At 42.7% G+C, this 72,089-nt stretch overlaps 2 protein-coding genes across 2 annotated transcripts in view; one reads left to right on the forward strand and one right to left on the reverse strand.

Annotated features, from left to right (window-relative positions):
* LOC129851340 (5-aminolevulinate synthase, non-specific, mitochondrial-like) overlaps positions 1–9,756 on the reverse strand; it is an 11,282-nt gene extending 1,526 nt beyond the window's left edge. Inside the window, exons 1-9 of the mRNA XM_055917807.1 lie at positions 9,612–9,756; positions 6,510–6,735; positions 5,965–6,147; positions 5,238–5,363; positions 4,101–4,320; positions 3,464–3,648; positions 2,963–3,142; positions 1,658–1,822; positions 553–821 (exon numbers count right to left, since the gene is read on the reverse strand). Coding sequence (XP_055773782.1) covers positions 553–821; positions 1,658–1,822; positions 2,963–3,142; positions 3,464–3,648; positions 4,101–4,320; positions 5,238–5,363; positions 5,965–6,147; positions 6,510–6,714 — 1,533 coding nt within the window. The 5' untranslated portion in view covers positions 6,715–6,735; positions 9,612–9,756. The remainder of the gene's footprint in view (positions 1–552; positions 822–1,657; positions 1,823–2,962; positions 3,143–3,463; positions 3,649–4,100; positions 4,321–5,237; positions 5,364–5,964; positions 6,148–6,509; positions 6,736–9,611) is intronic.
* An 8,055-nt stretch (positions 9,757–17,811) lies between these two features.
* Positions 17,812–45,723, forward strand: LOC129851341 (protein shisa-5-like). The gene is made up of 5 exons (XM_055917808.1): positions 17,812–18,132; positions 30,081–30,243; positions 35,247–35,371; positions 42,223–42,450; positions 43,377–45,723. The coding sequence occupies exons 1-5, from the start codon at positions 18,069–18,071 to the stop codon at positions 43,577–43,579; spliced, it is 783 nt and encodes a 260-aa protein (XP_055773783.1). The 5' UTR covers positions 17,812–18,068; the 3' UTR covers positions 43,580–45,723.
* The last annotated feature ends 26,366 nt before the right edge of the window (positions 45,724–72,089 follow it).

Genomic DNA, 72,089 nt, shown 5'->3' on the forward strand with positions numbered 1-72,089 from the left:
GGCCATGTTGACTCAAACACTTCCCACAGTTAATTTGTGTCCAGTTGGCTGGATGTCCTTTGGGTGGAGGACCAGTCTTGATACACACAGGGAACAGTGGAAAGTGAGAAACCCAGCAACGTTGCAGTTCTTGACACAAACCGGTGCACCTGGCACCTAATACCCGGTTCAAAGGCATTTAAATATTTTATCTTATACATTCACCCTCTGAATGACAGACACAATCCATGTCTCCATTGTCTTAATAATTAAAAATCCTTCATTAACCCGTCTCTCCTCCTCTTCATCTACACTGACTGAAGTGGATTTAACAGGTGACATCAATCAGGGATAATAGCTTTGACCTGGATTCACCTGGTCCGTCTGTCATTTGGGAAGATTAAGGGCTTGATTGTATTAAAATCAGCACACCTGAAATTTAAAGGTAACTTCTAACTGAGCGGACACATGCAGCGGTTACCGTGAATGCAGTCTCAATGAAAGCGGAAACATTGCCTTTAAAAATGTCATTCACGCTATAGTGCTGAACCCCTAAGTTGTAGTGATTCTCACCCTGACAGGGATGATGTGAGAGGGACAGTGGACGACGGGCAGTCCAGAGTCCATGAGCATCTGTCTCAGCAGCTTAACGTTACGCTGGTGTTTCCTCCGGAGGGCGCGGCCCTCCTCCCCTTTAAGGATCTGGATGGACTGGCGGGCGCCCGCCAGCAGCATGGGAGGTAGAGACGTGGTGAATATGAAGCCTGCAGCGTAGCTACGGACCGTGTCCACCAGAGCATCGGTGCTGGCGATGTAGCCTCCAACACAGCCAAACGCCTTGCCTGGAAGAACATATCATTAACACCAATTAGGACAAAATAACAAATTAAAACACATGGTTTTCTTTGTGGTTTTTGGAAGTTTAAAGGAGACTTTCTAGTCCATTAGAAAGTCCCCAGCTTGGTGTTCACCAGCTGTTCTGTCTGGTCATCTTCCTTCTATTCCAACAGACAAAGACCTCTCCAGATTGTCCCAGTGTGTGTGATGATTGGTCTCCCAGCAGTCCCCAGGCTTAGAGGAAATGTAAGAAGCACCGTGGTCTCCTAGCAACAGGTCGTAAACAGATCCTAGTTCCTGTTTCTCCAGTGTCCCAAGGAGCGCTAAGCAACAACCTCAACTACCTGTATTGGAGCCCAGACATCTGCTTCATCTCAGTCGCCACCATGGCCTTGTTTTTGACTTCACCTCCCATATCTCACCTCACTTGCATATAGACTTATTTTTCTATTGTATTATTGACGGTACGTTTGTTTACTCCATGTGTAACTCTGTGTTGTTGTATGTGTCGAACTGCTTTGCTTCATCTTGGCCAGGTCGCAGTTGTAAATGAGAACTTGTTCTCAACTAGCCTACATGGTTAAATAAAAAAGGTGAAATAAATTAAAATCTCAGGGTTTCAGATAAACAAAGACGGGTTCAGGGATGTGAATGGAACATAGACACATCGTTGTCTAGGAGACCGGGCCGTTTCAAACTACAACTGAATGGAGGATAAAGCAGGAATTCCTCATTTCTCAGGACAAAAATCACATCCCTGATTTGTAATGTAAAGTGAATGGACTTCCAGGTTTAAATATAATTCCCTGGGGCACACGTTGCTTGTTATTCGAGTACTGACCCAGTGTTCCAGAGATGATGTCCATCTTGTGCATGATGCCGTCTCGGTCCCCGATACCTCCTCCCCTAGCGCCGTACAGCCCCACCGCGTGCACCTCGTCTACAAACGTGATGGCGCCAAACTCATGGGCCACATCACACAACTCATCTAGAGGACACACCGCTCCTTTAAGACAAAATACACAGTATTACATTTCAACGCTACTTTAAGAAACAAACGATTAATATCATATAATCCGTTTCATAGAGGTTGGATAGTATAGAAGCACATTATATAAAACAGGGCAGTCTTCATTTTGGAGACTATTTTAGAAGTCGTTTCAGTCTTAAAATATATAAACTCAGCAAAAAAAGAAACGTCCCTTTCTCAGGACCCTGTCTTTCAAAGATACTTCGTACCAATCCAAATAACTTCACAGATCTTCATTGTGAAGGGTTTAAACACGGTTTCCCGTGCTTGTTCAATGAACCATAAACAATGCACTGCAGTACTTAATGCAGCTGGTGGCCACACCAGATACTGACTGTTACTTTTGACCCCCCCTTTGTTCAGGAACACATTATTCCATTTCTGTTAATCACATGTCTGTGGAACTTGTTCAGTTTATGTCTCAGTTGTTGAATCTTGTTATGTTCATACAAATATTTACACATGTTAAGTTTGCTGAAAATAAATGCAGTTGACAGTGAGAGGACATTTCTTTCTTTGCAGAGTTTATATTTTATACTTTTCAGCCTTCATTAGTTTCAGTTATAAGTCACTCTGGGCAAAATAATTCTAGGTTTTAGTCAGTGCACCCCCCCCCATTATATTAATAAAGATGAGCTATGCAGAAATCATGTCGCTATTTCCTGGTTGCTAAAATTCAAGTAGTTCACCTAATTTCAGTTTGTGACAAAACAAGCAAGTCTAGTGTAGAGAATCATAGTACCATATAAACCACTGAAATATATTTTCCATATTCAAAAATATTGTATTTTAATCTGGTGAATACATTAAATAAAGAACAAAACTACATTTTACAGGAAGCATAGAATAGTGCACATAACAGATCTACCACTTCTTAGACTTGCTTTCAATGAGTGACATATCTATATAATCAATTTCTATGTTAATTTGGTCAAAAAAAAGTTGCATATTGCTGATTTAATATCTACTACATCAAGTAAAAATATCCAAATTTCAACCTATATAATGCACTACTTTTGACCAGACACCTATGGGCCCTGCCCTCCCTGGTCAAAAGTAGGGCACTATATAGGGAATAGGTACCCTATTAGGACACATTACAAGAACTCCACTCACCATCCATGGAGTGGACCGTCTCGAAGGCCACGATCTTTGGAGAGGAGGGGTCTGACTTCAGCAGCAGCTCTCTCAAATGCTCGGGGTCATTGTGACGGAAGATGAATTTCTTGGCTCCGCTGTTCCTGATGCCTTGGATCATGGAGGCGTGATTCCCTGCATCGGAGTAGATCTCACAGCCTGGAGAGAGAGGGGGGGGACAGGCTGTTCAGTACCATGACCCAGATCAACTCTAAAATGTGCAAACTCTGCACACCTGGGCGATGCAAAAAAAATACAAACCAGCCCATTGTTACCTGGCAGTACAGTTTATCAAGTTTTTTTTTTTTTATATAGCCCTTCGTACATCAGCTAATATCTATGATGCTAGAGCAGGTGAGTAATGGGGCATGGTTACCTGGAAGTACAGTGTATGATGCTAGAGCAGGTGAGTAATGGGACATGGTTACCTGGAAGTACAGTTTATGACGCTAGAGCAGGTGAGTAATGGGGCATGGTTACCTGGCATCATCTTGGCCAGGGTGAACAAGGTGGAGTCATTGGCTACGAAGCAGGAAGTGAAGAGGAGCGCAGCGTCCTTCCTGTGGAGGTCTGCTAGTTCCTGCTCCAATTCCACGTGGAACTTACTGGTCCCAGAGATGTTCCTGGTTCCTCCAGCACCACTGCCGTGTTTACGCAACGTCTCCCTGGAAACAACAGCGGGTCAACAGCTGCCCCGGGAACCATGATTACCCAACGTCTGGCAACACACCCAGGTAAACAGGCCAATTAACAAGATCACACCTTCACCGAGTCATTAACAGACGGCCCTTTGTGGTTATCTACATATAACCCGAGGGATAGTTGATTGGTCCTCAGGGAGGGGGGGGGGGGACAGTGAAACTAAGACAGTGTCATCTCTCCTCAGGGATCAATAGGCAGCATGAGAAGAAAAAAGAAATGTTTTGAAATTGAATGAAAACCGGGAGGTTGTCAACTACTAATCTGGGGGAAGAAAAATGCATTTTTTTTGTTTCAAATGGGTTTTCCTACTGTGTGTTCTACTAAACACGACCCACCCATCAAAACCACCCGTCTGTTCACCTCATTTATCCATCCATCCAACTATCCACTCGTCGCCAGTTGGCCAGCTACTTACGTGATGGAGTTGACGACCCGTGGATGTCTGCTCATGCCCAGGTAGTCATTGGAGCACCACACAGACACATCTCTCCTGTTGCTAAGGGAATCGGTGTAGTCGTCACCCATGGGGAAGTCCGTGGCTCGCCGGTTTACCGTCTTAAAGACACGGTACGTGTGGTCACTCTTCTTCTCCTCAATCTTCCTCTCAAAGAACTCATCGTAGTGGAAGTTAGAGACTGAGAGGAAGGAAACAAGATTACAAGACAGGGTAAAAGATCATTTCCTGTTTCAGTAAAAAAAGGGAACATTTCAAAACGACTTAAACATCCCGTCAACTTTATATCTGCAAGGTGTTGTCGACGACAACGCCTCTACTTTAATTTCCGCCAACCAACCTAGCCATATGATGTGGTAATTTAAAAAAGTCCTGCCAACCCATCAGTATAAAACGTCACCTTTTAACTTACCAGCTTTGGCGCTCTAATTAAATGATCAACATATTGTCATTATGGAAAAAGTATAAACACAAAAATAGCTTGGTCCAAAATCAAAACGTTTGCACCAAAAATACAATCTGTTTAAAATGTATTTAGGATTTATGCCAATCTAGCAAGGCAGGCAACTAAAAGCAACTTTTCAGAGACAAAGATGTGGTTTGTTAGCTAACTCATAATTACCAGAACTAATCTGACAACATTTTGTTCAACCATTGCAAACTTTTTAAAATCACCATAAATGGAAAACACATTAAAAAAAAGGTAATGATTACATCTATGGTGACTTTGTGAACGTGAAGAAATTAATGCAATGTCACGTCGCCATGACATCGATCACAACACATTCAAAGTTTAACGTCACTTGGGACATCACTTGTCCCAAGTGACGTTAAACTTTGAACGTGTTGCGATCGATGTCATGGCGACGTGACATTGCATTAATTTCTTCACGTTCACAAAAGTCCAGCCAAGACTAATGTTGACAAGAATGGTTAACATAGTTGTTTGAAAAGGAACCATAAACATTATCCAATTCGTTTTTCAGGACACGTACTACAAATCCTATAAAAACAGCCTTATATGCTTCAGGCTGCACAATGAACTTCCCTACAGGGACAATAAAGTTTTGATTTGAACAGTCTGGTCATGTGACTCACAGCTGGGCATGTTCTCTTGCAGCAGTTGGGACACTCTGATTGGACGTTGCTTCAGCAGCTTCTTCATCAGATTGGAGGTGTTGACCGGACCAGAGGAGCTGGCCAGCACCTGGGCTGGGGTCACATCTGGAGAGACATTGTGATTAGCGATGACTGAATAAGACAAAGTTTATTTTAAATGGGCTGTATCTGACAGACAGGTCATGGCTAGACCATAGATGTACCCTACATGACAAACAGTATATGCTCGTCAGATGTATGAAAGTCATTGAGCTGTTCAGTACAGGCCATTCTACTAACAATGTTTCTCTATGGAGATTGCATGGCTGTGTGCTTGATTTTATACACCGGTCACCAACGGCTGTGGCTGAAATGGCCAAAACCACTAATTTGAAGGGATGTCCACATACTTGCGAATATATAGTGCATATAAATTAACTCTGCTATGGGCTGAACAGTAATGTCAGTGTAATAGGCAGAATATCCCCGATGAGAAAGGGCATTCAAAAAGACACGGAAAACATGTATAGTATTTATTTTGTATGGCTTTAATGGCCGACATCTGTATTAAATCGAATAATGTCAGCCTCCAGGTTATTAGGACTATTGTTATGTACCTCAGAATAATAAAGTAGACGTTAAATTGTGAACCTGTAATAAAGCCTATTATGCCTCTGTATTAGTAGCAAAACGAATCTAACTCGAGGTGGTTTAACCCCTTGTTTACCTTTCTGGACTGTGCGGACCTCCTGCACGTCCTCCTGCAGCTGGATGCTGGCCTGGCGCACCACACCGCTGTTCTGGCCCATCTCAGCCGCCAGGAAGGGGCACTTTGAGGCCCCCGAGGCCTGGCCAGAGGGGGGAATGGGGTGGCTCTGAGGCAACTTGGTGGTAGTGCCCCCATTGGTGCCTAAAAAGGACAGAAGATACTAGGGTTAGGAGATTAAGAGCAACACAGAGCTTTGAAACTACACCATACTCTGTCCTGGGGGGGGGGGATCTCCCTGGGTATACATTTTGTTTTTTTGCCCTAGAACTACACAGCTGGTTTAAATAATTAGAGCTTGATGAGTTGGTTATTGGAATCAACAGTTTTCCCATGAGACATAGCTGTACTCCCATTGACTGTTGTAAAAGCCATAGAAGTCATAAACCCATAAACCCATTCAGGGCGAGACTTTTCCCCTGATCGTGTGATCTGACCACCATGAAAACTCCTGCCTCTACATAACCCAGCAAGGTGCAGTCTAAGATGGATATCCCGCCACTTACCTGGTGTCTGAGCTGAAGTCACGGTGTCCTCAGTCTTCTGCAAGCTAGCTGAGGAGGAGCAGAGAGAGCGGGCCAAAGGCTTGGAGGCCAGGTTCATCATCACAGGACACTTCTGGGCATAGACCACCAGGGACTTCCGGGCCTGCTGAAGGAAGGACTGGGGCACGAGGGACAGGAACGGGCAGGTGCGAGTTAAGATCTCCATCCTTACTGTGATTGTCAAAGCCTGAGAGGAAACAAAAGGTGACGATTAGGATAGACAACATGTCTCCTTTAGAGCCCAACCAGGAGAGACAACATGTCTCCTTTAGAGCCCAACCAGGAGAGACAACATGTCTCCTTTATAGCCCAACCAGGAGAGACAACATGTCTCCTTTATAGCCCAACCAGGAGAGACAACATGTCTCCTTTAGAGCCCAACCAGGAGAGACAACATGTCTCCTTTAGAGCCCAACCAGGAGAGACAACATGTCTCCTTTAGAGCCCAACCAGGAGAGACAACATGTCTCCTTTAGAGCACAACCGATATAGCCAATCACCCATGTTGTAGGCCGATATTAACCTTATAACTTGCTATACAATGTACCGGTCGATAACAGATAATAAATAGGATATAAAGGGGAATGTTATGTGATCTGAACACTAGTGGCCATTCTCATAATGTCCTTCTTGGTCACAATGTATGAAATCAACAATTGAAGACTACTTATTGGAGAGTTACTCTTTTGGATGGCAATTTATGAGAATTCAGTGTGGAAACATCGTACTCATTTCCCTGCTGTAAAACAATCTTTCAGCAGTTATCACAGCGTCAGACCCAAATTAACATACGTTGGGGCTTTAATGTCCTTTGAAATCAGACTTTTATAAGTGTAAGTAAAAAACGTAAATAAATGAGAAATTGTGCTACTAATGACCATGATGGCACAAACACGTATCGTCTCATGAAGTAATGTTTGGTTAGCTTTTGGAAATTTTTAAATAAAACATTTTCCTTCTTTAGAAGTTTCAGCCAGGCAGGTTAACATTCGCTAATTAATTTGTTAACTATCATACAGTAGGCGAATATTCATAATGATATATTTAATGTAAGTAGACATTCAATCATAATAGACTTTAGCGCATATAAAGCATCCACAATCTACCGGTGGCTGACAACTAAATCGCGGAACGAACGACTGACGAATTTCCAGACAAGGGCGGTCCATTTAAAAAGCATTCCTTCCTCCCTCGCCTTGCAAGTGTATACTCGTCAAATGTCATCAGAAGTGTCCATTTAATTTGAGGGTGTGTCTTTTAGGTGTTTGGAATGCAGCCCAAGTTCTCCTCGACAGCCTCCCTTTATTGGAAACCTCCAAAATGTCTCGTCTCGGACCGTATTGTTCCAGTAGGGAGGGTAAACATTCAGACCGCTCTAAGTCACTAATGAACCTCTGTATACAGCCTCCAGTTAAATTGTGTTTGAGATATTTTAACTAGTTAATTACATCTTTACTCGTGAGTGGGCAACATACCAGCATCCAAAATTGACATGTTTAATTATTTTGCGCTAATTTCTCTAATGTAATCGGGACAGTTTGCATTACTACTTTAGGACAAGTTCTCATTTTCCCATCATACAAGCGAGTGAAATTACACAATTTGTACCTCCGATTGTCAATATCAAAGTAAGCTTAACATCTGTGATTTGGTACTGTTGATTTAATTTATACACGCCTGTCCGTCACAGGACTTAGAACGCAGCTGTCCATTTCAGACTAAGTACATTTATGGCGCCCTCTAAGAAAATAGCCATTGCCCTCAAACGAATACACGTATTTGACAGTCAAGCCAGCACTCAAATTAGATCCAATTCCTGTCTATGTAGAACGACCTGTGGAGATGAAGTTATCCAGTCAAGAATAAAATAAGTTTCATTGTTCGTTTTGTCCGTCTACCGTAAACACTGTGCAACAGGTAGCCTGAAGGTTCAGAGTGTTGAACCAGTACTAGTGACCGAAAAGTCGCTGGTTTTTGAATTCCTGAACTGATTAGGTGTGGGGGAAAAAAATGATTGGTCATTGTGCCCTTGAGCAAGGCTCTTATCCAGAGACACATACAGGTGCAATTAGGGTTTAGAGTCTGCTAAATGACTCACTACTGGTGGTGGCTCTGGATCTGAGAGTCTGTTAAATATTTAGTATTTTACAAACTAATTAAATTACATTGCTGTGTAATCTGACAGGCCAAATTAGGTCAAGTGAGCCTAAAATACCAGCAGTTAGTTGTAAGTCAATTCAAAACAAAAGTTCCATATCTACCGGGTTAAGTAGCTACATTTTCAATGTCATAACTCGCATGCTGACCACACCGTTTTATTTTGCGTTGCAAAACACAGTTACATGTTATTCAATCATTTCACGCACGTCAAAGAGCGTCTGCGTAGCTAGCTAATTTACCATACATGTTAGATACTTTTCGACCCGTCCCCAAATGAATACAGTTGGTTCAGAGTTGGTTTTGATACACCTGCGTGTCTTGATCGCGTCTGGTGTGGATGGACAAAATTAACATTTACATTTTACATTTAAGTCATTTAGCAGACGCTCTTATCCAGAGCGACTTACAAACTGGACATGAACGCGATGGTGGACGCACCGCCCAGACGTCAGCATGTTACCCAATGAATCACGTTAGCAAAAATTTTGTTTTTCATTTTAAAAGAAATTTAAAAATAAAAAAAAGAGTTTCACGTTACCTAATGAACTAACAAATTAAGCACGGTCCGTGCTAAACGGGTATCCTTAGGACGCCCCATTGCTAGGGAAGGGTTATGGTCGTCCGTAGGATCTCGGATAGCACTGACAACCTAATCATTGGCCCCGGTTAGCCCTTGCATGACGACTGGAACGGAATTCCTCCACCTCTCTATACATTAATTCGCTACATACTTCATTGCGGATAAGAAACGAACATCCGCGGGCGTGATGTAACGTTAACATTTGACCGGAGGAAAGATTCTGGGTAGCCATGCAAGGTTAGCCCCACTAACTAGCATACCGGGCACGCTAGCTAACAAAACCGGATAAATTAAGGACGAATGGCTATATCTGGTTTGCTTACCTCGCTCGGTGTGTTTCGGGTCACCCTCTCACGAATGAATAAAGAAATTGAAAGATTGCTTGGCAAGTTCTTAACGCTGTTTCAGTATAAATATAACTCTACTGCTTCGTTATCCTGCACTGAGGACGAACGAAAGGACAGAGATATGCAACCGGCTTATAAAAGCGACTGCGACTATTAAGTATCGCGAGAAGGAGAATGTTTACGTCATAGCACCCATCCCAGACAGTCCAGGCTACCGTCACTAGTTACCACAGCCACAAAGTCATAACCCCCCCTCTCGCCTGTTTCTTCAATGTCGCTTCTTACAATGTTTTTAAATGTAACCTTCATTTATCTAGGCAAGTCAGTTAAGAACAACTTCTTATTTACAATGACGGCCAACCGGGGAACAGTGGGTTATTTAACTACCTTGTTCAGACAGATTTTTACCTTGTCAGCACGGGGATTCGATCTGACAACCTTTCGGTTACTGGCCCAACGCTCTAACCTGCCGTCCCAAATGTAATTGTAAACCAACCCTTAAGTTAAACCACATTGCTAACCTTAAATGATGACCAAAAAGCTCATTTTTAGTTTTCATGATTTTTTTTACAATATAGCCAATTTAGATTTTGTGGCTGTGGTACTAGTGGAAACCGCATATCCCCCTTGCCCCCAGATAATGTTCCATTATTTAAAATCAACATGTATGACTCACTCATATCATCTTATCATTTTTTTTTTATAAACAATTAGCCTACGTGTAGCTAAACATACATTTATGAAGTCTGCATTTAGAGTTTGTGGTCGAATACATGTTTTTGTAATTGTTGTCTTGGGAAATAAAATAACTTTATTGAAAGAGAATGGTCCTATGTTGTATTTGGTAATACAGTTTAAATTGAATTGACTACACACAATTTTGACCTTCCGTTGTTGGTAAAAATTCAGAGACCGTTAAAATGTGTTACTGAAGATGAGGAAGTGCTGAAACAAAAAGTTGACTGTGTTGTGTGGTGTGAGTGCTCCCTTTAGTGTCAGAGCTGCAATGTAGCAACACTGCATCGTGTCCTTATTTTGACTTGATCAAATCAATTAGCGGAATGATATTCTGAATATGTGAAGCATCTTTCAACATTCAACAATTTTTCTGTAAATGTTGTCTGTAAATTGAAGCTTGCAGAGAACTTGTGTGTTGAATGTTAAGAATGTTTAAATGCCCATCAAAACAATGGACATCCCTGCAGTCATCAGAACTGTCTTTGTTTCCAGCCATTACATTTGTGTGAAATATTCAAAAGCAATATGCTCAGATCAACTACTTACAGATGGAATTAATGACAAGACCAACCACTTACAGCTGCCACTTCTTCTGTGGAATTTTTTAATGGAAGTTGGCAACCAACTTTAAGGTGCATTACCGCCACCAACTGGCCTGGAGTGTGGACCGGAGACAAGGAAGGTATAAATCCTACCCAATAATCTCGTAACATCCCCTGAAGATTTCCCCAGCAGTTCACTTAATCCTGGCTCTTTAACCCCATTACTCGTCAAATCTAATAACAATCGCTCCTATTCTCTCACATATTTCTGGCACTGAAATAGAACATGTTCCACTGTCTTCATCTTCTCCTGACAATGATCACACCTTTCGGTCGGATGTTTTCCCCACCAATTTCAATGTACTGTTGAGTCTTGTGTGTCTCAGTCTCAGCCTTGTGATTACACTTTCCTCCCTTCTCTCTCAGCCTGAGGACCTTCCTGCCTTCACCTTTTCCTGGATCTTATAAAGGTGTCTTCCTTTTCACTTCCCTGTTTCACAACTCTTGCCGTTTGTTTTTAACCACAGTTTTTTTTACAACTACTCCTTGGCTTCTGCTTAACTGATTGACAATTCTTTCTGAACATTAGGATCAAGATTGAATGGCGGGAACCCATTTACTGAGATTACTGAGATAAATAACTGAGAGAAACCGGTAAATTATAATAAATTATTTATATGAACAGCATGGCGTGAAATGGAACTGTTCAATTTTATGTGATGTTTTAATCTGGCTTCTCTACGGCCTCTGCATTATGAATCATTAATGCTCAGGATGGAGGGATAGACGGCCCATCTCAGGTCTCCACATGGAGAGTCAGGGTTATACCAGGTGTCCTACATGGAGGGTCAGGGTTATACCAGGTGTCCTACACGGAGGGTCAGGGTTATACAAGGTGTTCTACATGGAGGGTCAGGGTTATACAAGGTGTCCTACATGGAGGGTCAGGGTTATACCAGGTGTTTTACATGGACGGTCAGGGTTATACCAGGTGTCCTACATGGAGGGTCAGGGCTATACCAGGTGTCCTACATGGAGGGTCAGGGTTATACCAGGTGTCCTACATGGAGGGTCAGGGTTATACCAGGTGTCCTACATGGAGGGTCAGGGTTATACCAGGTGTCCTACACGGAGGGTCAGGGTTATACAGCAGGTCTCCTACACGGAGGGTCAGGGTTATACCAGGTGTCCTACATGGAGGGTCAGGGTTATACCAGGTGTCCTACACGGAGGGTCAGGGTTATACAAGGTGTCCTACATGGAGGGTCAGGGTTATACAAGGTGTCCTACATGGAGGGTCAGGGTTATACCAGGTGTCCTACATGGACGGTCAGGGTTATACCAGGTGTCCTACATGGAGGGTCAGGGTTATACCAGGTGTCCTACATGGAGGGTCAGGGTTATACCAGGTGTCCTACATGGAGGGTCAGGGTTATACCAGGTGTCCTACATGGAGGGTCAGGGTTATACAGCAGGTCTCCTACACGGAGGCACGTGAAAGAGTTAAAGGAGCGATGGGAGCAGAAGATATGGTTGTAGATGCTCTGCAGACTGTTGAGATTCAGTGTTGTTCAACAGTTGAGGGAAACTGAGATGTTGATGAATGAATGAAAGAAATGTTATTTTCGTGTCAAATCACCAGTTGGCAACACATCCCTTATGGGATTCACTGACACCTAAACAAACATTACAATAATTCCCTGTGGTTATTCAATGATCATTCTTCTACGGTTTGCAACTGCACATGGGTACAAAGATCATACTTTTTGGAGAAATGTCCTCTGGTCTGATGAAACAAAAATAGAACTGTTTGGCCATAATGACCATCGTTATGTTTGGAGGAAAAAGGGGGACGCTGCAAGCCGAAGAACACCAACCCAACCGCGAAGCACGGGGGTGGCAGCAACATGTTGTGGGGGTGCTTTGCTGCAGGAGGGACTGGTGCACTTCACAAAATAGATGGCATCATGAGGCAGGAAAATGATGTGGATATATTGAAGCATCATCTAAAGACATCCGCCAGGAAGTTAAAGCTTGGTTGCAAATGGGTCTTCCAAATGGACAATGACCCCAAGCATAATTCCAACGTTGTGGCAAAATTAAGGAGAACAAAGTCAAGGTTTTGGAGTGACCATCACAAAGCCCTAACCTTAATCCTATAGAAGATTTTTGGGCAGAACTGAAAAAGTGTGTGCGAGCAAGGAGGTCTACAACCTCATTCAGTTACACCAGCTCTGTCAGGAGGATGGGCCAAAATTCACTCAACTTATTGTGGGAAGCTTGTGGAAGGCTACCCGAAACGTTTGACCCAAGTTAAACAATTTAAAGGCAATGCTACCAAATAGTAATTGAGTGTATGTAAACTTCTGACCTACTGGGAATGTGATGAAAGAAATGAAAGCTGAAATAAATCATTCTCTCTGCTATTATTCTGACACTTCTCATTCTTAAAATAAAGTGGTGATCCTAACTGACCTAAAACAGGGAATTTTTACTAGGATTAAATGTCAGGAATTGTCAGACAAACTGAGTTTAAATGTATTTGGCTAAGGTGTATGTAAACTTCCGACTTCAACTGTACACACGTACCATTAACCACATAGAAGATACATATTTTTACAATTTAATTATAGGTTGCCCTTTTTCTTGTGTTCCTTGATCTAAATATTCAGAAATACCCAATGGACAAAAAAACATTTCAGTTTCTCCTCATCCCTCAACCACATAATGCCAGGGTCTGTCTCGTGTGCTTTCTGGAATAAGAGCAAGTGTATATTGTGGTAGAAAAGGCAGTAGAGGATCAAATTAGTTTCATTCTCTATTTATTCGAGGTCACAATAGTTACATAGTCTTTCTTCTTCCATTTCACCACACTACCAACCTGTTTCAATGCACAGAGGCAGTATCCCTGATCTGGCCTGTTTCAATACACAGAGGCAATATCCCTGATCTGACCTGTTTCAATACACAGAGGCAATATCCCTGATCTGACCTGTTTCAATACGCAGAGGCAATTTCCCTGATCTGACCTGTTTCAATACGCAGAGGCAATTTCCCTGATCTGACCTGTTTCAATACGCAGAGGCAATTTCCCTGATCTGACCTGTTTCAATACGCAGAGGCAATATCCCTGATCTGACCTGTTTCAATACGCAGAGACAATATCCCTGATCTGACCTGTTTCAAAACGCAGAGGCAATATCCCTGATCTTACCTGTTTCAATACGCAGAGGCAATATCCCTGATCTGACCTGTTTCAATACGCAGAGGCAATATCCCTGATCTTACCTGTTTCAATACGCAGAGACAATATCCCTGATCTGACCTGTTTCAATACGCAGAGACAATATCCCTGGTCTGACCTGTTTCAATACGCAGAGACAATATCCCTGATCTGACCTGTTTCAATGCACAGAGGCAATATCCCTGATCTGACCTGTTTCAATATGCAGAGGCAATATCCCTGATCTGACCTGTTTCAATACGCAGAGGCAATATCCCTGATCTGACCTGTTTCAATACACCGAGGCAATATCTCTGATCTGACCTGTTTCAATACACAGAGGCAATATCCCTGATCTGACTTGTTTCAATACGCAGAGGCAATATCCCTGATCTGACCTGTTTCAATACACAGAGGCAGTATCTCTGATCTGACTTGTTTCAATACGCAGAGGCAATATCCCTGATCTGACCTGTTTCAATACGCAGAGACAATATCCCTGATCTGACCTGTTTCAATATGCAGAGGCAATATCCCTGATCTGACCTGTTTCAATACGCAGAGGCAATATCCCTGATCTGACCTGTTTCAATACACAGAGGCAATATCCCTGATCTGACCTGTTTCAATACGCAGAGGCAATATCCCTGATCTGACCTGTTTCAATACGCAGAGGCAATATCCCTGATCTGACCTGTTTCAATACGCAGAGACAATATCCCTGATCTGACCTGTTTCAATACGCAGAGGCAATATCTCTGATCTGACCTGTTTCAATACGCAGAGACAATATCCCTGATCTGACCTGTTTCAATACGCAGAGACAATATCCCTGATCTGACCTGTTTCAATGCACAGAGGCAATATCCCTGATCTGACCTGTTTCAATATGCAGAGGCAATATCCCTGATCTGACCTGTTTCAATATGCAGAGGCAATATCCCTGATCTGACCTGTTTCAATACGCAGAGACAATATCCCTGATCTGACCTGTTTCAATACACAGAGGCAATATCCCTGATCTGACCTGTTTCAATACGCAGAGACAATATCCCTGATCTGACCTGTTTCAATACGCAGAGGCAATATCCCTGATCTGGCCTGTTTCAATACGCAGAGGCAATATCTATGATCTAACCTGTTTCAATACACAGAGACAATATCCCTGATCTGACCTGTTTCAATACGCAGAGGCAATATCCCTGACCTGTTTCAATACGCAGAGGCAATATCCCTGATTTTATCTGTTTCAATACACAGAGGCAGTATCTCTGATCTGACTTGTTTCAATACACAGAGACAATATGCCTGATCTGACCTGTTTCAATACACAGAGGCAATATCCCTGATCTGACCTGTTTCAATACGCAGAGGCAATTTCCCTGATCTGACCTGTTTCAATACGCAGAGGCAATTTCCCTGATCTGACCTGTTTCAATACGCAGAGGCAATTTCCCTGATCTGACCTGTTTCAATACGCAGAGGCAATATCCCTGATCTGACCTGTTTCAATACGCAGAGACAATATCCCTGATCTGACCTGTTTCAAAACGCAGAGGCAATATCCCTGATCTTACCTGTTTCAATACGCAGAGGCAATATCCCTGATCTGACCTGTTTCAATACGCAGAGGCAATATCCCTGATCTTACCTGTTTCAATACGCAGAGACAATATCCCTGATCTGACCTGTTTCAATACGCAGAGACAATATCCCTGGTCTGACCTGTTTCAATACGCAGAGACAATATCCCTGATCTGACCTGTTTCAATGCACAGAGGCAATATCCCTGATCTGACCTGTTTCAATATGCAGAGGCAATATCCCTGATCTGACCTGTTTCAATACGCAGAGGCAATATCCCTGATCTGACCTGTTTCAATACACCGAGGCAATATCTCTGATCTGACCTGTTTCAATACACAGAGGCAATATCCCTGATCTGACTTGTTTCAATACGCAGAGGCAATATCCCTGATCTGACCTGTTTCAATACACAGAGGCAGTATCTCTGATCTGACTTGTTTCAATACGCAGAGGCAATATCCCTGATCTGACCTGTTTCAATACGCAGAGACAATATCCCTGATCTGACCTGTTTCAATATGCAGAGGCAATATCCCTGATCTGACCTGTTTCAATACGCAGAGGCAATATCCCTGATCTGACCTGTTTCAATACACAGAGGCAATATCCCTGATCTGACCTGTTTCAATACGCAGAGGCAATATCCCTGATCTGACCTGTTTCAATACGCAGAGGCAATATCCCTGATCTGACCTGTTTCAATACGCAGAGACAATATCCCTGATCTGACCTGTTTCAATACGCAGAGGCAATATCTCTGATCTGACCTGTTTCAATACGCAGAGACAATATCCCTGATCTGACCTGTTTCAATACGCAGAGACAATATCCCTGATCTGACCTGTTTCAATGCACAGAGGCAATATCCCTGATCTGACCTGTTTCAATATGCAGAGGCAATATCCCTGATCTGACCTGTTTCAATATGCAGAGGCAATATCCCTGATCTGACCTGTTTCAATACGCAGAGACAATATCCCTGATCTGACCTGTTTCAATACACAGAGGCAATATCCCTGATCTGACCTGTTTCAATACGCAGAGACAATATCCCTGATCTGACCTGTTTCAATACGCAGAGGCAATATCCCTGATCTGGCCTGTTTCAATACGCAGAGGCAATATCTATGATCTAACCTGTTTCAATACACAGAGACAATATCCCTGATCTGACCTGTTTCAATACGCAGAGGCAATATCCCTGACCTGTTTCAATACGCAGAGGCAATATCTCTGATTTTATCTGTTTCAATACACAGAGGCAGTATCTCTGATCTGACTTGTTTCAATACACAGAGACAATATGCCTGATCTGACCTGTTTCAATACACAGAGACAATATCCCTGATCTTCCCTGTGCACATAGCAATCTCTGGCTTTTAGTTAGGTTATACATAATATATCTCTCACACACGAAATCACCCTTAAACAAACAAAAGGTTCTCGATTTGGGTTTATGATTAATCTCCTCCACCCATTTCCCTCCCCCCATTTTGCATCAACAGTTGTTTTAAATCATATGTATGTCTCCCTTCATTTGGTTTTCGTACAGATGTTCACAGTCAGACTGTTGAAAAAGGTCAGACATTTCAGTTGCCCAGACTCCCCTTATGGATAGATCCCATTGAAAAACTGTACTAGCTATTCTGGCAGTTGGCACATCCAACAGTCTGAGTGTGAAGAAGGTGGATTTTATGGTATTTATCACACATGTAATTCATTGTACTGCACAAACAAACAACAAGTCCAAGAAACTGGACATTATAGTATCTGTGGTTGAAAGGTTTTTGGGTTTCCAGGAAGTCACTATCAAAACATTGCAAAGAATACTGTCCGAAGATGCTCTTCATTCTCAGGCCCCAGAGCCTGTAGGGATGGCCGTTGGCAGTTGAATCTGAATAATGAGTACATTGAGTTTTGTTTTTGTTTATTTTTATTGTGTTAAATGTTTGGGCTGATATACAGCCAAAACAGTAAATGGCGGCATGGACATATAGAATTAGTTTGCGGACTACAATAATTTTAAAGAACAACCTGTACACTAGGTGGCGGCAAAACACCAATAGCTGAAGTCTGCCATAAAACTTGAAGAAATAAGAAGGAATAGGGGGGAGCTAGACAGCCTGCGGTGCCGCTTTGTGGACAACAACTCCCATTGTTGGGCGGAGAGACAAGTCTCTTGTTGGTATATCCATTATCTTCGTTTGAAAAACATCGTGTCGCATTGGTATGCGTTGAATACTGCATCGATCTCCCGTCACTAGTTGGGTTTAGCATTTTGGTAGGGACATAGAAAGTAGCTATCGTACCGGGAGTCGTGTTAGCATCGGAATTAACGGAGCCATGGCGAAAAGTCTGTCCCTTGTTACTGTCATTTTGTGTGGGTCTCTGATCCCTTTCGTGACAGGTGAGTTTGGCAATCTACAACGAACAAACATTTTTTTTGAACTTTATATCAGTCTGATATTTGTTCGTTTTTTCTTCTTCTCCAGAGCTAGCCTAGCTAAGTGAAATGACATCATCTGCCGTTTGCATTGCTCAATGTCTGAGGTGGGGCAAATCTGTCTAACTAACACGCTCATGTCTGTTGCTAGCTACACACATTATGACTAGTTATGGCATGACTTTGCCTTTGTATTAAAGCGGGTTTCAGACGTCCAGTGGGATATCGCCGAGTACCCCGACAAGTGCAGCACTTGTCTCTAGTCAAAGCGGTTAGTGCCTTCACACACGACTCAAAGGCGCTCCGTGGTCAGTCTGAGGTCTGCGTTGGCCGTGCCGTATTGACGGTGAAATGGCCTCTGCAGAAGTCAGGACATTCATACTTCCTGGGCTGGCCTGGGCATGGCAGAGTTGTTGCCTTGGAAGTGAGTTTGTTTCTATACAGGACCTCCAGCGTTCACCTACCGTCAACCAATCATGTGAATGCTCAGTCCTCCACATTGTTAAAGATGTGGAGAGGTGCAAAGCGTCACGGTATAATTCACAGAGCCTGCGTGCATACGGAGGCTCCGCGTTTTGTGTCACATCATCCATCTGGTGCCTCCGACCACATTTTCAGATTGTTTTTATTTATTTATTTCACCTTTATTTAACCAGGTAGGCTAGTTGAGAACAAGTTCTCATTTACAATTGCGACCTGGCCAAGATAAAGCAAAGCAGTTCGACACATACAACAACACAGAGTTACTCATGGGATAAAACAAACATACAATCAATAATACGGTAGAAAAGTCTATATACAGTGTGTGCAAATGGAGTAAGGAGGTAAGGCAATAAATAGGCCATAGTTGCGAAGTAAATACAATTTAGCAATTGACACTGGAGTGATATATGTGCAGATGAGGATGTGCAAGTAGAAATACTGGTGTGCAGAAAAACACATTTTGTGATGAGGTAGGTAGTGTTGGAGGCTATTTTGTAAATTAAATCGTCAAAGTCAAGGATCGGTAGGATAGTCAGTTTTACGAGGGTATGTTTGACAGCATGAATGAAGGAGGCTTTGTTGCGAAATAGGAAGCCGATTCCAGATTTAACTTTGGATTGGAGATGCTTATTGTCATGCTTAACATGTTTCAATATTTATTTGAGACTAAATTGATTTTATTGATGTATTATGTTAAAATAAGTGTTCATTATTCATTCAGTATTGCTGTAATTGTCATTATTATATATATATATATATATATATTTGTAAACACTTATTTTAACTTAATAAATTGATTTTATTGATGTATTATAGTCTCAAATAAATAATGAAACATTTTCAATTTGGTTTAAATAATGCAAAAACAAAGTGTTGGAGAAGAACGTAAAAGTGCAATATGTGCCATGTAAGAAAGCTAATGTTTAAGTTCCTTGCTCAGAACATGAGAACATATGAAAGCTGGTGGTTCCTTTTAACATGAGTCTTCAATATTCCCAGGTAAGAAGTTTTAGGTTGTAGTTATTATGGGACTATTTCTCTCTATACCATTTGTATTTCATATACCTTTGTCCATTGGATGTTCTAATAGGTACTTTAGTATTGCCAACCTAATCTCAGGAGTTGATAGGCTTGAAGTCATAAACAGCGCTGTGCCTCAAGCATTGCTAAGAGCTGCTGGCAAACGCAGTAAAGTGCTGTTTGAATGAATGCTTACGAGCCTGCTGCTACCTATCACCGCTCAGTCAGACTGCTCTATCAAATCATCGACTTAATTATAACATAATAACACACAGAAATACGAGCCTTTGGTCATTAATATGGTCAAATCCGGAAACTAACATTTGGAAAACAAAACGTTTATTCTTTCAGTGAAATACGGAACCGTTCTCTATTTTATCTAACGGGTGGCATCCATAAGTCTAAATATTGCTGTTACGTTGCACAACCTTCAATGTTATGGCATAATTACGTAACATTCTGGCAAATTAGTTTGCAACGAGCCAGGCGGCCCAAGCTGTTGCATATACCCTGACTCTGCGTGCAATGAACGCAAGAAAAGTGACACAGTTTCCCTAGTTTAATATTGCCTGCTAACATGAATTTATTTTAACAAAATATGCAGGTTTAAAAAATATATACTTCTGTGTATTGATTTTAAGAAAGGCATATATGTTTATGGTTAGGTACATTCGTGCAACGATTGTGCTTTTTTTCCGCAAATGCGCTTTTGTTAAATCATCCCCCGTTTGGCGAAGTTGGCCGTCTTTGTTAGGAAGAAAAAGTCTTCACACAGTTCGCAACGAGCCAGGCGGCCCAAACTGCTGCATATACCCTGACTCTGTTGCACAGAACGCAAGAGAAGTGACACAATTTCCCTCGTTAAAAGAAATTCATGTTAGCAGGCAATATTAACTAATTATGCAGGTTTAAAAATATATACTTGTGTATTGATTTTAAGAAAGGCGTTGGTTAGGTACATTAATGCAACGACAGTGCTCTTTTCGTGAATGCGCTTGTTAAATCACCCGTTTGGCGAAGTAGGCTGTGATTCAATGATAAATTAACAGGCACCGCATCGATTATATGCAACGCAGGACAAGCTAGATAAACTAGTAATATCATCAACCATGTGTAGTTGACTAGTGATTGTGTTAAGATTGATTGTTTTTTATAAGATACGTTTAATGCTAGCTGGCACCTTACCTTGGCTCCTTGCTGCACTTGCATAACAGGTAGTCAGCCTGCCACGCAGTCTCCTCATGCAGTGCAATGTAATCGGCCATGATCGGTGTCCAAAAATACCGATTACTGATTGTTATGAAAACTTGAAATCGGCCCTAATTAATCAGCCATTCCGATTCATCGGTCATTCTCTAGTTTACAGTCTAACCAGACACCTAGGTATTTATAGATGTCCACATTTTCTAAGTCCGAACCGTCCAGAGTAGTGATCAAATAATCACCCGCAGCAAGCGCGACATCATTGACGTATACAGAGAAAAGAGTCGGCCTGAGAATTGAACCCTGTGGCACCCCCATAGACTGCCAGAGGTCCGGACAACAGGCCCTCCGATTTGACACATTGAACTTTATCTGAGAACTAGTTGGTGAACCAGGCGAGGCAGTCATTTGAAAAACCAAGGCTGTTGAGTCTGTCAATCACTGTATAGTCGAAAGCCTTGGTCAGGTCGATGAAGACGGCTGCACAGTACTGTCTTTTATCGATGGCGGTTATGATATCTATTAGGACCTTGAGCGTGGCTGAGGTGCCCCCGTGACCTGCTCGAAAACCGGATTGCACAGTGGAGAAGGTACGGTGGGATTCGAAATGGTCGGTGATCTGTTTGTAGTTCCACTCTCCGTACATCTCATACCTCCTTTGTCCCACCTCCCACACATGCAGTGACCTCACCCATTGAGACCAGCATGTCCAGAGATACAACCTCTCTTATCATCACCCAGTGCCTGGGCTTGCCTCCGCTGTACCCGTGCCCCACCAAACCCCTGTCTGCACATTATGCCCAGAATCTATTCTACCACGCCCATAAATCTGCTCCTTTTATTCCTTGTCCCCAACGCTCTATGCGACCAGTTTTGATAGCCTTTAGCCGTACCCTCATCCTACTACTCCTCTGTTCCTCGGGTGATGTGGAGGTAAACCCAGGCCCTGCATGTCCCCAGGCACCCTCATTTGTTGACTTCTGTGATCGAAAAAGCCTTGGCCTCATGCATGTCAACATCAGAAGCCTCCCCCCTAAGTTTGTCTTACTCACCGCTTTAGCACACTCTGCCAACCCTGATGTCCTTGCCGTGTCTGAATCCTGGCTTAGGAAGGCCACCAAAAATTCTGAGATTTCCATACCCAACTATAACACTTTCCGTCAAGATAGAACTGCCAAAGGGGGAGGAGTTGCAATCTACTGCAGAGATAGCCTGCAAAGTTCTGTCATACTTTCCAGGTCTATGCCCAAACAGTTCGAACTTCTAATTTTAAAAATTAATCTCTCCAGAAATAAGTCTCTCACTGTTGCCGCCTACTACCGACCCCCCTCAGCTCCCAGCTGTGCCCTGGACACCATCTGTGAATTGATCGCTCCCCATCTAGCTTCAGAGTTTGTTCTGTTAGGTGACCTAAACTGAGATATACTTAACACCCCGGCAGTCCTACAATCTAAGCTAGATGCCCTCAATCTCACACAAATCCTCAAGGAACCCACCAGGTACAACCCTAAATCCGTAAACATGGGCACCCTAATAGACATTATCCTGACCAACTTGCCCTCCAAATACACCTCTGCTGTCTTCAATCAAGATCTCAGCGATCACTGCCTCATTGCCTGTATCTGCTACGGGTCCGCGGTCAAACGACCACCCCTCATCACTGTCAAACGCTCCCTAAAACACTTCTCTCAGGCCTTTCTAATCGACCTGGCCCGGGTACCCTGGAAGGATATTGACCTCATCCCGTCAGTTGAGGATGCCTGGTCATTCTTTAAAAGTTACTTCCTCACCATATTAGACAAGCATGCTCCGTTCAAAAAAATGCAGAACTAAGAACAGATATAGCCCTTGGTTCACTCCAGACCTGACTGCCCTCGACCAGCACAAAAACATCCTGTAGTGAACTGCAATAGCATCGAAGAGCCCCCGCGATATGCAACTGTTCAGGGAAGTCAGGAACCAATACACACAGTCAGTCAGGAAAGCAAAGGCCAGCTTTTTCAAGCAGAAATTTGCATCCTGTAGCTCTAACTCCAAAAAGTTCTGGGATACTGTAAAGTCCATGGAGAACAAGAGCACCTCCTCCCAGCTGCCCACTGCACTGAGGCTAGGTAACACGGTCACCACCGATAAATCCGTGATAATCGAAAACTTCAACAAGCATTTCTCAATGGCTGGCCATGCCTTCCTCCTGGCGACTCCAACCTTGGCCAACAGCCCCGCCCACCCCGCTGCTACTCGCCCAAGCCTCCCCAGTTTCTCCTTTACCCAAATCCAGATAGCAGATGTTCTGAAAGATCTGGAAAACCTGGACCCATACAAATCAGCTGGGCTTGACAATCTGGACCCCTATTTCTGAAACTGTCCGCCGCCATTGTCGCACCCCCTATTACCAGCCTATTCAACCTCTCCTTCGTATCATCTGAGATCCCCAAGGATTGGAAAGCTGCCGCGGTCATCCCCCTCTTCAAAGGGGGAGACACCCTGGACCCAAACTGTTACAGACCTATATCCATCCTGCCCTGCCTATCTAAGGTCTTCGAAAGCCAAGTCAACAAACAGATCACTGACCATCTCGAATCCCACCGTACCTTCTCCGCTGTGCAATCCGGTTTCTGAGCTGGTCATGGGCGCACCTCAGCCACGCTCAAGGTACTAAACGATATCATAACCGCCATCGATAAAAGACATTACTGTGCAGCCGTCTTCATCGACCTGGCCAAGGCTTTCGACTCTGTCAATCACCATATTCTTATCGACAGACTCAGTAGCCTTGGTTTTTCTAATGACTGCCTTGCCTGGTTCACCAACTACTTTGCAGACAGAGTTCAGTGTGTCAAATCGGAGGGCATGTTGTCCGGTCCTCTGGCAGTCTCTATAGGGGTACCACAGGGTTCAATTCTCGGGCCGACTCTTTTCTCTGTATATATCAATGATGTTGCTCTTGCTGCGGGCGATTCCCTGATCCACCTCTACGTAGACGGCACCATTCTGTATACTTCTGGCCCTTCCTTGGACACTGTGCTATCTAACCTCCAAACGAGCTTCAATGCCATAACACTCCTTCCGTGGCCTCCAACTGCTCTTAAACGCTAGTAAAACCAAATGCATGCTTTTCAACAGTTTGCTACCTGCTCGCCCGTCCAGCATCAATACTCTGGACGGTTCTGACTTAGAATATGTGGACAACTACAAATACCTAGGTGTCTGGTTAGATTGTAAACTCTCCTTCCAGACTCACAGTAAGCATCTCAAATCCAAATTTAAATCTAGAATTGGCTTCCTATTTCGCAACAAAGCATCCTTCACTCATGCTGCCAAACATACCCTCGTAAAACTGACTATCCTACCGATCCTTGACTTCGACGATCGTTGGCTGGCCATCGCTTCATATCCGTCGCCAAACCCACTGGCTCCAGGTCATCTACAAGTCTTTTGCTCGGTAAAGCCCTGCCTTCTCTCAGCTCACTGGTCACCATAGCAGCACCCACCGTAGCACGCGCTCCAGCAGGTATATCTCTGGTCACCCTCAAAGCAAATTCCCCAATTGGCCGCCTTTCCTTCCAGTTCTCTGCTGCCAATGACTGGAACGAACTGCAAAAATCACTGATGCTGGAGACTCATATCTCCCTCATAAGCTCTTAAGCTGCAGCTGTCAGAACAGATCACTGCACCTGTAGATATCCCATCTGTAAACAGCCCATCCAACTACCCCATCCCCCATACTGTTATTTATTTGATTTATTTTGCACCCCAGTATCTCTACTTGAACACTCATCTTCTGCCACTATGGCCTATTTATTGCCTTAACTCCCCTTTTCTTACCTCATTTTCACACACTGTATATAGACTTTAAAAAATATATGGTATTTTTGACTATGTTTGTTTGCTCCATGTGTAACTCTGTTGTTTGTGTCACTCTGCTCTGCTTTATCTTGTCCAGGTCGCAGTTGTAAATGAGAACTTGTTCTCAACTACCTGGTTAAATATTTGTATTGGGGGAAAAAATAATAATAGTAGAGAAAATGATTTATTTCAGCTTTTATTTCTTTCATCACATTCCCAGTGGGTCAGAAGTTTACATACACTCAATTAGTATTTGGTAGCATTGCCTTTACATTATTTAACTTGGGTCAAACGTTTCGGGTAGCCTTCCACAAGCTTCCCACAATAAGTTGGGTGAATTTTGGCCCATTCCTCCTGACAGAGCTGTTGTAACTGAGTCAGGTTTTGTAGGCCTCCTTGCTCGCACACGCTTTTTCAGTTCTGCCCACAAATATTCTATGGGATTGAGGTCAGGGCTTTGTGATGGCCACTCCCAATACCTTGACTTTGTTGTCCTTATTAATTAAGCCATTTTGCCACAACTTTGGGGGTATGCTTGGGATCATTGTCCATTTGGAAGACCCATTTGCGACCAAGATTTAACTAACTGACTGATATCTTGAGATGGTGCTTCAATATATCCACATAATTTTCCTCCCTCATGATGCCATCTATTTTGTGAATTGCACCAGTCCCTCTTGCAGCAAAGCACCCCCACAACATGATTCTGCCACCCCTGTGCTTCATTGTTGGGATGGTGTTCTTCAGCTTGCAAGCCTCCCCCTTTTTCCTCCAAACATAACGATGGTCATTATGGCCAAACAGTTAAATTTGTTTCATCAGACCAGAGGACATTTCTCCAAAAAGTATGATCTTTGTCCCCATGTACAGTTGCAAACCCTAGTCTGGCTTTTTTTATGCCGGTTTTGGAGCAGTGACTTCTTCCTTGCTGAGTGGCCTTTCAGGTTATGTCGATATAGGACTCAATTTACTGTGGATACAGATACTTTTTTACCTGTTTCCTCCAGCATCTTCACAAGGTCCTTTGCTGATGTTCTGGGATTGATTTACACTTTTTGTACCACAGTACGTTAATCTCTAGGAGACAGAACGCATCTCCTTCCTGAGCGGTATGACGGCTGCGTGGTCCCATGGTGTTTGTACTTGCTTACTATTGTTTGTACAGATGAACGTGGAACCTTCAGGCGTTTTGGAAATTGCTCCCAAGGATGAAGCAAACTTTTGGAGGTCTACAAATTTTTTTTGAGATCTTAGCTGATTTCTTTAGATTTACCCATGATGTCAAGCAAAGAGGCACTGAGTTTGAAGGTAGGCCTTGAAATACATCCACGGGTACACCTCCAATTGACTCAAAATGATGTCAATTAGCCTATCAGAAGCTTCTAAAGCCATGGCATCATTTTCTGGAATGTTCCAAGCTGTTTAAAGGCACAGTCAACTTAGTATATGTAAACTTCTGACCCACTGGAATTGTGATAATCTGTCTGTAAACAGTTGTTGGAAAAATGACTTGTGTCATGCACACAGTAGATGTCCTAAACGACTTGCCAAAACTATAGTTTGTCAACAAGAAATTTGTGGAGTGGTTGAAAAACAAGTTTTAATGACTCCAACCTAAGTGTATGTAAACTTCCAACTTCAGCTGTATACCCGTTGCAAGACCCACTGGTTGATGCTTATTTATAAAACCCTCTTAGGCCTCACTCCCCTCCATCTGAGATATCTACTGCAGCCCTCATCCTCCACATACAACACCCGTTCTGCCAGTCACATTCTGTTAAAGGTCCCCAAAGCACACACATCCCTGGTTTCGCTCATCTTTTCAGTTCGCTACAGCTAGAGACTGGAACGAGCTGCAACAAACACTCAAACTGGACAGTTTTATCTCCATCTCTTCATTCAAAGACTCAATCATGGACACTCTTACTGACAGATGTGGCTGCTTCGCGTGATGTATTGTTGTCTCTACCTTCTTGCCCTTTGTGCTGTTGTCTGTGCCCAATGTTTGTACCATGTTTTGTGCTGCTACCATGTAGTGTTGTTGACATGTGTTGCTGCCTTGCTATGTTGTCATAGGTCTGTCTTTATGTAGTGTTATGGTGTCTCTCTTGTCGTGATGTTTGTTTTGTCCTATTTTATTTTTTTATCCCAGCCACTCAACACTGAGTTGTGGTAGTCTTGTTCGGGTTATTTGTGCATATTTGATTACATGCAAATGTCTAGTTCAGCAGTTTACACATTATGACTTCAGCCTCATTAAAAACCTTACTTGGCAAAATATAGCTAGCTTTCCTCGCTTTTTGGTTAGCTACCTAGCCAACATTAGCTATCATCTGACTGGTGTTATGTTAGCTAGCTAATCAAAAGAAAAACACATTTATTGGCTAGCTACCATTCTTTGCCTGTTCGTTAGCTAGCTAGCTTTCAGTTGACTACCGGTGTTAGCTAACTACAGAGGCTAGCTGCTGGACTTTGGACAAGCAACCTAACATTAGCTAGCTAGCTAGCTAATAAAAAATATGTTTGCATTTGATTAATCTCAGCTTGAATACCACCTTACAGCCAGCTGTCTACTGTAGGTTTGTTCACATTCTTATGACTGGCAGCCTGGTGCAAGCAGCTGTTTCGTTGTTGAGCAACAGACCTGGTGTTTAGAAATCTGTGCTTCGGCTATAAAATATGTTGGCGTTGTCAGAAATGCTACAAAAAGTTAGCACATCTTTGGTTCTTAATGGACTGAAGTTTAGCACGTGAGAGAGATGTTTAAATTATACATTTTACCAAAACTGTTACCTCTACAAACGTATTCAGTCCGAATATATATATATATATATATATATGGTGTAACTTTAAGGACGCTGTGGTCTCATTCCGACTTCTAGATATTGAGCTAGATCGAAGCAAGAATTATTATCATTTACATTTTAGTCATTTAGCAGACGCTCTTATCCAGAGCGACTTACAGTAGAGTACATACATTTTATTACATTTTACATACATACTGAGACAAGGATATCCCTACCGGCCAAACCCTCCCTAACCCGGACGACGCTATGCCAATTGTGCGTCGCCCCACAGACCTCCCGGTTGCGGCCGGCTGCGACAGAGCCTGGGTGCGAACCCAGAGACTCTGGTGGCGCAGCTAGCACTGCGATGCAGTGCCCTAGACCACTGCGCCACCTGGGCTAACCACCCTGTTAAAAATCCGGTATGTTGTTCTCTATAACGGCCGAGCGGCTCTTGACGAGAGTTGGGCAGTGTACTGTGTACCTCCAAATTTAAGTTGATTTTTGTGAAATTTTCATCGATTTGTGTCATGTTGGCTTAGATATGATGGTAGGGAGATTTGAATTCAACATTGAGCTTCAACCAATCCTTACTATAGTGACACCGACCGGCACGACTATAATATAGTTGGTTCACAGTTTGATATTTTAACCTGCGTTTCATGCTCACGTCTGGTGTGTATGGGCACAATCAACATGCACATGCGCGCGTGCCCGGTGTAGTCAGCACAAACACCCGATTATAATAAAATAATCAATTGATAGAACCTCAATGTAGAATTACACATTTATAAATCCCTAAACCTGCCCACCCCGTTATAGAGGACTGTGGGTTATGAGTCATCCTGTGCTTCACAATTTTTACATTTTTTATTTAACCTTTTTTATATATGTAGGCAAGAAAAAAATCTTATTTACAATGACGGCCTACTGGGGACCAGTAGGGCAGAACGACAGATTTTTACCTTATCAGCTCGGGGATTCAATCCAGCAACCTTTCGGTTACTGGCCCAACGCTCTAACCACTAGGCTATCTGCCACCCCTAGCGACATAATGTAACTCCTAGGGTGTGTTGGAAATTTGTTTTACTTGATTACATGTTTTACCTTTTTTATATACAGTATATATATTTATTTTATTTTGAAGACATTTTGTTGAGGTGATTCATGTAGTAGTTTCCAGGCTATTTCTGCAACTGTAAGCAGGTTACTTAGTAAATATAATGGCATATTGTCGAATACTGGTCCATTTCTCACAAATACTTAAGATTTGTATTATAAACTAAAACAATTCAACAGTAATATCACCTTTCCATCATGTGATTAATTATTTGCGGCCATATTGGATTATGTACCAAAAAAATTATAATAGGGGTGCCATGCCCCAATTTTTGCGGCACCCTTTCTAATATCAATTAAAGCATCCCCAAAGCATCTCTACCAAATCTGACGATTTATTCCGCTCCGTAACGGTTTGATGCTAAGGGCCCTGGACTATATGTTCTGTCACTGTCAAACACGATTGAATGTAGAATTTGCTGAAGTATGATCTAGCTACCTAGTTAACTATCATTATTATTTTTTTTGCAATATCCACTGCCTGTCACCTGTTATTGGGTGACGAACAATAACTTGACTTGTGTAGTTAAGCTGGTTGGAATGCATGCTACGTTAGCTTGTCACTAACTAGCTAAAAATAAGGGGAAAAATTCTGCTTCCATGTCGTATTTTATATATACAGTCATTGCTTTCACCCCATTCCTGGGTTGTGTAATGTTAAATGATGAAATATGCATATTGTGAGGGCATTTGGTCAAGAGTTACTCATTTTATAACTGTCTTTGCGCCCGATTTTTGTGTGAAGGCCAGCTATTCTTCTACCCGCCACGTCATGAACGTCACAGTGCCCTCTGGTGGCTGAATGAGTATCAACCTCCATTTTTATTTTTATTTTTTAGGCTTCAGATCATTTCCAACTTTCTATAAGTCAACTAATATCGAACTTGTAGGAGCCATCATCATCAGCCTGGGCTCCAGTCTGTTTGTGCCACTTTGCTACTCTTTGGCAAGGAGTGGCATGATGGCACAAACGTATCTGGCATCAGGCTACCTTCACCAATAACTCTGTTGTTCTATACCTGTCAACGTTGTTGTTGCGGAGTGTCTTTTGAACACAATTCCCAACCTATAATGTATTTTCTCCCCAGCTGTGGCCAATTCCCAACCTATAATGTATTTTCTCCCCAGCTGTGTCCAATTCCCAACCTATAATGTCTTTTCTCCCCAGCTGTGTCCAATTCCCAACCTATAATGTATTTTCTACCCAGCTGTGTCCAATTCCCAACCTATAATGTCTTTTCTCCCCAGCTGTGTCCAATTCCCAACCTATAATGTATTTTCTCCCCAGCTGTGGCCAATTCCCAACCTATAATGTATTTTCTCCCCAGCTGTGGCCAATTCCCAACCTATAATGTATTTTCTACCCAGCTGTGGCCAATTCCCAACCTATAATGTATTTTCTACCCAGCTGTGTCCAATTCCCAACCTATAATGTATTTTCTCTTTTCTACCCAGCTGGAGAGGACTGTGAAGCCTACCTAAATGCCTTCGGCCATTACCAGACCAAACGGGACTGCAGTACATACCAGTGGTGCTGTGGAACGTGTGACAATAGATACTGCTGCAGTAGCCTGTCCCTCAGGCTGAGTGAGTCTGAACAGGACCACTGCATATTCAGGTAGGAGGACAAAATGTCCCAAATCAAATGGCACCCTATGCCCCATAGGGCTCTGGTTAAAAGTAGGGCACTATATAGGGAATTGGGTACCATTGGTGACTGACTCGAGATATAACCACTGACCAGGTAGTTCAGTGTACTGGGATTATGTACTAACGTTGTCTGAGACCTGAAGAACATGGACAGTCTCTGCACTAAAGCGGAAACCCCCCGAGCCACCAACACATTAGCCTGGTTGTTGTTGGACGTTCTGTTATGGTGTCAACCTCAACAACACCCCCGCCTTCCTTTCCTCTTTCCGACCAAGCTGAGGTCAGATCAGTAATGAATCGCCCCTTTCAGTAGATGTGGGCTCTGTCACAACCTCCGTCGTAAAAAGAAATGCACAAAGACTAGACCACCCTCATCAACCCCACAGATGAGTTAGGACCCTGGGACTGAACACCTCCCTCTGCAACTGGATTCGGGACTTCCTGACGGGCCGACCCAAGGTGGTGAGGGTAGGCAACAACACCTCTGCCACACTGACCCTTAACACGGGGGGCCCCACAGGTGTGTGTGCTTAGTCCCCTGCTGTACTCCCTGTTCACTCGCGACTTCATCGACGGCGACGGGGCTGCAGTGGTGAGGGTCTCGAGCTTCAAGTGCCTCGGTGTCCAAATCGCGAAGTATTTAAAATGGTCCACATACGCACACAGTCGTGAGGAGGTTGAAGAAAAGGTTTGGGCCCTCAAAAAGTTCTACAGCTGCACCATTTGAGAGCATCTTGACTGGCTGCATCACCGCCTGGTATGACAACAGCACCGTCCTCGATCGCATGGACGCTACAGGGGGTGGGGACTCGATGGCTTGTGTGGCTGGAGTCTTAACTATTTTCCCGGACCTTAATTTCACGCTGCCTGATAGAGATCCTGGATGGCAGGGAGCTCGGCCCCAGTGGTGTAATGGGCTGAGGACTGTTCTCTCTGCTTCCACACGGCAAGCGGTACCAGAGCATCAAGTCTGGAACACCAGCAGGCTCCTGAACAGCTTCTATCCCCAAGCCGTAAGACTGTTTAATAGATAACAAAATGGCTACCTGGACTGTCTGAGTTGACCGTTGCATTTTATTTTTGCTCACAGAACACTACACACTGACTCTCTCACACACACACACACACACACACACACACACACACACACACACCATCATATACTCTGCTGCTACTCATTTGATCATATTATCCTGCTGTTATTTACATTTCTGGTGTGTTTTTTGTTCTACATTGTATGTTATCTTTAGTGCCACGTTGATATTGATTACTGCTTTGTTGGGTTTAGAGGCAATAAAGGCATTTTCACTGGACTTGTGACATTAAAACTTCCAACCATGTTGCAGAAATCTGCTCTAAAGCAGTGTCCACACCTATCGAATGTAGCGATCATAATATAACAGCCGTATTTAGGAGAAACAAAGACGAGACCTAAAATAGTGTGTGAGCGATCATACGAGAGGTTTTTGCAAAGTTATTCCTATGTTGAAGACGTGAAAAAATATTTGTTGGTCTGATGAGCGTAATGTGGAACGTCCTAGCGCTGCACCTGAAGTTGCTTCTTTCTGATTAGTGGACAGGTAAGAGCCTGTCAAGAAACCGACTGTTAGAACTGCCAAATCCCCATGTATAGATGATGAATTGAAAAAAAAATGTTTGCTAAGAGGGATGAGGAAAAAGGGAATATCAAATAAGTAATTGACAACACAGCAGACGGGCAAACATTACAGTACATTGAGAAATCACGTAACTAAACAAAAAGGAGAAACTATGGAACGATAGAAGAAAGAATGGAGCTTTTTGATAGCTTTTCATTTAAAGTACTTTTTACTAACTCCATCCTTCACTGAGGCAGATGGCTCATTCAGAACAAAACCCTTTGATATTTGCCAACCACCTTTGAACTTTTTGTTGTTGACAAGATTAGCAAACTAAAGATTGTCATTCAAACTTTAAAGCCTTCATAGTTATGCATGTTCCTAGGTCGTCATTGTACATTTGAATTTGTTCTTAACTGAGTTGCCTAGTTTAAATAAAGTTAAAATAAAAATGCATAACGGACCAAATTTATGAAAGAAGAGCACACACAGTAGATATGAATTCTGCAAAGTTAGTGTGGAATAGCAATCATTTGTTCACCTATCTATAAATAAGGACAAACCACCTGGAACCGACTACCTGGATGGTAAATTACTGAGGTTGGCAGCAGAATACACTGACTCCTGTTTGCCACATCTTCAATCTAAGCCGAGAAGATAGTGTGTCCTCAGGCCTGGAGGGAGTCAAAGGTCATTCCGCTTCCCAAGAAAAGCACATTTTAAATGGTTCAATCAGCCTGTTACTGGTGGTTAGCAAACTTCTGTTTTTTAAAATCGTGTTCGACCAAGTACGTCATTTTACAGAAAACAAATAAAAAAAATAAAAAAAACAGACTTTCAGCATGCTCATAGGGGCAATCGACATTCTCAGCACTGACATAAATGACTGATGATTGGCTGAAAGTGATAAGACTGTGGGAGCTGTCAACATTCTCAGCACTGACACAAATGACTGATGATTGGCTGAAAGAAAGTGATAATGGGAGCTGTTTTGTTAGACTTCAGTGCAATTGGACCATTTTGTTAGTTTGTTTTGTTTGTTGGTTTTTACTAATGACCTTCCGCTGACCTTGACTAAAACCTGTGTGTCCATGAACGCTGATAACTCAACAGTGTACACGTTGGCTGTAACAAGTACAGTACAATAAAACAACTGACACCCTTAATATTAGAGCTCCGGTCAGATTCAGAATGCGGTAACTAGAAATAGGCTGGTGCTAAATATGTCAAACTAAAAGCATCATTTTTGTGGACAAATCAGTTGCTTAACACTAAACCTCATCTGGATCTATTATTGAATAATGTGGCTTTTGAGCATGTTGAAGAGCCTAACTGCTGGGTGTCACCCTACATAGCAAGCTAAAATTTATGACTTTTTTTTCTTCTTCTCCTCAATCTACACACCCCATAATGACAAAGCAAAAACTTTTTTTTTTTTTTTTTTGAAATGTTTGCAAATTTATAAAAAATAATCATCTGAAATATCACATTTACATAAGTATTCAGACCCTTTACTCAGTACTTTGTTGAAGCACCTTTGGCAGAGATTACAGCCTCGAGTCTTCTTGGGTATGACGCTACAAGCTTGGCACACCTGTATTTGGGGAGTTTCTCCCATTCTTCTCTGCAGATCCTCTCAAGCTCTGTCAGATTGGATGGATTTATTAATGAAATCAGTAACCGTCTCAGTGTACACGTCAATATTATTCTCAGAAGGTACCCGGAACATATCCCAGTCTGCATGATCAAAGCTATCTTGAAGCGTGGATTCCGATTGGTCAGACCAGCGTTGAGTAGTCTTTAGAATGGGTGCTTCCTGTTTGAATTTCTGCCTATAGGAAGGGAGGAGCAAAATGGAGTCGTGATCAGATTTGCCCGAAAGGAGGGCGGTGGAGGGCCTTGTATGCATTTCGGACGTTGGAGTAGCAGTGGCTTAGTGTTTTAGCAGCGCGAGTGCTACAGTCAATATGCTGATAGAATTTAGTTATCCTTTTCCTCAAATTCTTAAAATCCGCAGCTACAATAAATGCAGCCTCAGGATATGTGGTTTCCAGTTTTATTGGCTTGAGGGGGATATACACGGCTGTGACAACCAAAGAGAATTCTCTTGGGAGATAATGCGGTCGGCATTAGGTTGTGAGGAGTTCTAGGTCAGGTGAACAAAAGGACTTGAGTTCTTGTATGTTGTTACAATTGTGAAACGTACACCCTCGCCTTTCTTCCTGATAAGATGAGAGATGTTTATCCCTGTCGGTGCGATGTACCGAGAATCCAGGTGGCTGTACCGACTCTGACAGAGTATCCCGATTTTGAGCCATGTTTCCTTGAAACAGAGTATGTTACAATCTCTGACGTCTCTTTGGAAAGCAACCCCTTTGCCCTGATCTCTTCAACTTTGTTATCTAGAGACTGGACATTAGTGAGAAATATACTCGGAAGCGGTGGGTGGTGCGCCTCTGACTAGAAGACCGCTCCGACTCCCCTTTTCTCCGGCGACGTTGTTTTGGGTCTCTGGAATCAGTTCAGATGCCCTGGGTGGTTCGGACAACGGATCTGCTTCGGGAAGGGCGTATTCCTGGTCGTAGTGTTGGTAAGTTGATGCCGCTCTGATATCCAATAGTTCTTCCCGGCTGTATGTAATAACACATAAGATTTTCTGGGCTAACAATGTAAAAATAATTCATAAAAAAATATATACTTAAAGTTTCCTAAGGGCTAGAAGCGAGGCAGCCCTCTTTCGGCGTCATTTTCCACTTTCCTTACCAAGGCCCTTTCCCGATTGCTCAGTTTGGCCGGGTGGCCAGCTCTGGGAAGAGTCTTGGTGGTACCGAACTTCTTCCATTTAAGAAAGATGGAGGCCACTGTGTTCTTGGGGACCTTCAATGCTGCAGACATTTTTTGGGACCTTTCCCCAGATCTGTGTCTCGAGGGACTACGGATAATTCCTTCGACCTCATGGCTTTGGTTTTTTCTCTGACATGTATTGTCAACTGTGGGACCTTATATAGACAGGTGTGTGCCTTTCCAAATCATGTCCAATCAAGTTGTAGAAACATCTCAAGGATGATCAATGGAAACAGGATGCACTTGAGCTCAATTTTGAGTCTCATAGTAAAAGGTCTGAATACTTATGTAAATCTTATCTTAAATCTTATCTTATCTAAATTAATAAGTTAACATTTCTATAAACCTGTTGTTGCATTGTCATTATGGGGTATTGTGTGTAGATTGAGGATTACATTTTGTATTTAATCCATTTTAGAATAAGGCTGTAACGTAACAAAATGTGGAAAAGGGGGGAAGGGGTCTGAATACTTTCCAAAATACACTGTATGTTTCACTGACTGATGTTATGTCTCTCTCTCTATTCCAGTGGCAATATGAGCACTTTGACCATCTCGTCATTCGTAGTGACAGCTGTCATCTTCATGATCAGTTTAATCTGTTGCTGTGTGTGTCCCTGCTGCTGCTTGTACAAAATGTGCCGGAAGCCCAGACGTAAGTCTCCTTGCACCATCACAACATGAATACTAACATGTTAGTAACTCCAAGATTGATTTAAATGTAAAAAGTATATGCTTTAATTGTTTTTCTCAACTGTGTGCACTCCTCTCCACGCCTCTTTTAGTAGTCTGGGGGTCAGTTCTGACTGTAGTATCTCTCTGTAGTCTGGGGGTCAGTTCAGACTGTAGTATCTCTCTGTAGTCTGGGGGTCAGTTCAGACTGTAGTATCTCTCTGTAGTCTGGGGGTCAGTTCAGACTGTAGTATCTCTCTGTAGTCTGGGGGTCAGTTCAGACTGTAGTATCTCTCTAGTCTGGGGGTCAGTTCAGACTGTAGTATCTCTCTGTAGTCTGGGGGTCAGTTCAGACTGTAGTATCTCTCTGTAGTCTGGGGGTCAGTTCAGACTGTAGTATCTCTGTAGTCTGGGGGTCAGTTCTGACTGTAGTATCTCTGTAGTCTGGGGGTCAGTTCAGACTGTAGTATCTCTCTGTAGTCTGGGGGTCAGTTCAGACTGTAGTATCTCTGTAGTCTGGGGGTCAGTTCAGACTGTAGTATCTCTCTGTAGTCTGGGGGTCAGTTCAGACTGTAGTATCTCTGTAGTCTGGGGGTCAGTTCTGACTGTAGTATCTCTCTGTAGTCTGGGGGTCAGTTCAGACTGTAGTATCTCTGTAGTCTGGGGGTCAGTTCAGACTGTAGTATCTCTCTGTAGTCTGGGGGTCAGTTCAGACTGTAGTATCTCTCTGTAGTCTGGGGGTCAGTTCAGACTGTAGTATCTCTGTAGTCTGGGGGTCAGTTCAGACTGTAGTATCTCTGTAGTCTGGGGGTCAGTTCAGACTGTAGTATCTCTGTAGTCTGGGGGTCAGTTCAGACTGTAGTCTCTCTGTAGTCTGGGGGTCAGTTCAGACTGTAGTATCTCTGTAGTCTGGGGGTCAGTTCAGACTGTAGTATCTCTGTAGTCTGGGGGTCAGTTCAGACTGTAGTCTGGGGGTCAGTTCAGACTGTAGTATCTCTGTGTAGTCTGGGGGTCAGTTCAGACTGTAGTATCTCTCTGTAGTCTGGGGGTCAGTTCAGACTGTAGTATCTCTCTGTAGTCTGGGGGTCAGTTCAGACTGTAGTATCTCTGTAGTCTGGGGGTCAGTTCAGACTGTAGTATCTCTGTAGTCTGGGGGTCAGTTCAGACTGTAGTATCTCTGTGTAGTCTGGGGGTCAGTTCAGACTGTAGTATCGCTGTAGTCTGGGGGTCAGTTCAGACTGTAGTATCTCTCTGTAGTCTGGGGGTCCGTTCTGACTGTAGTCTGGGGGTCAGTTCAGACTGTAGTATCTCTGTAGTCTGGGGGTCAGTTCAGACGGTAGTATCTCTGTGTAGTCTGGGGGTCAGTTCAGACTGTAGTATCTCTGTAGTCTGGGGGTCAGTTCAGACTGTAGTATCTCTGTAGTCTGGGGGTCAGTTCAGACTGTAGTATCTCTGTAGTCTGGGGGTCAGTTCAGACTGTAGTCTCTCTGTAGTCTGGGGGTCAGTTCAGACTGTAGTATCTCTGTAGTCTGGGGGTCAGTTCAGACTAGTATCTCTCTGTAGTCTGGGGGTCCGTTCTGACTGTAGTCTGGGGGTCAGTTCAGACTGTAGTATCTCTGTAGTCTGGGGGTCAGTTCAGACTGTAGTATCTCTGTAGTCTGGGGGTCAGTTCAGACTGTAGTATCTCTGTAGTCTGGGGGTCAGTTCAGACTGTAGTATCTCTGTGTAGTCTGGGGGTCAGTTCAGACTGTAGTATCGCTGTAGTCTGGGGGTAAGTTCAGACTGTAGTATCGCTGTAGTCTGGGGGTAAGTTCAGACTGTAGTATCTCTGTAGTCTGGGGGTCAGTTCAGACTGTAGTATCTCTCTGTAGTCTGGGGGTCCGTTCTGACTGTAGTCTGGGGGTCAGTTCAGACTGTAGTATCTCTGTAGTCTGGGGGTCAGTTCAGACGGTAGTATCTCTGTGTAGTCTGGGGGTCAGTTCAGACTGTAGTATCTCTGTAGTCTGGGGGTCAGTTCTGACTGTAGTCTCTCTGTAGTCTGGGGGTCAGTTCAGACTGTAGTCTCTCTGTAGTCTGGGGGTCAGTTCAGACTGTAGTATCTCTGTAGTCTGGGGGTCAGTTCAGACTAGTATCTCTCTGTAGTCTGGGGGTCCGTTCTGACTGTAGTCTGGGGGTCAGTTCAGACTGTAGTATCTCTGTAGTCTGGGGGTCAGTTCAGACTGTAGTATCTCTGTAGTCTGGGGGTCAGTTCAGACTGTAGTCTCTCTGTAGTCTGGGGGTCAGTTCAGACTGTAGTCTCTCTGTAGTCTGGGGGTCAGTTCAGACTGTAGTCTCTCTGTAGTCTGGGGGTCAGTTCAGACTGTAGTATCTCTGTAGTCTGGGGGTCAGTTCTGACTGTAGTATCTCTCTCTAGTCTGGGGGTCAGTTCAGACTGTAGTATCTCTCTCTAGTCTGGGGGTCAGTTCAGACTGTAGTATCTCTCTCTAGTCTGGGGGTCAGTTCAGACTGTAGTATCTCTCTCTAGTCTGGGGGTCAGTTCAGACTGTAGTATCTCTGTAGTCTGGGGGTCAGTTCAGACTGTAGTATCTCTCTCTAGTCTGGGGGTCAGTTCAGACTGTAGTATCTCTGTAGTCTGGGGGTCAGTTCAGACTGTAGTATCTCTCTGTAGTCTGGGGGTCAGTTCAGACTGTAGTATCTCTGTAGTCTGGGGGTCAGTTCAGACTGTAGTATCTCTCTCTAGTCTGGGGGTCAGTTCAGACTGTAGTATCTCTCTGTAGTCTGGGGGTCAGTTCAGACTGTAGTATCTCTGTAGTCTGGGGGTCAGTTCAGACTGTAGTATCTCTCTCTAGTCTGGGGGTCAGTTCAGACTGTAGTATCTCTCTCTAGTCTGGGGGTCAGTTCAGACTGTAGTATCTCTGTAGTCTGGGGGTCAGTTCAGACTGTAGTATCTCTCTCTAGTCTGGGGGTCAGTTCAGACTGTAGTATCTCTGTAGTCTGGGGGTCAGTTCAGACTGTAGTATCTCTCTGTAGTCTGGGGGTCAGTTCAGACTGTAGTATCTCTGTAGTCTGGGGGTCAGTTCAGACTGTAGTATCTCTCTCTAGTCTGGGGGTCAGTTCAGACTGTAGTATCTCTCTGTAGTCTGGGGGTCAGTTCAGACTGTAGTATCTCTGTAGTCTGGGGGTCAGTTCAGACTGTAGTATCTCTGTGTAGTCTGGGGGTCGGTTCAGACTGTAGTATCTCTCTGTAGTCTGGGGGTCAGTTCAGACTGTAGTATCTCTGTAGTCTGGGGGTCGGTTCAGACTGTAGTATCTCTGTAGTCTGGGGGTCAGTTCAGACTGTAGTATCTCTCTCTAGTCTGGGGGTCAGTTCAGACTGTAGTATCTCTCTCTAGTCTGGGGGTCAGTTCAGACTGTAGTATCTCTCTGTAGTCTGGGGGTCAGTTCAGACTGTAGTATCTCTCTCTAGTCTGGGGGTCAGTTCAGACTGTAGTATCTCTCTCTAGTCTGGGGGTCAGTTCAGACTGTAGTATCTCTCTCTAGTCTGGGGGTCAGTTCAGACTGTAGTATCTCTCTGTAGTCTGGGGGTCAGTTCAGACTGTAGTATCTCTGTAGTCTGGGGGTCAGTTCAGACTGTAGTATCTCTCTCTAGTCTGGGGGTCAGTTCAGACTGTAGTATCTCTCTCTAGTCTGGGGGTCAGTTCAGACTGTAGTATCTCTGTAGTCTGGGGGTCAGTTCAGACTGTAGTATCTCTGTAGTATCTCTGTAGTCTGGGGGTCGGTTCAGACTGTAGTATCTCTGTAGTATCTCTGTAGTCTGGGGGTCAGTTCTGACTGTAGTATCTCTGTAGTATCTCTGTAGTCTGGGGGTCGGTTCAGACTGTAGTATCTCTCTCTAGTCTGGGGGTCAGTTCAGACTGTAGTATCTCTGTAGTCTGGGGGTCAGTTCAGACTGTAGTATCTCTCTCTAGTCTGGGGGTCGGTTCAGACTGTAGTATCTCTGTAGTCTGGGGGTCAGTTCAGACTGTAGTATCTCTCTCTAGTCTGGGGGTCAGTTCAGACTGTAGTATCTCTGTAGTCTGGGGGTCGGTTCAGACTGTAGTATCTCTGTAGTATCTCTGTAGTCTGGGGGTCAGTTCTGACTGTAGTATCTCTGTAGTATCTCTGTAGTCTGGGGGTCGGTTCAGACTGTAGTATCTCTGTAGTCTGGGGGTCAGTTCAGACTGTAGTATCTCTGTAGTCTGGGGGTCAGTTCTGACTGTAGTATCTCTGTGTAGTCTGGGGGTCAGTTCAGACTGTAGTATCTCTGTAGTCTGGGGGTCAGTTCTGACTGTAGTATCTCTCTCTAGTCTGGGGGTCAGTTCTGACTGTAGTATCTCTCTCTAGTCTGGGGGTCAGTTCAGACTGTAGTATCTCTCTCTAGTCTGGGGGTCAGTTCAGACTGTAGTATCTCTGTAGTCTGGGGGTCAGTTCAGACTGTAGTATCTCTCTGTAGTCTGGGGGTCAGTTCAGACTGTAGTATCTCTCTGTAGTCTGGGGGTCAGTTCAGACTGTAGTATCTCTCTGTAGTCTGGGGGTCAGTTCAGACTGTAGTATCTCTCTGTAGTCTGGGGGTCAGTTCTGACTGTAGTATCTCTCTGTAGTCTGGGGGTCAGTTCTGACTGTAGTATCTCTCTGTAGTCTGGGGGTCAGTTCAGACTGTAGTATCTCTGTAGTATCTCTGTAGTCTGGGGGTCAGTTCAGACTGTAGTATCTCTGTAGTATCTCTGTAGTCTGGGGGTCAGTTCAGACTGTAGTATCTCTCTCTAGTCTGGGGGTCAGTTCAGACTGTAGTATCTCTCTGTAGTCTGGGGGTCAGTTCAGACTGTAGTATCTCTCTGTAGTCTGGGGGTCAGTTCAGACTGTAGTATCTCTCTGTAGTCTGGGGGTCAGTTCAGACTGTAGTATCTCTCTGTAGTCTGGGGGTCAGTTCAGACTGTAGTATCTCTCTCTAGTCTGGGGGTCAGTTCAGACTGTAGTATCTCTCTCTAGTCTGGGGGTCAGTTCAGACTGTAGTATCTCTCTCTAGTCTGGGGGTCAGTTCAGACTGTAGTATCTCTCTCTAGTCTGGGGGTCAGTTCAGACTGTAGTATCTCTCTCTAGTCTGGGGGTCAGTTCAGACTGTAGTATCTCTCTCTAGTCTGGGGGTCAGTTCAGACTGTAGTATCTCTCTCTAGTCTGGGGGTCAGTTCAGACTGTAGTATCTCTCTCTAGTCTGGGGGTCAGTTCAGACTGTAGTATCTCTGACCCTGTGTTATAAGTACTTTGTGACCCTATATAAGCACATCTGCTGATGTAAAAAGGGCTTTATGATTAGATGTGGTGATACAGGAAGTGGTTTGACCACTCCCACTTTGATCCCGGCCAGCAGGATGTGCGTCCCGAATGGCAACCTATTCCGTTTGTAGGGCACTACCCTGATCAAAACTAGGGCACTACCCTGATCAAAACTAGGGCACTACCCTGATCAAAACTAGGGCACTACCCTGATCAAAAACTAGGGCACTATATAGGGAATAGGGACATTTGGGACGCACAGGCCCAGCTCAGCTCTCCCTGGAGTGGGCGGGTTGTTTTCAAACAACACCCAATTGTGTAAGTCACTTCCTCCTTGCAGTGGAACAGAAATCCACTGTTAGTAACCGAACTCTTGTGGAACTAAACAGCTCTTCCTCTTTTTTGACTTCTGGGAAAGATACAACTCAAAGTGATGTCTTTTTTCTTTTCTTTTTTTATTCCAAACTCTGTATTTATACACTTCTGATTCATCCAATGATTCAACAAGACATCACCAGAATGTATTAATTTAACCTTTTTATTTTGAACTGAAACACAAAGATGGGCGGGAGGTATATTTGGAAACTGGCAGCATTGTGTAAGAGTGGAATGTTACCAGGTGGTTTGGCAACATTTATTTTTTTGTAATAAATGAACCTCCTCTAGAAATGTGTGTGAGCCTGTTGCATTATGGGACAGATATCCTCCTGAAAACCTGATGCTGTTCTGACAGATTTCTCACACACACACACACACACACACACACACACACACACACACACACACACACACACACACACACACCCTCTCTCTACTGCTAGCTCCTGTCTTTGAGTTTGACATGTATCTGTCAGACAACCCCTCTGCTTCCCACCTACACTCTGTGGTTAACACTGAGGTATTCCATACACACTGGGTCTCTTCTCATCCCATCTACACTCTCTGGTTAACACTGAGGTATTCCATACACACTGGGTCTCTTCTCATCCCATCTACACTCTCTGGTTAACACTGAGGTATTCCATACACACTGGGTCTCTTCTCATCCCATCTACACTCTCTGGTTAACACTGAGGTATTCCATACACACTGGGTCTCTTCTCATCCCATCTACACTCTGTGGTTAACACTGAGGTATTCCATACACACTGGGTCTCTTCTCATCCCACCTACACTCTGTGGTTAACACTGAGGTATTCCATACACACTGGGTCTCTTCTCATCCCATCTACACTCTGTGGTTAACACTGAGGTATTCCATACACACTGGGTCTCTTCTCATCCCACCTAAACTCGTCTTGACTAGTGAACCATAAACAAAGGAGACGTAAACTGTCTGAGGGTGAAGATGTGTGTAGTGGCTTCAAACTAATGTCTCTAATAGCCTGCTTGGCTGAAACGTATTCCTACATGTTTAGTTGTAATTTTTTCCCCTTTGCTCTCAACTACCCTGAGAGAGACCCGGGTGTACCTTTTTACAGGGTACTTTCTATTTACCCCTGGTGTATCTCTCCTCCCCAGCGGTGATCTCCACGACCGCCCACACAACGGTGGTGAATACCCACTACCCCCAGCAGCCCGTCCAGCCCTACCAGGGGGCCCCCCAGTACCCTGCCTACCAGACCGTGCCGGTCCAACCTGGGTATGGGGTTCAGCCTCAACCCGGCTATGGAGGTGGCCAGCCCACAGCACCAGGCTACCAGGGACAGCCTTTCCAGCCAGGACCACCCCCTCCTTACCAAGAGACTGGTAAGTGTCAGGAGAGTCTGTTGTCAGGATCGTGTTTAGTGGGGAACACCGAAGCAGAACGGTTTACGACAGAAAATGGCATGTTATGATCATGATAGTATTAGATGTAGTACTTAGGTATGTGGTATTGTATTACTTAGTTGTGTGGTAATGTATTACTTAGTTGTGTGGTAATGTATTAGTTAGTTGTGTGGTATTGTATTAGTTAGTTGTGTGGTATTGTATTAGTTAGTTGTGTGGTATTGTATTAGTTAGTTGTGTGGTAATGTATTACTTAGTTGTGTGGTAATGTATTACTTAGTTGTGTGGTAATGTATTAGTTAGTTGTGTGGTAATGTATTACTTAGTTGTGTGGTAATGTATTAGTTCGTTGTGTGGTAATGTATTAGTTAGTTGTGTGGTAATGTATTAGTTAGTTGTGTGGTAATGTATTAGTTAGTTGTGTGGTAATGTATTAGTTAGTTGTGTGGTAATGTATTACTTCATTGTGTGGTAATGTATTACTTCGTTGTGTGGTAATGTATTAGTTAGTTGTGTGGTAATGTATTAGTTAGTTGTGTGGTAATGTATTAGTTAGTTGTGTGGTAATGTATTAGTTAGTTGTGTGGTAATGTATTAGTTAGTTGTGTGGTAATGTATTAGTTAGTTGTGTGGTAATGTATTAGTTAGTTGTGTGGTAATGTATTAGTTAGTTGTGTGGTAATGTATTAGTTAGTTGTGTGGTAATGTATTACTTAGTTGTGTGGTAATGTATTAGTTAGTTGTGTGGTAATGTATTACTTCGTTGTGTGGTAATGTATTACTTCGTTATGTGGTATTAGTTGTAGTTGAAAACAAACAGAGGAGGTGGAAAGTGAAGCTTATTTGTAAGTGAAAAGAGGAGTAAGCGTCTGGTGTGTTTAATGTCCTCTCTCTCTCTCTACCAGGTCCAGCCTATCCTCCTGCTATCCCAGTGTCTTATAGTCAGGCTGGGTTCAGTCCAGGACAGCTATCTTACCCCCTCCAGGCTCCAGCCCAGCCTCAGCCAGCCTATCCCTGTGCACCTCCCGCCCAGCCCGACTTCCTCTCTGCACAGCCTGCCTACAACCCTGCCTTCATGGAGCCCCAGCCTCCCAAGACTGGCAACTGAAGAAGCTCCTCCCCTCCCATTCTCCATCCACCCGCTCTCGTCAGACAGACAGACAGACAGACAGATGGGAAAGAAACAGACAGATGGGAAAGAAACAGACAGACAGAAACAGACAGACAGACAGAAACAGACAGACAGACAGAAACAGACAGACAGACAGAAACAGACAGACAGAAACAGACAGACAGACAGAAACAGACAGACAGAAACAGACAGACAGACAGAAACAGACAGACAGACAGAAACAGACAGACAGACAGAAACAGACAGACAGAAACAGACAGACAGAAACAGACAGACAGAAACAGACAGACAGAAACAGACAGACAGAAACAGACAGACAGAAACAGACAGACAGAAACAGACAGACAGACAGAAACAGACAGACAGAAACAGACAGACAGAAACAGACAGACAGAAACAGACAGACAGACAGAAACAGACAGACAGACAGAAACAGACAGACAGACAGAAACAGACAGACAGACAGAAACAGACAGACAGACAGAAACAGACAGACAGAAACAGACAGACGGGACAGAAACAGACAGACGGGACAGAAACAGACAGACGGGACAGAAACAGACAGATGGGAAAGAAACAGACAGACAGACAGAAACAGACAGACAGACACAGACAGAAACAGACAGACAGACAGAAACAGACAGACAGAAACAGACAGACAGACAGAAACAGACAGACAGACAGAAACAGACAGACAGAAACAGACAGACAGACAGAAACAGACAGACAGAAACAGACAGACAGACAGAAACAGACAGACAGACAGAAACAGACAGACAGACAGAAACAGACAGACAGAAACAGACAGAAACAGACAGACAGAAACAGACAGACAGACAGAAACAGACAGACAGAAACAGACAGACAGACAGAAACAGACAGAAACAGACAGACAGAAACAGACAGAAACAGACAGACAGAAACAGACAGACAGACAGAAACAGACAGACAGAAACAGGAAGGAAAGAAACAGACAGACAGACGGGAAAGAAACAGACAGACAGAAACAGACAGACAGACAGAAACAGACAGACAGAAACAGGAAGGAAAGAAACAGACAGACAGACGGGAAAGAAACAGACAGACTGGCTGACTGACTGGTGGGATAGAAACTGGCTGACTGACTGGTGGGATAGAAACTGGCTGACTGACTGGTGGGATAGAAACTGGCTGACTGACTGGTGGGATAGAAACTGGCTGACTGACTGGTGGGATAGAAACTGGCTGACTGACTGGTGGGATAGAAACTGACTGACTGACTGGTGGGATAGAAACTGGCTGACTGACTGGTGGGATAGAAACTGGCTGACTGACTGGTGGGATAGAAACTGGCTGACTGACTGGTGGGATAGAAACTGGCTGACTGACTGGTGGGATAGAAACTGACTGACTGACTGGTGGGATAGAAACTGACTGACTGACTGGTGGGATAGAAACTGACTGACTGACTGGTGGGATAGAAACTGACTGACTGACTGGTGGGATAGAAACTGACTGACTGACTGACTGGAGCCATACATAGTCATGATCCGGTCAATTCACTAAGCTGTTCTCACCTTATCAATATGACTCTGACCTGTTCTCACCTTCATCAATATGACTCTGACCTGTTCTCACACGTGGGATTGAACTGAACTATGGTTGTATCCCAAATTGCACCCTATACGGTGCACTACCCTGGTCAAAGGTAGTGCACTACATAGGGAATAGGGTGCCATTTGGGACCAATCCTGTGTGTTGACTTTGTTTTAGGGCCAGGAGTTTTCCTGGTTGCCTCGTAACCTGTCCAGGAGACTTTGGTTCAGGGTATATTTAGGGCCTGGTCAAGCCTTGGGTTTCATCTCAAATGGTATCTTATTCCCTATATAGTGCACTACTTTTAACCAGGACCAATGGTCATGGCTGTGGTCTAAAGTGGTGCACTATATAGGGAATATGGTGCCATTTGGGAATAACTCCGGGCCCCTGTGTTAAGGGTACTGTCTCATGTTATTCTTGTTAGAGTATGTTCATTACAAACCACACGGAGGAAAACTACCTTGGTTTCTGTTGCAAAGCGTTTTTTTCCGATGAACCACAACCCAGGATGAAATTAAACATCTGTCATTTCCATCAAGTTACTTGTTTGTTTTTACCAGAGCCTTATTTACCAGAGTAATCATGTTAAAAACTCTGTTTCCTAGGCCGTTGGTGCTTATTTTGGTAACCTGACGGTGAAAGCACAGTGATACATGAAGATCCCCCCTCTGCTACCAGTCTTTAGTGTGCAATGCAAAACACCGGTGTTATCAGATAAACAAAAAGTCATATTCTGAATTTTCTCTTTTTTTTTTAAACAACAGATTTTGAGCTGTAGATGACAGCCAAGAATGAAACGTCTGAATACTGCGTAAATGGAGTGTAGTGGTAAAACGTTCTATTAAAACGTATCCTATCAAGTTCACAAAGCGGGTACAGAAACTGAAAGCAAGAAACCTTTTTGGCCTTTTTTTTATTTTTACCACAAATTCTTCACCCAATATGAGATTTAGTTATTTTTATCTGTCTTTTTTTGTTGTTGTCTCTCTCTCGTTTCCATGCAGGTTGTATTTAGACGTTAAATCAGTGTTGACCGCTATTGGCTGTGTCCCTAACTGGCATCTTAATTCCCACAAAGGGCACCGTCTTCAATGAACCAGGAAGTCCCATTTCAGGCAGTCTCTTTTTCCAAGAATGCAGCAGTAGTCAGGATGAAGGCATCAAACAAACTTTGTTAAATCTTCACAACAACTGAAATGTCTCCGTATAGGGTGTAGTTATTAGCGTATCGTTTGACATAGCCCGTTTTGAGGAATGTCCAAACGTCCACTATAATATGCCTTTGTGGCTAACACTTGACACCCAGCGTCATAACACATTATGACATTTGTCATAACCATGCCATAACAGTTGACATAACTTGTACATAACACTGTCAAGACATAGTGTGTTATTTTATGGCTGGTTATAACACCTACATAAGAGTCCAAACCTACAACACAAGGCAAAGCATTCCATTACACCATAGCCTACTGGCCAACATTGTTTGTTATATATATATTTTTAAATGACCATATTAAATTGTAATTGCGTACACATTGATGTCAGACATGCACCTACACCCCCCCCCCCCCCCCCCCCCCCCCCCCCCCCCCCCAATGCTATGTGACTGATGACTGGGATGAATGTAGGAGCAGGACCAGACTGTGTGACTGATGACTGACATAAGGACTTGTACGTGATAGTCCTGTCTGGCTAATATAAGTATGATGGTCGTAATGCTTCATGACAATGTTATAAAGTGTCTTTTCTACAAGTTATTTAAAATATGAAAAATCATGACATTAAGGAATTCATTACTACAACAACAATAAAATATTTGAGAAACAAACTTTCAAATGAAAGAACTTCTTGTCAGGAAAAAAACTAATTTGAATAAATGTGGGTTTTGACACTACTATGTAGGTGTTATAATCAGCCATAAAATAACACAACAGGTCTAAATATGTCATGACAGTGTTATGAACATGTTATAACAGCTGTTAGGACATATGACATGGTTATGACGTATTAGCACACCGGGTGTTAAGTGAAGTGCCAGCGCCTTGTGTTTCCACTCATGCTGTGAGATCAGTTAAAAGCTTTCTGCACCAAGCCTTTACAGGTGAACCTAGCTGAATGAAATGCCTTCCAATCTCTTTCTATAAGTGACCTCTTTTGCTTCTTTCTCTGTATAGCCTCTGTCAATTTTCATGTCCCAAATGGCAACCAATTCCCTATATAGGTGCACTACTTTTGACCAGGGTCCTAGTAGTGCTCTAAATGGGGAATAGGGTGCCAGTGAAAAGTCAGGGGTTCTGTCCAGGAAGGAACAGTCAGATAGTGACACGTCAGGTGTTCTGTCCAGGAAGGAACAGTCAGATAGTGACACGTCAGGGGTTCTGTCCAGGAAGGAACAGTCAGATAGTGACACGTCAGGGGTTCTGTCCAGGAAGGAACAGTCAGATAGTGACACGTCAGGGGTTCTGTCCAGGAAGGAACAGTCAGATAGTGACACGTCAGGGGTTCTGTCCAGGAAGGAACAGTCAGATAGTGACACGTCAGGGGTTCTGTCCAGGAAGGAACAGTCAGATAGTGACACGTCAGGGGTTCTGTCCAGGAAGGAACAGTCAGATAGAAATATGTTGAATAGAACACACATTTTGAGGAAATAATCATGTCATCTCCAATTGATTGCATTTCTATCTGCGTTCAATATGTTTTTTAACACACCCCTCTTGTTGTTGGAACTTGTTGACCAGGGCTATTTTTTGGCTGCATGCCAAATGGACCCAATTCCTATCTAGTGGTAATAGTCCACTACTTTGCTCTGGTTAAAAGTGGTACCATTCTGCAGTGAAGGGTTTCCCTATCTCGGGTCCTCGTTCGGGTTTTTGCCCTGAAACTACACAGCGGATTTCAAAGCTTGAGGATATAGTTGATTCTTTGAATCAGCTGTGGTAGTGCTTTGGCAAAACCCAAAAGGTGCACACCCTTTGGGTTCTCCAGGACCACGTCTGGCAAAACCCTGCTGTAGGGATTAAGGTGCCATTTGATATGTAGCCTTTGTCTGTTCACGTGACTTCAGGGTGTGAGCACCTTGTCAGCCATATTACATTTGTGTCTGCTTGTTTGACTATGAAATGAGTACATGCCATGCTGTATGTAGTTTACAAGTTATTTTAATAAATACCAGTCTGTTATAATGGCAAATACATCCTCCTCCCTCCCAACTCTGTCATGATGGTTCTTAATTTAGCCTGGTCCTAGATCTGTTTGTGCTCTTGTCAACTCATTGTCAAGCCAATGGCAAGACAAGGAGTTGGCATGATGGCACGAACAGACTGGTATTCAGGCTCGTATAATGAGAACTGTTGTTTGCTCTGAGTTTTTTCTAGTCTGAATATATTGATGTTAATGTGAGAATGTAATTTAATGGGTTGGACACATTCAAGTAAAAACTCACAGAGAGAAACATAAATCATAGGAAAACAACTGTTGAAAAAAAAAATCACTTTTTTTTTTTAACAGAATATTCCGACATCAAGAATAGTTTTCCTTCGTCAACATTCACAGAAAGTATAAAAAGATATGATTCCCAAACGGGACCCTATTCCTCATTTTGGGCATCTTTGACCAGGGCTCTGTAGTGCCCTAAATAGTGAATATGGTGACATTTGGAACGCAAACATTAGCTGTACATATAGTACACGACCCCTGACCCCAACTCTCCTAACATTCAGTAAATTCTGAAAGTATTCAGACCCCATGACTTTATCCACATTTTGTTACGTTACAGCCTTATTCTAAAATTGAATAAATTGTTAATTTTCCTCATCAATACTCCATAATGACAAAGCAAAAACGGATGTATTTATTTTTTTGCAAATGTATTAAATTTAAAAAACTGATATTACATTTACATAAGTTTTCAGACCCTTTACTCAGTACTTTGTTGAAGCACCTTTGGCAGGAATTACACCCTTGAGTCTTCCTGGGTATGACACAACAAGCTTGGCACACCTGTATTTGGGGAGTTTCTCCCATTCTTCTCTGCAGATCCTCTCAATCTCTGTCAGGTTGGATGGGGAGCGTCGCTGCACAGCTATTTTCAGGTCTCTCCAGAGATGTTCGATCGTTTTCAAGACTAGGCTCTGGCTGGGCCACTCAATGACATTCAGAGACTTTTCCCGAAGCCACTCCTACATTGTTTTCGCTACTTTCCTAGTCCCTGCTGCTGAAGAACATCCCCAAAGCATGATGCTGCCACCACCATGCTTCACCGTAGGGATGGTGCCAGGTTTCCTCTAGATGTGACGCTTGGCATTCAGGCCAAAGAGTTGGTTTCATCAGACCAGAGAATCTTGTTTCTCATGGTCTGAGAGTCCTTTCGGTGCCTTTTGGCAAACTCCAAGCTCACCTTCCTGACCAAGGCCCTTCTCTGCCGATTTCTCAGTTTTGCCGAGTCTTGAACCATGACTGGTAACCAGTATGCCCTAGCCATGACTGACCTCTTCAGCAAATGGGTGATTTGCTGAACCATCGGGAAATCGGGAAACCGAGATCGCTTCAATAGTGACCAACAAACGTCTTGATTTTGGACATCATCATGAACAACATCACTGACCGGGTGAATTTGCAAACGATGTACGTAGTCTTACTGTCACTGATGTCATGAAAACACTTCAAATCGTAACCAAGAGCTATGCTCATCACTTCTTTTTCAGCTCAACAGATCCATATACAGTGGGGAGAACAAGTATTTGATACACTGCCGATTTTGCAGGTTTTCCTACTTACAAAGCACTTCGAGGTCTGTCATTTTTTTATCATAGGTACACTTCAACTGTGAGAGACGGAATCTAAAACTAAAAATCCAGAAAATCACATTGTATGATTTAAGTAATTAATTTGCATTTTATTGCATCTATTATTAGACGTGTAGTAATTCATGTAATGTCTGTAATGAAATCTGCCCTCGTACACCACTGTAAAATGTACTCTCAATAAGTGAAAACACTTCCCGGTTACCCAATTGGACTAACAGAAGACATAACCATTTTTACCCCCAAGCCATAAGACTCTTGAACAGGTAATCAAATGGCTACCCGGACTATTTGCATTGTGTGCCCCCCCCACCCCCCATTTTTACGCTGCTGCTACTCTCTGTTTATCATATATGCATAGTCACTTTAACTATACATTCATGCACGTACTACCTCAATTGGGCCGACCAACCAGTGCCTCCGCACATTGGCTAACCGAGCTATCTGCATTGTGTCCCACCACCCTATAACCCCTCTTTTACGCTACTGCTACTCTCTGTTTAGCATATATGCATAGTCACTTTAACCATATCTACATGTACATACTACCTCAATCAGCCTGACTAACCGGTGTCTGTATGTAGCCTCGCTACTTTATATAGCCTCTCTACTGTATATAGCCTCGCTACTTTATATAGCCTCTCTACTGTATATAGCCTCGCTACTGTATATAGCCTGTCTTTTTACTGTTGTCTTATTTCTTTACCTACCTATTGCTCACCTAACACCTTTTTTGCACTACTGGTTAGAGCCTATAAGTAAGCATTTCACTGTAAGATCTACTACACCTGTTGTATTCAGCTCACGTGACAAATAAACTTTGATTTGATCTAATCTAGTTATAGACATGCTGATATACCCCATCTAGTTCTAGACATGCTGATATACCCCATCTAGTTGTAGACATGCTGATACACCCCATCTAGTTCTAGACATGCTGATACACCCCATCTAGTTCTAGATATGCTGATATACCCCATCTAGTTCTAGACATGCTGATATACCCCATCTAGTTGTAGACATGCTGATATACCCCATCTAGTTCTAGACATGCTGATATACCCCATCTAGTTCATGTTATAGACATGCTGATACACCCCATCTAGTTGTAGACATGCTGATATACCCCATCTAGTTCATGTTATAGACATGCTGATACACCCCATCTAGTTCTAGACATGCTGATATACCCCATCTAGTTCTAGACATGCTGATATACCCCATCTAGTTATAGACATGCTGATATACCCCATCTAGTTCTAGACATGCTGATATACCCCATCTAGTTATAGACATGCTGATATACCCCATCTGGTTCTAGACATGCTGATATACCCCATCTAGTTCTAGACATGCTGATATACCCCATCTAGTTCTAGACATGCTGATATACCCCATCTAGTTCTAGACATGCTGATATACCCCATCTAGTTCTAGACATGCTGATATACCCCATCTAGTTATAGACATGCTGATATACCCCATCTAGTTCTAGACATGCTGATATACCCCATCTAGTTCTAGACATGCTGATATACCCCATCTAGTTCTAGACATGCTGATATACCCCATCTAGTTGTAGACATGCTGATACACCCCATCTAGTTATAGACATGCTGATATACCCCATCTAGTTATAGACATGCTGATATACCCCATCTAGTTCTAGACATGCTGATATACCCCATCTAGTTCTAGACATGCTGATACACCCCATCTAGTTCATGTTCTAGACATGCTGATACACCCCATCTAGTTCTAGACATGCTGATATACCCCATCTAGTTCTAGACATGCTGATATACCCCATCTAGTTATAGACATGCTGATATACCCCATCTAGTTCTAGACATGCTGATACACCCCATCTAGTTATAGACATGCTGATACACCCCATCTAGTTCTAGACATGCTGATATACCCCATCTAGTTCTAGACATGCTGATACACCCCATCTAGTTATAGACATGCTTATATACCCCATCTAGTTATAGACATGCTGATATACCCCATCTAGTTCTAGACATGCTGATATACACCATCTAGTTCTAGACATGCTGATACACCCCATCTAGTTATAGACATGCTGATACACCCCATCTAGTTCTAGCCATGCTGATACACCCCATCTAGTTCTAGACATGCTGATACACCCCATCTAGTTCATGTTCTAGACATGCTGATATACCCCATCTAGTTCTAGACATGCTGATATACCCCATCTAGTTATAGACATGCTGATCTACACCATCTAGTTATAGACATGCTGATACACCCCATCTAGTTATAGACATGCTGATACACCCCATCTAGTTATAGACATGCTGATACACCCCATCTAGTTATAGACATGCTGATATACCCCATCTAGTTCTAGACATGCTGATATACCCCATCTAGTTCTAGACATGCTGATATACCCCATCTAGTTATAGACATGCTGATATACCCCATCTAGTTCTAGACATGCTGATATACCCCATCTAGTTCTAGACATGCTGATATACCCCATCTAGTTCTAGACATGCTGATATACCCCATCTAGTTATAGACATGCTGATATACCCCATCTAGTTCTAGACATGCTGATATACCCCATCTAGTTCTAGACATGCTGATATACCCCATCTAGTTCTAGACATGCTGATATACCCCATCTAGTTCTAGACATGCTGATATACCCCATCTAGTTCATGTTATAGACATGCTGATATACCCCATCTAGTTATAGACATGCTGATATACCCCATCTAGTTATAGACATGCTGATACACCCCATCTAGTTATAGACATGCTGATACACCCCATCTAGTTCTAGACATGCTGATATACCCCATCTAGTTCATGTTATAGACATGCTGATATACCCCATCTAGTTATAGACATGCTGATATACCCCATCTAGTTCTAGACATGCTGATATACCCCATCTAGTTCTAGACATGCTGATATACCCCATCTAGTTCTAGACATGCTGATATACCCCATCTAGTTCTAGACATGCTGATATACCCCATCTAGTTGTAGACATGCTGATATACCCCATCTAGTTATAGACATGCTGATATACCCCATCTAGTTCTAGACATGCTGATACACCCCATCTAGTTCATGTTATAGACATGCTGATATACCCCATCTAGTTCTAGACATGCTGATATACCCCATCTAGTGCTAGACATGCTGATATACCCCATCTAGTTCATGTTATAGACATGCTGATATACCCCATCTAGTTATAGACATGCTGATATACCCCATCTAGTTCTAGACATGCTGATATACCCCATCTAGTTCATGTTATAGACATGCTGATATACCCCATCTAGTTATAGACATGCTGATATACCCCATCTAGTTCATGTTATAGACATGCTGATATACCCCATCTAGTTCTAGACATGCTGATATACCCCATCTAGTTCATGTTATAGACATGCTGATATACCCCATCTAGTTCTAGACATGCTGATATACCCCATCTAGTTCATGTTATAGACATGCTGATATACCCCATCTGGTTCTAGACATGCTGATATACCCCATCTAGTTATAGACATGCTGATATACCCCATCTAGTTCATGTTATAGACATGCTGATACACCCCATCTAGTTGTAGAAATGCTGATATACCCCATCTAGTTATAGACATGCTGATATACCCCATCTAGTTGTAGACATGCTGATATACCCCATCTAGTTCTAGACATGCTGATATACCCCATCTAGTTCTAGACATGCTGATACACCCCATCTAGTTCTAGACATGCTGATATACCCCATCTAGACATGCTGATATACCCCATCTAGTTATAGACATGCTGATACACCCCATCTAGTTCTAGACATGCTGATATACCCCATCTAGTTCTAGACATGCTGATATACCCCATCTAGTTCTAGACATGCTGATATACCCCATCTAGACATGCTGATACACCCCATCTAGTTGTAGACATGCTGATACACCCCATCTAGTTCTAGACATGCTGATATACCCCATCTAGTTCTAGACATGCTGATATACCCCATCTAGTTCTAGACATGCTGATACACCCCATCTAGTTCTAGACATGCTGATATACCCCATCTAGTTCTAGACATGCTGGTATACCCCATCTAGTTCTAGACATGCTGATATACCCCATCTAGTTCTAGACATGCTGATATACCCCATCTAGTTCTAGACATGCTGATATACCCCATCTAGACATGCTGATATACCCCATCTAGTTCTAGACATGCTGATACACCCCATCTAGTTCTAGACATGCTGATATACCCCATCTAGACATGCTGATATACCCCATCTAGTTCTAGACATGCTGATATACCCCATCTAGTTCTAGACATGCTGATATACCCCATCTAGTTCTAGACATGCTGATATACCCCATCTAGTTATAGACATGCTGATACACCCCATCTAGTTATAGACATGCTGATATACCCCATCTAGTTCTAGACATGCTGATATACCCCATCTAGTTCTAGACATGCTGATATACCCCATCTAGTTCTAGACATGCTGATATACCCCATCTAGTTCTAGACATGCTGATATACCCCATCTAGTTCATGTTGTAGACATGCTGATATACCCCATCTAGTTCATGTTATAGACATGCTGATACACCCCATCTAGTTCTAGACATGCTGATATACCCCATCTAGTTATAGACATGCTGATATACCCCATCTAGTTCATGTTATAGACATGCTGATATACCCCATCTGGTTCTAGACATGCTGATATACCCCATCTGGTTCTAGACATGCTGATATACCCCATCTAGTTCTAGACATGCTGATATACCCCATCTAGTTCTAGACATGCTGATATACCCCATCTAGTTATAGACATGCTGATATACCCCATCTAGTTCATGTTATAGACATGCTGATATACCCCATCTAGTTCTAGACATGCTGATATACCCCATCTAGTTCTAGACATGCTGATATACCCCATCTAGTTATAGACATGCTGATATACCCCATCTAGTTCATGTTATAGACATGCTGATATACCCCATCTGGTTCTAGACATGCTGATATACCCCATCTAGTTCTAGACATGCTGATATACCCCATCTAGTTCTAGACATGTTGATACACCCCATCTAGTTATAGACATGCTGATATACCCCATCTAGACATGCTAAATACCCCATCTAGTTCTAGACATGCTGATATACCCCATCTAGTTCTAGACATGTTGATACACCCCATCTAGTTATAGACATGCTGATATACCCCATCTAGACATGCTGATATACCCCATCTAGTTCTAGACATGCTGATATACCCCATCTAGTTCTAGACATGCTGATATACCCCATCTAGTTCTAGACATGCTGATATACCCCATCTAGTTCTAGACATGCTGATATACCCCATCTAGTTCTAGACATGCTGATATACCCCATCTAGTTCTAGACATGCTGATATACCCCATCTAGTTCTAGACATGCTGATATACCCCATCTAGTTCATGTTATAGACATGCTGATATACCCCATCTAGTTCTAGACATGCTGATATACCCCATCTGGTTCTAGACATGCTGATATACCCCATCTAGTTCATGTTATAGACATGCTGATATACCCCATCTAGTTCTAGACATGCTGATATACCCCATCTGGTTCTAGACATGCTGATATACCCCATCTAGTTCATGTTATAGACATGCTGATATACCCCATCTAGTTATAGACATGCTGATATACCCCATCTAGTTGTAGACATGCTGATATACCCCATCTAGTTCTAGACATGCTGATATACCCCATCTAGTTATAGACATGCTGATATACCCCATCTAGTTGTAGACATGCTGATATACCCCATCTAGTTCTAGACATGCTGATACACCCCATCTAGTTCTAGACATGCTGATATACCCCATCTAGACATGCTGATATACCCCATCTAGTTGTAGACATGCTGATATACCCCATCTAGTTCTAGACATGCTGATATACCCCATCTAGTTATAGACATGCTGATATACCCCATCTAGTTCTAGACATGCTGATATACCCCATCTAGTTCATGTTATAGACATGCTGATATACCCCATCTAGTTCTAGACATGCTGATATACCCCATCTGGTTCTAGACATGCTGATATACCCCATCTAGTTCATGTTATAGACATGCTGATATACCCCATCTGGTTATAGACATGCTGATATACCCCATCTAGTTGTAGACATGCTGATATACCCCATCTAGTTCTAGACATGCTGATATACCCCATCTAGTTATAGACATGCTGATATACCCCATCTAGTTGTAGACATGCTGATATACCCCATCTAGTTCTAGACATGCTGATACACCCCATCTAGTTCTAGACATGCTGATATACCCCATCTAGACATGCTGATATACCCCATCTAGTTGTAGACATGCTGATATACCCCATCTAGTTCTAGACATGCTGATATACCCCATCTAGTTATAGACATGCTGATATACCCCATCTAGTTCTAGACATGCTGATATACCCCATCTAGTTATAGACATGCTGATACACCCCATCTAGTTCTAGACATGCTGATATACCCCATCTAGTTCTAGACATGCTGATATACCCCATCTAGTTCTAGACATGCTGATATACCCCATCTAGTTCTAGACATGCTGATATACCCCATCTAGTTCTAGACATGCTGATATACCCCATCTAGTTCTAGACATGCTGATATACCCCATCTAGTTCATGTTATAGACATGCTGATATACCCCATCTAGTTATAGACATGCTGATATACCCCATCTAGTTGTAGACATGCTGATATACCCCATCTAGTTCTAGACATGCTGATATACCCCATCTGGTTCTAGACATGCTGATATACCCCATCTAGTTCATGTTATAGACATGCTGATATACCCCATCTAGTTCTAGACATGCTGATATACCCCATCTAGTTATAGACATGCTGATAAACCCCATCTAGTTCTAGACATGCTGATATACCCCATCTAGTTATAGACATGCTGATACACCCCATCTAGTTCTAGACATGCTGATATACCCCATCTAGTTCTAGACATGCTGATATACCCCATCTAGTTCTAGACATGCTGATATACCCCATCTAGTTCTAGACATGCTGATATACCCCATCTAGTTCTAGACATGCTGATATACCCCATCTAGTTCATGTTATAGACATGCTGATACACCCCATCTAGTTGTAGACATGCTGATATACCCCATCTAGTTCTAGACATGCTGATACACCCCATCTAGTTGTAGACATGCTGATATACCCCATCTAGTTCTAGACATGCTGATACACCCCATCTAGTTCTAGACATGCTGATATACCCCATCTAGTTCTAGACATGCTGATATACCCCATCTAGTTGTAGACATGCTGATACACCCCATCTAGTTCTAGACATGCTGATATACCCCATCTAGTTCTAGACATGCTGATATACCCCATCTAGTTCTAGACATGCTGATATACCCCATCTAGACATGCTGATATACCCAATCTAGTTATAGACATGCTGATATACCCTATCTAGTTATAGACATGCTGATACACCCCATCTAGTTCTAGACATGCTGATATACCCCATCTAGTTCTAGACATGCTGATATACCCCATCTAGTTATAGACATGCTGATATACCCCATCTAGTTCTAGACATGCTGATATGCCCCATCTAGTTGTAGACATGCTGATACACCCCATCTAGTTCTAGACATGCTGATATACCCCATCTAGTTCTAGACATGCTGATATACCCCATCTAGTTGTAGACATGCTGATATACCCCATCTAGTTATAGACATGCTGATATACCCCATCTAGTTGTAGACATGCTGATATACCCCATCTAGTTATAGACATGCTGATATACCCCATCTAGTTATAGACATGCTGATATACCCCATCTAGTTCATGTTATAGACATGCTGATATACCCCATCTAGTTGTAGACATGCTGATATACCCCATCTGGTTCTAGACATGCTGATATACCCCATCTAGTTCTAGACATGCTGATATACCCCATCTAGTTCTAGACATGCTGATATACCCCATCTAGTTCTAGACATGCTGATATACCCCATCTAGTTCTAGACATGCTGATATACCCCATCTGGTTCTAGACATGCTGATATACCCCATCTAGTTCTAGACATGCTGATATACCCCATCTAGTTCATGTTATAGACATGCTGATATACCCCATCTAGTTCTAGACATGCTGATATACCCCATCTGGTTCTAGACATGCTGATATACCCCATCTAGTTCATGTTATAGACATGCTGATATACCCCATCTAGTTGTAGACATGCTGATATACCCCATCTAGTTGTAGACATGCTGATATACCCCATCTAGTTCTAGACATGCTGATATACCCCATCTAGTTGTAGACATGCTGATATACCCCATCTAGTTCATGTTCTAGACATGCTGATATACCCGATCTAGTTGTAGACATGCTGATATACCCCATCTAGTTCTAGACATGCTGATATACCCCATCTAGTTATAGACATGCTGATATACCCCATCTAGTTCTAGACATGCTGATATACCCCATCTAGTTCTAGACATGCTGATATACCCCATCTAGTTCTAGACATGCTGATATACCCCATCTAGTTCTAGACATGCTGATATACCCCATCTAGTTATAGACATGCTGATATACCCCATCTAGTTATAGACATGCTGATATACCCCATCTAGTTCATGTTCTAGACATGCTGATACACCCCATCTAGTTCTAGACATGCTGATATACCCCATCTAGTTCTAGACATGCTGATATACCCCATCTAGTTCTAGACATGCTGATATACCCCATCTGGTTCTAGACATGCTGATATACCCCATCTAGTTCTAGACATGCTGATATACCCCATCTAGTTCTAGACATGTTGATACACCCCATCTAGTTATAGACATGCTGATATACCCCATCTAGACATGCTAATATACCCCATCTAGTTGTAGACATGCTGATATACCCCATCTAGTTATAGACATGCTGATATACCCCATCTGGTTCTAGACATGCTGATATACCCCATCTAGTTCATGTTATAGACATGCTGATATACCCCATCTAGTTCTAGACATGCTGATATACCCCATCTAGTTCTAGACATGCTGATATACCCCATCTGGTTCTAGACATGCTGATATACCCCATCTAGTTCATGTTATAGACATGCTGATATACCCCATCTAGTTCTAGACATGCTGATATACCCCATCTAGTTCTAGACATGCTGATATACCCCATCTAGTTCTAGACATGCTGATATACCCCATCTAGTTCTAGACATGCTGATATACCCCATCTAGTTCTAGACATGCTGATATACCCCATCTAGTTCTAGACATGCTGATATACCCCATCTAGTTCTAGACATGCTGATATACCCCATCTAGTTCTAGACATGCTGATATACCCCATCTAGTTCTAGACATGCTGATATACCCCATCTAGTTGTAGACATGCTGATACACCCCATCTAGTTATAGACATGCTGATACACCCCATCTAGTTCTAGACATGCTGATATACCCCATCTAGTTCATGTTATAGACATGCTGATATACCCCATCTAGTTATAGACATGCTGATATACCCCATCTAGTTCTAGACATGCTGATATACCCCATCTAGTTCTAGACATGCTGATATACCCCATCTAGTTCTAGACATGCTGATATACCCCATCTAGTTCTAGACATGCTGATATACCCCATCTAGTTGTAGACATGCTGATATACCCCATCTAGTTCTAGACATGCTGATATACCCCATCTAGTTGTAGACATGCTGATACACCCCATCTAGTTATAGACATGCTGATACACCCCATCTAGTTCTAGACATGCTGATACACCCCATCTAGTTCTAGACATGCTGATATACCCCATCTAGTTCATGTTATAGACATGCTGATATACCCCATCTAGTTATAGACATGCTGATATACCCCATCTAGTTCTAGACATGCTGATATACCCCATCTAGTTCTAGACATGCTGATATACCCCATCTAGTTCTAGACATGCTGATATACCCCATCTAGTTCTAGACATGCTGATATACCCCATCTAGTTGTAGACATGCTGATATACCCCATCTAGTTCTAGACATGCTGATATACCCCATCTAGACATGCTGATATACCCCATCTAGTTCTAGACATGCTGATACACCCCATCTAGTTATAGACATGCTGATATACCCCATCTAGTTGTAGACATGCTGATATACCCCATCTAGTTATAGACATGCTGATATACCCCATCTGGTTCTAGACATGCTGATATACCCCATCTAGACATGCTGATATACCCCATCTAGTTCTAGACATGCTGATACACCCCATCTAGTTATAGACATGCTGATATACCCCATCTAGTTCTAGACATGCTGATATACCCCATCTGGTTCTAGACATGCTGATATACCCCATCTAGTTGTAGACATGCTGATATACCCCATCTAGTTCTAGACATGCTGATATACCCCATCTAGTTATAGACATGCTGATATACCCCATCTAGTTCATGTTATAGACATGCTGATATACCCCATCTAGTTGTAGACATGCTGATATACCCCATCTAGTTCTAGACATGCTGATATACCCCATCTAGTTCATGTTATAGACATGCTGATATACCCCATCTAGTTGTAGACATGCTGATATACCCCATCTAGTTGTAGACATGCTGATATACCCCATCTAGTTGTAGACATGCTGATATACCCCATCTAGTTGTAGACATGCTGATATACCCCATCTAGTTCTAGACATGCTGATATACCCCATCTAGTTCTAGACATGCTGATATACCCCATCTAGTTCTAGACATGCTGATATACCCCATCTAGTTGTAGACATGCTGATATACCCCATCTAGTTCTAGACATGCTGATATACCCCATCTAGTTCTAGACATGCTGATATACCCCATCTAGTTGTAGACATGCTGATATACCCCATCTAGTTCTAGACATGCTGATATACCCCATCTAGTTCTAGACATGCTGATATACCCCATCTAGTTCTAGACATGCTGATATACCCCATCTAGTTATAGACATGCTGATATACCCCATCTAGTTCATGTTATAGACATGCTGATACACCCCATCTAGTTCTAGACATGCTGATATACCCCATCTGGTTCTAGACATGCTGATATACCCCATCTGGTTCTAGACATGCTGATATACCCCATCTAGTTCTAGACATGCTGATATACCCCATCTAGTTGTAGACATGCTGATATACCCCATCTAGTTCTAGACATGCTGATATACCCCATCTAGTTCTAGACATGCTGATATACCCCATCTAGTTGTAGACATGCTGATATACCCCATCTAGTTCTAGACATGCTGATATACCCCATCTAGTTCTAGACATGCTGATATACCCCATCTAGTTCTAGACATGCTGATATACCCCATCTAGTTATAGACATGCTGATATACCCCATCTAGTTCATGTTATAGACATGCTGATACACCCCATCTAGTTCTAGACATGCTGATATACCCCATCTGGTTCTAGACATGCTGATATACCCCATCTGGTTCTAGACATGCTGATATACCCCATCTAGTTCTAGACATGCTGATATACCCCATCTAGTTCTAGACATGTTGATACACCCCATCTAGTTCTAGACATGCTGATATACCCCATCTAGTTCTAGACATGCTGATATACCCCATCTAGTTCATGTTATAGACATGCTGATACACCCCATCTAGTTCTAGACATGCTGATATACCCCATCTGGTTCTAGACATGCTGATATACCCCATCTGGTTCTAGACATGCTGATATACCCCATCTAGTTCTAGACATGCTGATATACCCCATCTAGTTCTAGACATGTTGATACACCCCATCTAGTTATAGACATGCTGATATACCCCATCTAGACATGCTGATATACCCCATCTAGTTGTAGACATGCTGATATACCCCATCTAGTTATAGACATGCTGATATACCCCATCTAGTTCTAGACATGCTGATATACCCCATCTAGTTATAGACATGCTGATACACCCCATCTAGTTCTAGACATGCTGATATACCCCATCTAGTTCTAGACATGCTGATATACCCCATCTAGTTCTAGACATGCTGATATACCACATCTAGTTCTAGACATGCTGATATACCCCATCTAGTACTAGACATGCTGATATACCCCATCTAGTTCTAGACATGCTGATATACCCCATCTAGTTATAGACATGCTGATATACCCCATCTAGTTCATGTTATAGACATGCTGATATACCCCATCTAGTTCTAGACATGCTGATATACCCCATCTAGTTCTAGACATGCTGATATACCCCATCTGGTTCTAGACATGCTGATACACCCCATCTAGTTCTAGACATGCTGATATACCCCATCTAGTTCATGTTATAGACATGCTGATATACCCCATCTAGTTCTAGACATGCTGATATACCCCATCTGGTTCTAGACATGCTGATATACCCCATCTAGTTATAGACATGCTGATAAACCCCATCTAGTTATAGACATGCTGATACACCCCATCTAGTTCTAGACATGCTGATATACCCCATCTAGTTCTAGACATGCTGATATACCCCATCTAGTTCATGTTATAGACATGCTGATATACCCCATCTAGTTGTAGACATGCTGATATACCCCATCTAGTTCTAGACATGCTGATATACCCCATCTAGTTATAGACATGCTGATATACCCCATCTAGTTGTAGACATGCTGATATACCCCATCTAGTTCTAGACATGCTGATATACCCCATCTAGTTATAGACATGCTGATATACCCCATCTAGTTGTAGACATGCTGATATACCCCATCTAGTTCTAGACATGCTGATATACCCCATCTAGTTCTAGACATGCTGATATACCCCATCTAGTTGTAGACATGCTGATATACCCCATCTAGTTCTAGACATGCTGATATACCCCATCTAGTTCTAGACATGCTGATATACCCCATCTAGTTCATGTTCTAGACATGCTGATATACCCCATCTAGTTGTAGACATGCTGATATACCCCATCTAGTTGTAGACATGCTGATATAACCCATCTAGTTGTAGACATGCTGATATACCCCATCTAGTTGTAGACATGCTGATATACCCCATCTAGTTATAGACATGCTGATATACCCCATCTAGTTCTAGACATGCTGATATACCCCATCTAGTTCTAGACATGCTGATATACCCCATCTAGTTCTAGACATGCTGATATACCCCATCTAGTTCTAGACATGCTGATATACCCCATCTAGTTATAGACATGCTGATATACCCCATCTAGTTCTAGACATGCTGATATGCCCCATCTAGTTATAGACATGCTGATATACCCCATCTAGTTCTAGACATGCTGATATACCCCATCTAGTTCTAGACATGCTGATATACCCCATCTAGTTCTAGACATGCTGATATACCCCATCTAGTTCTAGACATGCTGATATACCCCATCTAGTTGTAGACATGCTGATATACCCCATCTAGTTCTAGACATGCTGATATACCCCATCTAGTTCTAGACATGCTGATACACCCCATCTAGTTATAGACATGCTGATACACCCCATCTAGTTATAGACATGCTGATATACCCCATCTAGTTCATGTTATAGACATGCTGATACACCCCATCTAGTTATAGACATGCTGATATACCCCATCTAGTTATAGACATGCTGATATACCCCATCTAGTTCATGTTATAGACATGCTGATACACCCCATCTAGTTCTAGACATGCTGATACACCCCATCTAGTTATAGACATGCTGATACACCCCATCTAGTTCTAGACATGCTGATACACCCCATCTAGTTATAGACATGCTGATACACCCCATCTAGTTATAGACATGCTGATATACCCCATCTAGTTCTAGACATGTTGATACACCCCATCTAGTTATAGACATGCTGATATACCCCATCTAGACATGCTGATATACCCCATCTAGTTGTAGACATGCTGATATACCCCATCTAGTTCTAGACATGCTGATACACCCCATCTAGTTGTAGACATGCTGATATACCCCATCTAGTTGTAGACATGCTGATATACCCCATCTAGTTATAGACATGCTGATATACCCCATCTAGTTGTAGACATGCTGATATACCCCATCTAGTTATAGACATGCTGATATACCCCATCTAGTTCTAGACATGCTGATATACCCCATCTAGTTATAGACATGCTGATACACCCCATCTAGTTCTAGACATGCTGATATACCCCATCTAGTTCTAGACATGCTGATATACCCCATCTAGTTCTAGACATGCTGATATACCCCATCTAGTTCTAGACATGCTGATATACCCCATCTAGTTCTAGACATGCTGATATACCCCATCTAGTTCATGTTATAGACATGCTGATATACCCCATCTAGTTCTAGACATGCTGATATACCCCATCTGGTTCTACACATGCTGATATACCCCATCTAGTTCATGTTATAGACATGCTGATATACCCCATCTAGTTCTAGACATGCTGATATACCCCATCTGGTTCTACACATGCTGATATACCCCATCTAGTTCATGTTATAGACATGCTGATATACCCCATCTAGTTCTAGACATGCTGATACACCCCATCTAGTTATAGACATGCTGATAAACCCCATCTAGTTATAGACATGCTGATATACCCCATCTAGTTCTAGACATGCTGATATACCCCATCTAGTTCATGTTATAGACATGCTGATATACCCCATCTAGTTGTAGACATGCTGATATACCCCATCTAGTTCTAGACATGCTGATATACCCCATCTAGTTCTAGACATGCTGATATACCCCATCTAGTTGTAGACATGCTGATATACCCCATCTAGTTCTAGACATGCTGATATACCCCATCTAGTTGTAGACATGCTGATATACCCCATCTAGTTCTAGACATGCTGATACACCCCATCTAGTTATAGACATGCTGATATACCCCATCTAGTTCTAGACATGCTGATACACCCCATCTAGTTCTAGACATGCTGATATACCCCATCTAGTTCATGTTATAGACATGCTGATATACCCCATCTAGTTATAGACATGCTGATATACCCCATCTAGTTCTAGACATGCTGATATACCCCATCTAGTTCTAGACATGCTGATATACCCCATCTAGTTCTAGACATTCTGATATACCCCATCTAGTTCTAGACATGCTGATATACCCCATCTAGTTCTAGACATGCTGATATACCCCATCTAGTTCTAGACATGCTGATATACCCCATCTAGTTCTAGACATGCTGATATACCCCATCTAGTTGTAGACATGCTGATATACCCCATCTAGTTCTAGACATGCTGATACACCCCATCTAGTTCTAGACATGCTGATATACCCCATCTAGTTCATGTTATAGACATGCTGATATACCCCATCTAGTTATAGACATGCTGATATACCCCATCTAGTTCTAGACATGCTGATATACCCCATCTAGTTCTAGACATGCTAATATACCCCATCTAGTTCATGTTATAGACATGCTGATATACCCCATCTAGTTCTAGATATGCTGATATACCCCATCTAGTTCCAGACATGCTGATATACCCCATCTAGTTCTAGACATGCTGATATACCCCATCTAGTTCTAGACATGCTGATACACCCCATCTAGTTCCAGACATGCTGATATACCCCATCTAGTTCTAGATATGCTGATATACCCCATCTAGTTATAGTCATGCTGATATACCCCATCTAGTTCTAGACATGCTGATATACCCCATCTAGTTCTAGACATGCTGATATACCCCATCTAGTTCTAGACATGCTGATATACCCCATCTAGTTCTAGACATGCTGATATACCCCATCTAGTTCTAGACATGCTGATATACCCCATCTAGTTGTAGACATGCTGATATACCCCATCTAGTTCTAGACATGCTGATATACCCCATCTAGTTCATGTTATAGACATGCTGATATACCCCATCTAGTTCTAGACATGCTGATATACCCCATCTGGTTCTAGACATGCTGATATACCCCATCTAGTTGTAGAAATGCTGATATACCCCATCTAGTTGTAGACATGCTGATATACCCCATCTAGTTGTAGACATGCTGATATACCCCATCTAGTTCTAGACATGCTGATATACCCCATCTAGTTCTAGACATGCTGATACACCCCATCTAGTTCTAGAAATGCTGATATACCCCATCTAGTTCTAGACATGCTGATATACCCCATCTAGTTCTAGACATGCTGATATACCCCATCTAGTTCTAGACATGCTGATATACCCCATCTAGTTGTAGACATGCTGATACACCCCATCTAGTTCTAGACATGCTGATACACCCCATCTAGTTCTAGACATGCTGATACACCCCATCTAGTTCTAGACATGCTGATATACCCCATCTAGTTCATGTTGTAGACATGCTGATATACCCCATCTAGTTGTAGACATGCTGATATACCCCATCTAGTTGTAGAAATGCTGATATACCCCATCTAGTTGTAGACATGCTGATATACCCCATCTAGTTCTAGACATGCTGATATACCCCATCTAGTTGTAGACATGCTGATATACCCCATCTAGTTGTAGACATGCTGATATACCCCATCTAGTTCTAGACATGCTGATATACCCCATCTAGTTCTAGACATGCTGATATACCCCATCTAGTTGTAGACATGCTGATATACCCCATCTAGTTCTAGACATGCTGATATACCCCATCTAGTTCTAGACATGCTGATATACCCCATCTAGTTCTAGACATGCTGATATACCCCATCTAGTTCATGTTATAGACATGCTGATACACCCCATCTAGTTCTAGACATGCTGATATACCCCATCTAGTTATAGACATGCTGATACACCCCATCTAGTTCTAGACATGCTGATATACCCCATCTAGTTCTAGACATGCTGATATACCCCATCTAGTTCTAGACATGCTGATATACCCCATCTAGTTCTAGACATGCTGATATACCCCATCTAGTTCTAGACATGCTGATATACCCTATCTAGTTATAGACATGCTGATATACCCCATCTAGTTATAGACATGCTGATATACCCCATCTAGTTCTAGACATGCTGATATACCCCATCTAGTTCTAGACATGCTGATATACCCCATCTAGTTCTAGACATGCTGATACACCCCATCTAGTTCATGTTATAGACATGCTGATATACCCCATCTAGTTCTAGACATGCTGATATACCCCATCTGGTTCTAGACATGCTGATATACCCCATCTAGTTATAGACATGCTGATATACCCCATCTAGTTATAAACATGCTGATACACCCCATCTAGTTATAGACATGCTGATATACCCCATCTAGTTCTAGACATGCTGATATACCCCATCTAGTTCTAGACATGCTGATATACCCCATCTAGTTCTAGACATGCTGATATACCCCATCTAGTTCTAGACATGCTGATATACCCTATCTAGTTATAGACATGCTGATATACCCCATCTAGTTCTAGACATGCTGATATACCCCATCTAGTTCTAGACATGCTGATATACCCCATCTAGTTCTAGACATGCTGATATACCCCATCTAGTTCTAGACATGCTGATATACCCTATCTAGTTATAGACATGCTGATATACCCCATCTAGTTCTAGACATGCTGATATACCCCATCTGGTTCTAGACATGCTGATATACCCCATCTAGTTCATGTTATAGACATGCTGATATACCCCATCTAGTTGTAGACATGCTGATATACCCCATCTAGTTATAGACATGCTGATATACCCCATCTAGTTATAGACATGCTGATAAACCCCATCTAGTTCTAGACATGCTGATATACCCCATCTAGTTATAGACATGCTGATATACCCCATCTAGTTCTAGACATGCTGATATACCCCATCTAGTTATAGACATGCTGATATACCCCATCTAGTTCTAGACATGTTGATATACCCCATCTAGTTCTAGACATGCTGATATACCCCATCTGGTTCTAGACATGCTGATATACCCCATCTAGTTCATGTTATAGACATGCTGATATACCCCATCTAGTTGTAGACATGCTGATATACCCCATCTAGTTCTAGACATGCTGATATACCCCATCTAGTTGTAGACATGCTGATATACCCCATCTAGTTCTAGACATGCTGATATACCCCATCTAGTTGTAGACATGCTGATATACCCCATCTAGTTGTAGACATGCTGATATACCCCATCTAGTTGTAGACATGCTGATATACCCCATCTAGTTGTAGACATGCTGATATACCCCATCTAGTTCTAGACATGCTGATATACCCCATCTAGTTCTAGACATGCTGATACAGCCCATCTAGTTCTAGACATGCTGATATACCCCATCTAGTTATAGACATGCTGATATACCCCATCTAGTTCTAGACATGCTGATATACCCCATCTAGTTCTAGACATGCTGATATACCCCATCTAGTTCTAGACATGCTGATATACCCCATCTAGTTCTAGACATGCTGATATACCCCATCTAGTTCTAGACATGCTGATATACCCCATCTAGTTATAGACATGCTGATATACCCCATCTAGTTCTAGACATGCTGATATACCCCATCTAGTTATAGACATGCTGATATACCCCATCTAGTTCTAGACATGCTGATACACCCCATCTAGTTATAGACATGCTTATATACCCCATCTAGTTATAGACATGCTGATATACCCCATCTAGTTCTAGACATGCTGATATACCCCATCTAGTTCATGTTATAGACATGCTGATACACCCCATCTAGTTCTAGACATGTTGATATACCCCATCTAGTTCTAGATATGCTGATACACCCCATCTAGTTCATGTTATTGACATGCTGATATACCCCATCTAGTTATAGACATGCTGATATACCCCATCTAGTTCTAGACATGCTGATATACCCCATCTAGTTATAGACATGCTGATATACCCCATCTGGTTCTAGACATGCTGATATACCCCATCTAGTTATAGACATGCTGATATACCCCATCTAGTTCTAGACATGCTGATATACCCCATCTAGTTATAGACATGCTGATATACCCCATCTGGTTCTAGACATGCTGATATACCCCATCTGGTTCTAGACATGCTGATATACCCCATCTAGTTCTAGACATGCTGATATACCCCATCTAGTTCTAGACATGCTGATATACCCCATCTAGTTCTAGACATGTTGATACACCCCATCTAGTTATAGACATGCTGATATACCCCATCTAGACATGCTGATATACCCCATCTAGTTGTAGACATGCTGATATACCCCATCTAGTTATAGACATGCTGATATACCCCATCTAGTTATAGACATGCTGATATACCCCATCTAGTTCATGTTATAGACATGCTGATATACCCCATCTAGTTCTAGACATGCTGATATACCCCATCTGGTTCTAGACATGCTGATATACCCCATCTAGTTCTAGACATGCTGATATACCCCATCTAGTTCTAGACATGCTGATATACCCCATCTAGTTCTAGACATGCTGATATACCCCATCTAGTTATAGACATGCTGATATACCCCATCTAGTTCATGTTATAGACATGCTGATATACCCCATCTAGTTCTAGACATGCTGATATACCCCATCTAGTTATAGACATGCTGATATACCCCATCTAGTTCTAGACATGCTGATATACCCCATCTAGTTCATGTTATAGACATGCTGATATACCCCATCTAGTTCTAGACATGCTGATATACCCCATCTAGTTCTAGACATGCTGATATACCCCATCTAGTTCTAGACATGCTGATACACCCCATCTAGTTATAGACATGCTGATAAACCCCATCTAGTTATAGACATGCTGATACACCCCATCTAGTTCTAGACATGCTGATATACCCCATCTAGTTCTAGACATGCTGATATACCCCATCTAGTTCTAGACATGCTGATATACCCCATCTAGTTCATGTTATAGACATGCTGATATACCCCATCTAGTTGTAGACATGCTGATATACCCAATCTAGTTCTAGACATGCTGATATACCCCATCTAGTTATAGACATGCTGATATACCCCATCTAGTTGTAGACATGCTGATATACCCCATCTAGTTCTAGACATGCTGATATACCCCATCTAGTTATAGACATGCTGATATACCCCATCTAGTTCATGTTATTGACATGCTGATATACCCCATCTAGTTATAGACATGCTGATACACCCCATCTAGTTATAGACATGCTGATATACCCCATCTAGTTCTAGACATGCTGATACACCCCATCTAGTTATAGACATGCTGATACACCCCATCTAGTTCTAGACATGCTGATATACCCCATCTAGTTGTAGACATGCTGATATACCCCATCTAGTTCTAGACATGCTGATATACCCCATCTAGTTCTAGACATGCTGATATACCCCATCTAGTTCTAGACATGCTGATATACCCCATCTAGTTATAGACATGCTGATATACCCCATCTAGTTCTAGACATGCTGATACACCCCATCTAGTTCTAGACATGCTGATACACCCCATCTAGTTCTAGACATGCTGATATACCCCATCTAGTTCTAGACATGCTGATATACCCCATCTGGTTCTAGACATGCTGATATACCCCATCTAGTTCATGTTATAGACATGCTGATATACCCCATCTAGTTGTAGACATGCTGATATACCCCATCTAGTTGTAGACATGCTGATATACCCCATCTAGTTCTAGACATGCTGATATACCCCATCTGGTTCTAGACATGCTGATATACCCCATCTAGTTCATGTTATAGACATGCTGATATACCTCATCTAGTTGTAGACATGCTGATATACCCCATCTAGTTCTAGACATGCTGATATACCCCATCTAGTTCTAGACATGCTGATATACCCCATCTAGTTCTAGACATGCTGATACACCCCATCTAGTTCTAGACATGCTGATATACCCCATCTAGTTGTAGACATGCTGATACACCCCATCTAGTTCTAGACATGCTGATATACCCCATCTAGTTCTAGACATGCTGATATACCCCATCTAGTTCATGTTATAGACATGCTGATACACCCCATCTAGTTCTAGACATGCTGATATACCCCATCTAGTTATAGACATGCTGATACACCCCATCTAGTTCTAGACATGCTGATATACCCCATCTAGTTCTAGACATGCTGATACACCCCATCTAGTTCTAGACATGCTGATATACCCCATCTAGTTGTAGACATGCTGATATACCCCATCTAGTTGTAGACATGCTGATACACCCCATCTAGTTCTAGACATGCTGATATACCCCATCTAGTTCTAGACATGCTGATATATCCCATCTAGTTCTAGACATGCTGATATACCCCATCTAGTTCATGTTATAGACATGCTGATACACCCCATCTAGTTCTAGACATGCTGATATACCCCATCTAGTTCTAGACATGCTGATATACCCCATCTAGTTCATGTTATAGACATGCTGATATACCCCATCTAGTTCATGTTATAGACATGCTGATATACCCCATCTAGTTCTAGACATGCTGATATACCCCATCTAGTTCTAGACATGCTGATATACCCCATCTAGTTCATGTTCTAGACATGCTGATATACCCCATCTAGTTCTAGACATGCTGATATACCCCATCTAGTTCTAGACATGCTGATACACCCCATCTAGTTATAGACATGCTGATATACCCCATCTAGTTCATGTTATAGACATGCTGATACACCCCATCTAGTTCTAGACATGCTGATATACCCCATCTAGTTCTAGACATGCTGATATACCCCATCTGGTTCTAGACATGCTGATACACCCCATCTAGTTCTAGACATGCTGATATACCCCATCTAGTTCTAGACATGCTGATATACCCCATCTGGTTCTAGACATGCTGATATACCCCATCTAGTTCTAGACATGCTGATATACCCCATCTAGTTCTAGACATGTTGATACACCCCATCTAGTT

Source organism: Salvelinus fontinalis, chromosome 3, assembly GCF_029448725.1.
Source record: "Salvelinus fontinalis isolate EN_2023a chromosome 3, ASM2944872v1, whole genome shotgun sequence".
Taxonomy (NCBI): domain Eukaryota; kingdom Metazoa; phylum Chordata; class Actinopteri; order Salmoniformes; family Salmonidae; genus Salvelinus; species Salvelinus fontinalis.

Excerpts from the sequence above, each read along its gene's own strand:
- LOC129851341 (XM_055917808.1), top strand. The coding sequence starts at position 18,069 with ATGGCGAAAAGTCTGTCCCTTGTTACTGTCATTTTGTGTGGGTCTCTG. Across the intron at positions 18,133-30,080 it reads TCTGATCCCTTTCGTGACAG|CTGGAGAGGACTGTGAAGCC; the intron begins GTGAGTTTGGCA and ends TTTTCTACCCAG. Across the intron at positions 42,451-43,376 it reads CCCTCCTTACCAAGAGACTG|GTCCAGCCTATCCTCCTGCT; the intron begins GTAAGTGTCAGG and ends TCTCTCTACCAG.